At 44.8% G+C, this 72,089-nt stretch overlaps 2 pseudogenes; one reads left to right on the top strand and one right to left on the bottom strand.

Annotated features, from left to right (window-relative positions):
- Window positions 1–36,430: 36,430 nt before the first annotated feature.
- Window positions 36,431–37,316, bottom strand: LOC129042263 (small ribosomal subunit protein eS1-like; annotated as a pseudogene).
- Window positions 37,317–41,437: 4,121 nt separating this feature from the next.
- Window positions 41,438–49,154, top strand: LOC129042262 (small ribosomal subunit protein eS24-like; annotated as a pseudogene).
- Window positions 49,155–72,089: the final 22,935 nt, after the last annotated feature.

Below are 72,089 nucleotides of genomic sequence, written 5' to 3'. Positions count from 1 at the left end.
AAACTTATTTCTTGGGGGACCGGAATAGTGAAAGAGCAGAATCAACAACACTAAAAAGAGCAGAAAAAACTACAACAGATACTACTACTTGCTACATTACTGTAGCTTTAACATTGGGGGAGGAGGACTAGAGCCAGCCTGAGATCTGGGTCAGTTTGATCTAGGCGTTCTTCTTCTAGATCTGCACTTTAAATACTTTTGATGTCTTTATGACTTAAAGGCAAATAGCTTAAACTTAGCTTTTTCTTTTAAGGGTTTAAGGAGTGAGAGCAGAGCCAAGTCCTGGAGACGCTGAACTTGTTGTCGCACCGGAAAATGAGATGTGCGTGTTAGGGGACAGGGACAAGAAGGAAAAGGACTACTCGGATCATTTTTAAGATGGGAGAGTAGCCACAGAGGAACAGAGTAAGAATCTAAACGAAGTAAAGCAGTACGGGCGTACGTTTCTTTACACGGTGTTCTACTTAAGGGCACAGGAAAAGTTACAGAATGACAAAAGAGGTGAGCAAGGAAATCTTCAGGGTGGCTGTTTTGAACTTAATACTGGTTTTGTTTAGAGGAGGTCTAATCACTTGGACGTGGGGTATGACAATATAAATACTTACAACTTTCATGGTGCTAGAAATCTTAATGAGGCAAATGTTTTTCACACTTGTTCTTGTAACAACACTTGACTTGCTTCTGGGTGAAAAGACAGAACTGTGGTGGACAGCCTAAATGACTGATGAGAAATTTAACCTCCTGTGACAAAAAATCAGCACTAAGGACTTTGAAGAAGTTTTTACTTAGATGTCTTTGGCAATATCAACGTCTTAACATGCAAAACTTTGACAACTACTAAACAAGACAATAGACACTTGAGAACAATAAACATAAAACAAACTATTGACTTTAGGGCATGTAAACAGTTATGACAGTTTCTTCCTTTTTTTTTTTTGACAGACAAGGGGAGGGGTTCCTGTGATGAGATCAGTCAGATGCCTGCCTGGCCGCTCCCCCTGAGGGGACTTGGGCTCCTCTTAGCATTGGCAGGCCGGTATAAATTTCCGGCTCAGATCAAGCTATGCCTGATGCTGCCTTAAGCCTTATGAGGTCGCCGTGGAACCGCAGGTGAGGGCCTACTTGAACTCCGTAGCTTTCGCTGTGGAGCTACAAACTGGAGGACAAGCGCAAGCCCTTGTCCTCCCTCATTCATTCATTATTCACACAGAGTTTATAACAGTTTTTTTTTTTTTCTTTTTGGAGATTCTTCAAGAAACTTGAACAAGAGAAAGATGAGAGACAGAAAAAGAGAGTGAGTGACCGGTCTGCCAGAAACCAGGACTCAGTCCTCCAGCATCCTGGGATGTGGACTGAGTCAAGGGAGGGCCCCTGTCAGGGCCACTTCCCTCCTAGAAAGAGACACAGAGGTGCCCAACAGAAAACCAGGGCTCTACCTTCTAGCGTCCTAGAGAAATGGGAGGAGTCAAAAGAGGGACGCCCTCATCAGGGCCGCTTCCCTCTTACTAGAACTGAAGTCAAATCTGACGTACCTGACCTCGGGGTCAGAAGTTGAGGACTCAGAGGTGGAATTTTTATGGGCACCCACACGGTAGTCGATTTGCTCTCCTCTGGAAGACGGTCACCTTTCGGGGACCTGAAAATTTTTGTCAGGTGGCACCACCCCTACAAGCTGGCCGTCCTTCCAGGGGAGCCTGGAGCGAGCCCGGCTCTCGCCTGGTGGGTTTCTCACTGGGGCCTCCAAATGTTGTACTTGAGCGAGTTAGAGAAAATGCCACACTTTGACATGAATTAAGAGTCTGTTTATTTAGCTGGCGGCCAAGAGATGGCTAACTCTTAATGTTCTCTTGGCCCTGAAGAAGGGGCTAGATCTTCTGTTATACTTCAGTTTAGAAAGGGGAAGTGGTCTAGTTAAAACAATTTTACAGAAGTAAAGTAGGCAAAAAAGTTAAAAGGATAAACTGTTACAGGAAAGGAAACAATTCTAGGTCTAAGGGCTTTAGGACTATTACAAAGTGATAGACGTGGGGCTTTAGGCATTATCAATCGGACAAATTCCTAGGAACTGCGAATATTGCTCGCCACAGTGTCTTATCAGTTAATTGCATTCTCAGATGTGCTAAGAGTCAGTTTGCACAAGTTAAGTCCTTGAGGAAGGGGCTGCCAGTGAAAAAGCCAAGAAAAAATCTGTCTAGCTCTCTTAGCTAAAAGAAAGTCAATTCAGGTAGAAACAAGCCTAAGTGATTAAAAGAAAAAGAAAGTCTAAGAACAAAGTTAATAAAAACAAGGTTAGGCATTACAAATGGGGTCATCCTTATATTCAGCACAGTGTTTGTCCTGAAACTTCAAAGGAGTGCTCCTAGTTTGATAACTTGGACCATGCCAAATAAATTGAATTTCTCTTTCTTAACAACAGATGTTTAAATAGAGCCCCGTGTCCCTCTCTGCTCCTTCCTGCCTTCCTCCTCTCCTCTTCCTTCCCTTTCTTTTCAAGAGCAGGGTTTGCAAACTTTTTCTTGAAAGCATCAGACAGTACATATTTTAGAATTCGTGGGCCATACAGTCTCTTGTAGTAGTTACTCAACTCTGCCACCCATAGCATGAAAGGAGCTGATATAGGTTGAATATGTGTCCCTGCCCAAATCTCATGTTGCAATGTAATCCCCAGTGTTAGAGGTGGGGTCTGGTGGGAAGAGATTGGATCATGGGGGTGGATTTCTCATGAATGATTTAGCATCATCACTTTGGTCCTGTCCTTGCAATAGTGAGTGAGTTCTTGCAAGATCTGGTTGTTTACGAATGTGTAGTACCTCCCTCCTTACTCTCGCTCCCGCTTCACCTTCTGCCATCATTGTAAGTTTCCTGAGGCCTTCACAGAAGCTCAGCAGATGTCAGTGTCATGCTCCCTGTACAGCCTACAAAACTGTGAGCCAATTAAACCTCTTTTCTTTATACATTACCCAGCCTCAGGTATTTCTTTATAGCATGAGAGAACAGCCTAATCCAGCAGCCATAGACAATATGTAGCAAATGGGCATGGCTGTGTTTCAATAAAACTTTATTGACAAACACGTGTGCAAGCAGGTCAGATTTGGCCCATGGGCCGTAGTCTCCCAACCTCTGCTCTGGAATATTCTCTTCAGCCTGGATGGACATCTCTAGGTTGTTGTTTTTGTTTTGTTTTGTTTTTTTGAAACAGAGTCTCACTGTTGCCCAGGCTGGAGTGCAGTGGTGCAATCTTTGCTTGCCACAACCTCTGCCTCCTGAGATCAAGCAATTCTCCTGCCTCAGCCTCCAAAGTAGCTGGGATTACAGGTACCTGCCACCACACCTGGCTAATTTTTGTATTTTTTAATAGAAATAGGGTTTTACCATGTTGGCCAGGCTGGTCTCAAACTCCTGACATCAGGTGATCCACCCACCTCAGCCTCCCAAAATGCTGGGATTACGGGTGCCAGCCACCACACCTGGCTAATTTTTGTATTTTTAGTAGAGAGGTGACTTCACTATGTTGCCCAGGCTGGTCTCGAAATCCTGATCTCAAGTGATCCACCTGCCTTGGCCTCCCAAAGTGCTGGCATTACAGGTGTGAGTCACTGCAGCTGGCCTCTAGATTTTTTTTTTTTTTTTGACCATTGCTTATTTGGTTTGACTTTCATTTTCTTCCCAATTGTGGTAGTCATTTTCTGAATGCCTGTTAGTTTGTCCATCTCTCTCCCCTGTAGTCCCTAGAGTCAGATGAACTCCTCTACAGGTGCAATGGTGTAACACTCTGTAGTGCTGAATTTTGAGCAGGAGAAAGAGAGAAAGAGTGACCAGTAAGCTTGGAAACTCTGGCCTCCTGAGAATTTGGTGTCTTTGCAAAGGTTGCAAACCTGTTAACGTACAGGCCAGAGAGAGAGAGAAGCCAGAATCACGATCTGTTAAGCTTGAGTTTAATATTTGATGCACAGAGATCACTGAGTTTTTTGATAAGAATTAGAGGGGAAAAGACACGGCCACAGAGAACAATTTCTATCCCCAGGTGAGGATTCAGGAGATAATTCTGTGAACAGAACTTCCTGAGAACTGAGATGGGGGAAATCGCTGGTATTAGAAGGGTGAAAAGGTCAGTAATTAAGGCTATGACTGTGCTCTTAGAGGCAAAAAAGAAAATGAGACTGCCAGGCATGAATAATGAGAAATCTTCGATGGAATTAGCCGTGCAGAACAGATACTAAATGCATCCTCATTCTACTCATAGTCAAAAGTTTTTGCTTAAGCTGGATGGGAAAAAGATAATCCCGTTTCACTAAGTATAAAAGAGGGGATTTTAGAGAAGTTCTCAGGAGAAAGAGCTGTGGGGGTTTGGTGAAACTCACCAGAGGCTGAACCCTCTCCAGCATAACACAGAGACTGGGAGGAGCGGGGTGGCATTAGGCTAGGTGCATAGCCCAGTGCTGCTCTCTCTCGACTTTCTGCTCTCTCTGGACTTGTTTGCTAGTTGAGCTCATCCATTTGCATAATTTTCAGTGCCATTTATAATTTTCAGTGCCATTTCTCAGCTGATGAGTCCTGAACTTTTGTCTTGAGGCTAAACTTCTCTTTCAAACAGCAGTCTTAAACACTCAACTTCTATCTTGATTTTCCACTTGTCAACTCATGAACACCTCAACCTTGTTAAATCCAAAGCCAAACTCATGGCTTGGAATGGTAGGTGACGGCTGTAATCCCAGTGCTATGGGAGGCTGAGGTGGGAGGATTACTTGAGGCCAGGAGTTTGAAGCCAGCCTGGAAAACACAGTGAGACTCCCTGTCTACAAAAGACAAAAAAAAAAAAAAAAAAAAAAAAAAAAGCTAGGCATGGTGATGTGCATCTGTAGGTTCTGTAGTCCTGCTACATGGCAGGCTGAGGCAGGAGGATCACTTGAGCCCAGGAGTTTGAGGCTGCAAAGAGCTATGATTGCACCAATGCACTCCAGCCTGGGTGACAGAGCCAGAGCCTGTATTTAAAAAAAAAAAACCCAAAGCCAAACTCTTTTTCCTCCTCCTTCTCCATGGGCTCTGTCCATGCCATCTCTGTTCTGTAAATGGCACCACCCCCTGCTGGGCTGCTCAAGGTAGTCGTAACTCATGTGTTGTGCTAACTCTGCTTTTGCCCTCTTCTCTAGTCAGCAAGTCCTGTGATTCTAAACTTTATCCAACTTATCCAATCTCTCTATCTTCACTGTCATTATCTTTGCCTAGGACATGGCTATCCCAGCTGGGCTACAGCAGCAGCCTCCTAACTGGTCTTAACTGGTCCTCTGCACCTGCTCTCCATGCTCAGCAATCCATTTCCCACCTGGCAGCTTCAGTGATCTTAAGGTGTCCATTGAGTCTCATCCCTGCCTTTCCTGCCAATGGCACATAGAATAAAATCGAGACCCCGAGTCTTCTGCCTGTTCCTGCCACCTCTCCAGCTCTCTCCTATCTCCTCCCCATGGCCTAGTCTATTTCAGCCACTCTGGCCTCCTTTTTTTTTCTTCGACTTTCAAACCTTTCTCCACAACAGGGCCTTTGTACTTGCTGCTTCAGCCTGGAATGATTTTCCACTGCACCTCCCCAAATTAGACCATCCTTTAGATCTCAGCTAAAATAGTGCTTCCAGACAGCTCTTTCCTGACCCCTTTATAAAGTGGACTTCCCTACTCTTCTCCACCTTAACCTCTTATTATTTCTTGTTGTGGGAAGTCAGAGACCCCAAATGGAGGGACTGGCTGAAGCCATGGCAGAGGAACATAAATTGTGAAGATTTCGTGGACATTTATCAGTTCCCAAATAATACTTTTATAATTTCTCATGCCTGCCTTTACTTTAATCTCTTAATCCTGTTATATTCATAAAGTGAGGATGTATGTCACCTTAAGACCACTGTGATAATTGTGTTAACTGTACAAATTGATTGTAAAACATGTGTGTTTCAAAAATATGAAATCAGTACACCTTGAAAAAGAAGAGAATAACAGCAATTTTTAGGGAACAAGGGAAGACAACCATAAGGTCTAACTTCCTGCAGGGTTGGGCAAAAAGAGCCATATGTTTCTTCTTGCACAGAGTCTATAAATGGACGTGCAAGTAGGACAGATATCACTAAATTCTTTTCCTAGCAAGGAATATTAATATTAATACCCTGGGAAAGGAATGCATTCCTGGGGGGAGGTCTATAAATGGCCGCTCTGGGAATGTCTGTCTTATACAGTTGAGATAAGACTGAGATAGGACTGAGATACGCCCTGGGCTCCTGCAGTACCTAAAGGCTTACTAGGGTGGGGAAAAACTCCACCCTGGTAAATTTGTGGTCAGACTCGTTCTCTGTTCTTGAACCCTGTTTTCTGTTGTTTAAGATGTTTATCAAGAAAATACGTGCACCACTGAACATAGACCCTTATCAGTGGTTCTGCTTTTGGCCTTTGCTTTGTGATCTTTGCTGGATCTTTATCAGTAGTTCTGCTTTTGCCCTTTGTCCTGTTCCCTCAGAAGTATGTGATCTTTCTTAGACCCTTAGTAGTAGTTCTTTTTGCCCTTTGAAGCATGTGATCTTTGTACCTACTCCCTGTTCTTACACCCCCTCCCCTTTTGAACCCCTTAATAAAAACTTGCTGGTCTGAGACTCAGCAGGCATCATGGACCTACTGATATGTAATGTCACCCCAAGCGGCCCAGCTGTAAGATTCCTCTCTTTGTAGTGCCTCTATTTCTCAGCCAGCTGACACTTATGGAAAATAGAAAGAACCTACATTGAAATATTGGGGGCAGGTTCCATCAATACTTCTTTCATGGATTTACTTACTTTTTGTTTGTCTCCCTCCAAACCCTAGAAACTCCTGGAGGGCAGAGCTGTGCCTACCATCTTCATCATTGCATTACCACCACCCAGCACAGTGCCTGGCACAAAAGAGTTGCTCAATACATAAATCAGGATGAACAGATAAATACATGGATAGGCACTTTGGACTACAGATGAGCTTAAATACTTTGTGTTTTTCTTAGTCAAATATGTGCAATAAGCAAGTGATAAATGATATGATGACCACACCTGTGTCTTGCCTGATGTTCTTTGCAATCACTAAATGAAGTCAACTGTGCCTGTTTTGACAGTTCTGTTTTCAACCTAATGATCTGTCTCTTTTAACTTCTGGCTGTCGGCTTTGTTTGGGTTTGTTAGCCTGACAAAGTGGCAGATATTGGTATTTGCTCTTTTGTTTAAATGTCACGAACTTTAAAACTGCCTTTGCTTTTGGTAAGAAACCCTAGTTAGGACAGTCTAGCAGTCAGGATGATTTAGGTTCTGGTACAGTAACAACAATCCCCAAATCTCAGTGGCTCCATGCAGTGAGGTATGTTTGTTTCTTTGTTTGTTTTCTGAGACAGGGTCTCACTCTGTCACCCAGACTAGAGTGCAGTGGTGCAATCTCAGCTCACTTCAACCTCTGCCTCCCAGACTCAAGCGATTCTCCTGCCTCCTGAGTAGCTGGGATTACAGGCCCGTGCCACTACTGTCTCGCTAATTTTTGTACTTTAGTAGAGACTGGAGATCACCATGTTAGCCAGGGTGGTCTTGAACTCCTGACCTCAAATGATCCACCTGCCTTGGCCTCCCAAGTGCTGGGATGACAGGCATGAGCCACCATGCCTGGCCACAGTGAGGCTTACTCTTGGTCACATTGCATGTCTGGGCTGTGTTAGGGCATTGTGGGGTGGTCTGTTCATTGTGTTCACTCGGATCCAGGGTGACAAAAGCCCCATCTCTGCATTTGTCCTTGATCACCACTTAAGGGGCAAGGGAATGTGGTGGATCACAGAGCCTCTTAACACTTCCACCTGGAGGTGACTCAAGTTGCTCTTTCTCATGGTTCATTGGACAAAACAGATCACAGAGTCATGGGCAACTTCTCTGTGCCTGGAAGGGGAACCAAAATATGAATAGCTACATTGATGTTCCCTAGCTCTTACACAGACGATCTCATTGAAACGCAGTTACTGATTTGTGTTTTGAAGCTAATTGTAGTCCATCAAACTTCACAGAAGATATGTGCACTTCCAAGCTATTATTAAGCACAATTTTTTTTTTTTTTTGAGACAGTCTCATTCTCTTGCCAAGGCTGGAGTGCAGTGGCATGATCATGGATCACTGCAACTTCTGCCTCCTGGGTTCAAGTGATTTTCATGCCTCAGCCTCCCAAATTGCTGGAACTACAGACACCCACCACCATGCCTGGCTAAGTTTTGTATTTTTAGTAGAGATGGGGTTTCACCATGTTGGCCTGGCTGGTCTGGAACTCCTGACCTCAGGTGATCCACCTGCCTTGGCCTCCCAAAGTGCTGAGATTACAGGTGTAAGTTGCTGCGCCCAGCCTTGAGTGTGATTTTTGATTGGGAAGGTCAGAGTTAGGGTTTTAGTCTGAGGACAGTATGATGTGAAGGTGAAAAGCAGAGCTTGGTTGTGAGTTTGCTGGGATTCCTGTGCTGCTTCTACAGTTCTTTGGCTGTGTGACCGTCACCTTTTGCAAGTTCCTTTACCTTTCTATGTGTTGGTTTCCTCATCAACAAAATGGAAAAACTAATCATAATCATAATATCTATTGGTGTTGGGATAGCCCAGTGGTTGACACATAAAGACTCAAAAATAGTTTTTTTGTTTTTTTTTTTTTTTTGAGACAGAGTCTTGCTCTGTTGCCAGGCTGGAGTGCAGTGGTGCAATCTCAGCTCACTGCAAACTCTGCCTCCTGTGTTCAAGCGATTCTACTGGCTCAGCCTCCTGAGTAGCTGGGATTACACATGCCTGCCACCACTCCCAGCTAATTTTTGTATTTTTAGTAGAGATGGGGTTTCACCATGTTGTCCAGGATGCTCTTGATCTCTTGACCTCACGATCCACCCACCTCAGCCTCCCAAAGTGTCGGGATTACAGGCATGAACAACCATACCCGGCTCAAAAATACTATTATTAATTTTGGGTGGTAGTTACTATATTTTGTGAAAATTAGAGTTCAGTACCTTTTAACACTGGGTTGGGATCTATCCCTGAAGGAACAGGCTTCTTAAGAGGAAGGCATGGAGAGAGGGGCAAAATTTTAGTGGATGTTGTCATGACTTTTGGTATATGGACCTGGGGCTGAGTTCTAGCTGGGGCCACCAGGTAGCAAGGTGGACTTTACTACATTCTATCACTTTCCTGGGCCTCAGACTCAATTGATACAAATGGGGTTAAAGCATCCCTCTTTCGGGGCTAAGATAAAGATGATTAAGTAAGAGGGAATGAAAGTAACTTCCATCAATGGTCAAAAGTATTCATTTAAATTTTTTATTTTTATTTTTTGAGATGGAGTCTCTCTCTGTTGCCCAGGTTGGAGTGCAGTGGCATGGTCCCAGGTCACTGCAACCTCCACCTCCTGGGTTGAAGTGATTCTGCTGACTCAGCCTCCTGAGTAGCTGGGACTACAGGTGCGTGCCACCATGCCTGGCTAATTTTTGTATTTTTAGTAGAGACGTGGTTTCACTATGTTGGCCAGGATGGTCTCGATCTATTGACCTTGTGATCCACCCACCTTAGCCTCCCAAAGTGTTGGAATTACAGGCATGAGCCACCACACCCAGCCCATTTAACTTCTATATTAATTTCCTGTTCGTAGATTTACCAGTGCAAACTGAGCAGCTTAAAACACCACCCAGTTATTATCTGTTTTCATGAGCCAAGGGTCTAGGCAGGGTTTAACTGGGTCTTCTATTCAGGGTCTCAATACTGCAATCAGAGTGTCAGTTGGAGCTGCGGTCTCATCAGATGTTCAGTGTCCTCTTCCAAGCTTATTTAGTTTGTGGACTGAATTCAATTTCTTGCAATTGTTGAACAAAGTCCCTCAACTCCTAGAGCTGCCACCTCCAAAGACAGCTCACAGCATGGCCATTTGTGTCTCCTTGGAGGCTAAGGGTTGAATCTCTGAAACTTCACCTTTAAAAGATTCACCTGATTAGTTCTGGCCCACCTAAGATCATCCTGCTATGGATGAACTCAAAGTCAGCTGAGCAAGTGTGCTTAACAAAGCAAGTGTGACCATAATCACATGTACAAAATTCCTTCCTCTTGGCCAAATCACAAGCTCTGCACACACTCAAGAAGAGGAGATGATACAGGGAGCAGATATAAGGGAATGGGTCTCTTGGGGGCTGTCCTAGAACTCTGCCCATTACAACTTCCTTTCTTGAGGAACAGTAGGCCTGGGGAGAGATGATCAGGGATGAGCACAGCCCACAGGTTGTGAGCTCCTGGTGCTGGGGTAGGATGCAGAAGGCTGTGAAGGAAGTATGAAAAGCCTTCTGTGGGCCAGGTGCAGTGGCTCATGCCTGTAATCCCAGCACTTTGGGAGGCCGAGGTGGGCAGATCACGAGGTCAAGATATCAAGACTATCCTGGCCAACCAACATGGTGAAACCCTGTCTCTACTAAAAATAAAAAAATTAGCTGGGCATGGTGATGCATGTCTCTAACAACCCAGCTCCCCAAGTGAGCAACTCCTGTCCCTTTTAAGGGCTCACAACTCTAAGGGGGTCCACATGAGAGGGTCGTGATCGATTGACCAAGTAGGGAGTACGTGACTGAGGGATGCATTCAGCAAACCCCATCTCTACTAAAAATACCAAAATTCAGCAAAGTTTCAGGATACAAAATCAGTGTGCAAAAATCACAAGCATTCTTATACACCAATAACAGACAAACAGAGAGTCAAATCATGAGTGAACTCCCATTCACAATTGCTTCAAAGAGAATAAAATACCTAGGAATCTAACTTACAAGGGACATGAAGGACCTCTTCAAGGAGAATTACAAAAAACTGCTCAATGAAATCAAAAAGGATACAAACAAATGGAAGAACATTCCATGCTCATGGGTAGGAAGAATCAATATCGTGAAAATGGCCATACTGCCCAAGGTAATTTATAGACTCAATGCCATTCCCATCAAGTTACCAGTGACTTTCTTCACAGAATTGGAAAAAACTACTTTAAAGTTCATATGGAACCAAAAAAGAGCCCACGTTGCCAAGTCAACCTTAAGCCAAAAGAACAAAGCTGGAGGCATCAAGCTACATGACTTCAAACTATACCACAAGGCTACAGTAACCAAAACAGCATGGTACTGGTACCAAAACAGAGATATAGATCAATGGAACGGAACAGAGGCCTCAGAAATAATGTCACACATCTACAACTATCTGATCTTTGACAAATCTGACAAAAACAAGCAATGGGGAAAGGATTCCCTATTTAATAAATGGTGCTGGGAAATCTGGCTAGCCATATGGAGAAAGCTGAAACTGGATCCCTTCCTTACACCTTATACAAAAATTAATTCAAGATGGATTAAAGACTTAAATGTTAGACCTAAAACCATAGAAAACCTAGAAGAAAACCTCAGCAATACCATTCAGGACATAGGCAAGGACTTCATGTCTAAGACACCAAAAGCAATGGCAACAAAAGGCAAAATTTACAAATGGGATCTAATTAAACTAAAGAACTTCTGCACAGCAAAAGAAACTACCACCAGAGTGAACAGGCAACCTACAGAATGGGAGAAAATTTTTGCAATCTACTCATCTGACAAAGGGACCTATGACTTTCTTATAACCGAGAGAATATGGCAGAGGTGACAGGATGTAGTGATTATGTTAGATAGGATGTTAAGTTGTCTCACTAGGAGGCTGTCTGTCTTGCCGGCTTTGAAGATGTGAGCTGCCATGCCATGAGCAGCCAGATGGAGAGGCCCATGTGGCAAGAAGCTGAAGGCAGCAAGAAACTGAGGCCCTGAGTCCAGCAGCCTGCAAGGAAGTGAATGCTGCCACCAACCAGATGAGCCTGGAAGCAGATCAATCACCAGTCAAGCCTCCAGATGAGAACTGAGCCCTGCCTGACACTATGGCTGCAGTCTTGCACTGAACCCAGCTGAGTCACGCCTGAATTCCTGACCCACAGAAACCGTGCAGTGATAACTGTCTGCTGTCTCAAGCCACAAAGTTTGCAGTAATATTGTTGCACAGCAAAAGATAACTAATATAAAAACTGTCCTACATCATGTACATTACTGAGCGAAATGTAGAACCTGGATTTGAGCTCTGATTTCAAAGTTGTGGTCTCAGTCTCCCCAGGGAGACCTGTACTGGGAGACGGTTATGCCAAGCTGTGATGCTGTGATGATTGTTCTCTTCCTACCCAGAAGCTTTCAATAGGCATGTCAAGCATGTGACCCCAGCTACATATACCAAATGTATTTCTGACAAACGCCAGGACATCATGAGCTTTCTTATTTTACTGAGAGCTCCATAAAGGAAGGACCCTCTCTGCCCTTTTTTTTTTTTTTTTTTAAGAGTCTCACTGTCACCCAGGCTGGAGTGCAATGGTGCGATCTCGGCTCACTGCAGTCTCTGCCTCCTGGGCTCAAGGGATTCTCCAGCGTCAGCCTCCTGAGTAGCTGGGATCAAAGGTGTACATCACCACACCCAGCTAATTTCATATTTTTGGTAGAGATGGGGTTTCGTCATGTTGGCCAGGCAGATCTTGAACTCCTGGCCTCAACTGATTCGCCTACCTTGGCATTCCAAAGTGCTGGGATTACAGGCATGAACCACTACACCTGGCTTGTCTTTTTTATGTTATGTCTACGTGAAACAGCCCAGTGGTCAGCACACAAAGGGGTCCAAATGTGAAAGGAAAGGGCAGACACAGAGGAAACATTGGGGTGTTCAGAAATAGTTCCCAGGTTACTGCCTGTTTCAATATGTACAGTCCTCGGCCCCACCCACAAGATTCTGACTTGGCAGGTCAGAGTTGGAGATGGGGGAGCTACCTGGTTACGAGGGATCCCAGTGCATTTTGAGGCAGCTGGTTGTTAGACTGCATTGTAAAAATTACCCCAAAAAGATGTGAAGGGATAATTTATGTATTTTTAATAGAGATAGGGTTTCATCATGTTGGCCAGGCAGGTCTCTAACTCCCGGCCTCAGGTGATCTGCCCGCCTTGGCCTCCCAAAATGCTGGGATTACAGGCATGAGCCATTGCTCCTAGCAGTATTTTTTTAATGAGGCAAAATTCACATAACATACAAGTCCCTGTATGAAACCATACACTTCAGTATCATTAAATACATTCACAATGTTAAGCAATCATCATCTCTCTCTAGTTCCAAAACATTTTCATTAACACCCCCCGCCCCCCCCCAAAAAACCCTGTATTCATCAAGCACTCTCCATCCCCTCCCCTTTCCCCCAGTTCCTGGCAACCACTTACCTTCTTTCTGCCTCTATAGATTTGCCTATTCTGGACCTTTCACATAAATGGAATCATGTAATATATATAATAACCAAAAGGTAGCAACAACCAAAATGGACATTTGGTTGATGAATGAATAAACAAAATGTGCTGTATCCATACAATGGAAGTATTGGTGCCTACTACATGTGGATGGACCTTGGAAACATCATGTTAAGTGAGAGAGAGCCTTGGTATTGTCTCATATCCTCAAGAGATTCCAAGGTGCAGCCAAGGTTGAGACCCAATGACAAGCAATGGATATGGTTGGGTGCAGATGAAATAAAGCAGCCAGGGGCAGGAGGGCTGTCTCATTGAAGATGACTATTTGTGGATGCCTAGCAGGGGTGGGGATGAGGTATGATAACAGCAACCCCAATCTCAACACAGCGTGACCGATTTTATCTTCAGCCAGCTGATATGCCTCATGGGGTTGGGACCCAGGACATCTCTGCCTCCCAGGTTCAAGTGATAACTCCTGCCTCAGCCTCCCAAGTAGCTGGGATTACAGGCATGCACCACCACGCCTAGCTAATTTTTGTATTTTTAGTAGAAATGAGACCTCGTCATGTTGTCCAGGTTGGTCTCGAACCTCTGGTCTCAAATGATCCACCCACCCCAGCCTCCCAAAGTACTGGGATTACAGGCATAAGACACAGTGCCCAGCCTCCAAATTCTATTTGAAGTTTAACTTTCCACCTCCAGAAAATCCAAACCTTTGCCCAAGTCACAGTGGGACACCCCGGAGTTAATTTGAGAGAAATGTGCTTTTAAAAACAACTCCAGGCCAGGCGCGGTGGCTCACGCCCATAATCCTAGAACTTTGGGAGGCCGAAGCGGACGGATCACGAGGTCAGGAGATCAAGACCATCCTGGCTAACACGGTGAAACCCCGTCTCTACTAAAAATACAAAAAATTAGCTGGGGGTGGTGGCACATGCCTGTAAGCCCAGCTACTCGGGAGGCTGAGACAGAAGAATCGCTTGAACCAGGGAGTCAGAGGTTGCAGTGAGCCGAGAGCGCACCACTGCACTCCAGCCTGGTGACAGAGAGAGATTCCATCTCAAAATAAATAAATAAAACCCTCCGATATGAACACCAAACTAGAATCACTCCATTGACTTCCCTCCACCAATCAGAGGGAGTGATGGTGATAGTCCATGAGTGTCTATTTGCAATTTGCATTGAGTCTTAGTGGAAAATAAGGTTGTGTCACTCAAAGGAAAAACAAATCACAGCCCAGACAGGAGCTGTGGATTAATAACATAGGTGAGTGTTGGTACAGGCTTTCCAATGCAATATTAAAACTGAAAAAATCAGCAATGAAGCTCCCAGCCACATTTCTGCCAAATAATTTGGGGGAAAACAACAGAGGCACTCCTCAACATTTCCTTCATTGCACAAAGTGGGTTTGGCTGGAAATGCCAAATGTGCTTGTTGCTGGGATCTTTCCAATGAAAGCAAGCTGGGAGTCAACCTCCTGCAACCGCAGGCCAGAAATGGGTTTAGACCAAACTATTAAAGTAACGCTGGTGCACATCTAAACGGATTTAACTCCCTCACAGCAACCCAGATTAATTTAATATGCTTTCTTATTGGCATTCCGCATTTCTCATTAAAGCAAATGAATGTCCATCCCTCTGTGATAAATTAGGGCAGAGAGAAGGAGGAGTTGTTGGCTTTGAAAAAAAAAAAAAAGTACTGCAAATGGCCTTTCAAAGTCTAGATATCTTCATGATAAACATAAATATTCCTCTTCACAAAAGGACCTCAAGTAACCTTAGGCTGGAGGGCCTACTTGAGTATGATTTTCTTCTCATTCTTTCTTACCTTCCCTCCAGCCCACCCAACCCACATTCAGTGACCAAGTCACATGGGTTTTACCTCCTAAATCTTTTTCATATAATTCACTGCTCATCCACTCTCCTGACACCACCATAAACCAAGCCACCATCACCGTCAACTGTTTGACTGCAAATGTCTCCAGACTGACCTCTGCTTTTCCCTGGCCCTGTGAAAATCTGCACTCCTCACAGGGACCAAAGCAATCACTTCAGAAGGTACATCCAAACAGATCACTCAACTTCCAATGGATCCCACTGCTGTGTCGGTTAACAATGATAAAAGCTCGGCTGGGCGGGGTGGCTCAAGCCTGTAATCCCAGCACTTTGGGAGGCCGAGGCGGTCGGATCACGACGTTAGGAGATCCAGACCATTCTCGCTAACACGGTGAAACCCCATCTCTACTAAAAATACAAAAAAATTAGCCAGGCGTGGTGACAGGTGCCTGTAATCCCAGCTACTTGGGTGGCTGAGGCAGGAGAATGGTGTGAACCTGGGAGATGGAGCTTGCAGTGAGCCGAGATCGCGCCACTGCACTCCGGCCTGGGCAACAGAATGAGACTCCATCTCAAAAAAAAAAAAAAAAAAAAAGATAAAAAGTCACCTTTACTGAGCACACACTCTCCCAGTCCATCCCTACATCAGCCCTTTATTTCACCAGTGGGGAAGCTGGGACACAGAGTAGTTATGTGGGATGCCCAAGGTTGGACCACTCGTGTGAAGTTTCCACACCCATGAGACCCTCCATGACCTAGCTTCTCTCTTTCACAAGCCTCATTTCCTGATTCTCTCGCTTGCCCTGCAGGCTTCAGCCACACAAACTTCTTGAAAGTCCCTTAAATCTGGCTGAACGCAGTGGCTCACGCCTGTAATCCCAGCACTTTGGGAAGCTGAGGCGGGTGGATCATCTGAGATCAGGAGTTCGAGACCAGCCTGGTCAACATTGTGGAACTCCATCTCTACTAAATATCCCAAAATTAGCCAGGTGTGGTGGATGGCACCTGTAATCCCAGCTACTCAAGAGACTGAGGCAGGAAAATCACTTGAACTCGGGAGGCAGAGGTTGCAGTGAGCCAAGATCGCACCACTCCACCCAAGCCTGGGCGTCAAGAGTGAAAGTCCATCTCAAAAAAATGGTCTCTTAAATCTGCTCTATGCCCATCAACCTCAGGGACTTCACTATGCTGTTCCTCACCCTGAAATGCTGTTCCCCATTTCTCCACATAGTGAACTCATTCCACCCCCTAGGCCTCTCCTTAAGTGTCATCTCTTCAAGGAAGATTTTACTTTTTTAATATAACTATTAAAATATAATTCAGGTACCGTATGATTTGCCCATTTAAAGTGAACAAATCAATGATTTCTGTGCATTCACAGAGCTCGGCAAGCACCATCATGATCAATTTTAAAATATTTTCATCACCCCAAAAAGAAACCCTGTATCCATGAGCAGATATCTGCCATTTCCTCCTCCCACTAAGCCCTGACAATCTACTTTTTTTTGAGATAGAGTCTCTGTCACAGGCTGGAGTGCAGTGGCAAAATCTCGGCTCACTGTAACCTCCGCCTCCCGGGTTAAAGCAATACTCCTGCCTCCCGAGTAGCTGGGATTACAGGGATGTGCCACCACGCCCACCTAATTTTGTATTTTTTGTAGAGACATGGTTTCTGTCTTCATAGATTTGCATGCTCTGGACATTTCATATAAATGAAGTCTTATAATATGTCACCTTTTGTGACTGGTTTCTTCCACTTAGCATAATATTCTCATAGTTCATCCGTGTTGTAGCACGTGTAGTACTTCATTCCTTTTGATGACTGAATAATATTCCATTGCATGGTCAAACCATGTTCTATTTCTCCACTCATCAGTAGACAAGCATTTGTATTGTTTTCCCTTTGGCGCTATTATGAATAATGCTGCTATGAGCATTTGCGTGCAAGTTTCTGCACGGACACATATTTTCATTTCTTTCATAAACTGGAGTGGAAGTGCTGGGTCATAGAACTCTGTGTTTAAGCTTTTGAAGAAGTGCTAGACTGTGTCAGAAAGAAAGCCTTTCCTCACCCTGTGAGACTGAGCTCCGTCTCTCCATTTATACGTTCTCTTTATGCTCTTTGTTTCTCTTTCAGAGCAATTCACGCTGACCTGGGTCACCCTCAACTTAAGGCTGAGAAATCCCCTAGATCCACAGGGTCCACACTAAATGTGATGAAATATGATGCAAGCCACATATTTACTTTTGCATTTTGTAGTAACCACATTTTAACAAGTAAAACAAAAGAAGTGAAGGTAATTGGAATAATATCACAGATTTAAACAAATCTATCCAAAATACCAGGTCTACATGTATAAAATATTTTAACATTAACAAAATACTTTGCTTTCTTTTTATATTAAGCCTTCACAATCTAATGTGTATTTGACACTTCTCGCACATCTCAGAATGATGGCAGCATACCATATGGGGGGGCACTCCCATGATGCCAATGATGGGCCCTCCTCCTCCTGGGATGATGCCAGTGGGACCTGCTCCTGGAATGAGGATGCCCATGGGAGGCCACATGCCCATGATGCCTGGGTGCCCAATGATTAGATCCCCTGCCCGTCTCATGATGGTGCCCAGTCAGCCCAGAATGACTCGACCAGACAGAAAAGGATAGAGGGGAGGCCTCATTATATCAGTGTTGTTTTGTTGTTATTGTTGTTTTTTTGTTTGTAAGGTTTTGTTTTGTTTTTGAGACAGAGTCTTCCTCTATCTCCAAGGCTGGAGGGCAGAGGCACGATCTCAGCTCACTGAAACCTCCACCTCCCGGGTTCAAGCGATTCCCCTGCCTCAGCCTCCTGCGTAGTGTGGGACAACAGGCGTGCGCACCATGCCTGGCTATTTGTTTTTTTATTTTAGTAGAGACTGGGTTTCACCATGTTGGCCAGGATGGTCTCAATCTCCTGACCTCGTGACCCGCTCGCCTCAGCCTCCCAAACTGCTGGGATTACAGGTGTGAGCCACTGCGCCCGACCTATATGAGTTTTATATTTATCTGCTCCCTTCACCAGGAGATCATGCTGCTGTGATGCCTGGTTTTCTTAACAGCATAAGGAAGACTTGCCCCCTTGCCCTATCAAAGCGAATAGCTTTGGAGGGGAGAAGTGGGACCAAAAAAGATGCAGTTTTCATTTGTATTGGGAAATGTGAAAATAAAATTGTCAACTCTTTTAGTTAAAAACAGCAACAAAAAAGGAAACGAGATGTGGGGCTGCCACATGCAATATCGTGCATTACAAGGATCTTCTACTCTGGAGGAAAATATTATCTTTGCTGAAGCCAGACCAACCTAACACAAAGACCTTTTGGTTTTTTAATGTGACCGTGTTTTATTTTACAATGTGTAATTCACTTTAGAAGGGCAAAGTACCTGTCTGGGGAAGACTATTTAATTTCCTGCATTTATTTAGAATGTTGGCTAATGTTCTGAAAGGAAACAGCTCTAACAAGTGAGTGCCCCCCACCTAGACACAGCTCATGAGCTCACGGGGCAAAGGAATTGAACAGCAGCCTCCTAATAGCTAGCCTTCTTTGTGGTATAGAAATAATTATCAGCATGTAAAAGACTATATATATATTCAACAATTCTGACCCCCTGCAAAATTCAAATCTACAATTGATTTGCTTCCTGGGCTCCGGAAAACAACTTTGTCAAAATTGTTCAGTAATAAAATCAGCCAATCATTGCCCCTTGGGGACACAGGACAAAGCAAATCAGCCATGACCAATGTGGAGTCGGCTGTACACAATTACATGCAGACCTGCAGGACATCAAGTCCCTGCTATGTCCCTCCCCAGTCAGGCCCCCATTGCCTGGGCTGCAGCCAGAAGCATTCAGGCACAAGTGCATTCAACAAATACTTATTTAATTGTACTGGTGGTTAGAGGGCTGTGATTGATTAAGGTACATTAATGGATCCATGTCCTCCCTGTATCCAAGACTCTGTCATTTGTCTCTGCAGTTCCTCCCACTGAAGAATCGGAGTATATTTCTCCAGCTCCTAATGTTGGGTTTAGTCATGTGTCTAGCTTTGGCCACTTGAATATTAATCTGCATGACTAAAAACTTAGAAAGTGTGCATTCATTTGTGCTCACTCACTCCTGCTATCACCATGAGAACAAGCCCAGGCCAGCCTGCTGCTTCCAGCAGAAGATAAGAGACACCAAGAGCAAAGTAGAGTTTCCTAGACATGCTCATGCTAGATTAACCAATCCTCAGCTGACCCATAGATCCACGAAAATAAATGACTGTTGTATTAAGCCACTGAGATTTGGAGTGACTTGTTATGCAGCATTTTGTGACAATAACTAACTGATACAAGGGTCACCATCCTTTATCTCTGTAGATTTTAACCATTTTTTAATAGCTAGATGGAGATCTCCTAGTTGCCATTATTTATAATGAATAAGACTGTAGAGCTAGTTTGGCCTGACACTACCAGTTACCTACCCAGAAATTCAGAAATACTTTCTTCTCCAACCCGCCCCAACCAACCATTTTTTTTTTTTTTAAATGGGGTCTCACTCTTTGCCTAGGCTAGAGTACCAGTGGCACAGTCAGAGCTCACTGTAACCTCAAAATCCTGGGCTCAACTGATCTTCCCCTTCAACCTCCTACGCAGCTAAGACTACAGACATGTGCCACCATGCCTGGCTAATTTTTTTATTCTTTGCAGAGACAGGGTCTCACTATATTACAAAAGTTGGTTTCAAACTCCTGGCCTCAAGCAGTCCTCCTGCCTCACCCTCCCAAAGTTCTAGGGTTATAGACATGAGCCACCACACCCAGTCTCTTCTTTTTAAATAGAAACCCTATTTTATTCTGACAACGTGTTGCTTTTTTTTTTTTTTTAAGAAAAAATTGGCCCAGCCCCAGGGAATAAATTGTGACTGGTCTAAACAGGGTTGGCAAACTATTGATCAAGGGCCAAGTACGGTCCTCTGACTCCAAGTCTGGTCCTCTGACTGTTTGTATAAATTTTTATTGGAATAAAACCAGGTCCATTCATTTATGCATTGTCTACATATGCTTTTAGGCTACAATGGCACCACTGTGTCACTGCAACAGAAGTTATCTAGAGCAAAAGCCTAAAATGTTACCATTTGCCTCTTTATGGAAAAAGTCTGCCATTCCCTAGTCTAAGGTTTAGATTCTGAGCTTATCATTTTAGCCTACCCCCGCTTACCAGTGACTGCCTCAAAACAAGCCTGTGATTACATTCTGACTGTTCTACTGAGGGAATTCCCCCTTCTTCTCATGCAGAGCTGATGAGGGTAAGTTATATTAATAGGACATATGCTCAGGTTTTCTGAAAAATACTTTTATCTAGAAATGCATAGGAATATGCTGGTGCCTGAAAGTACTATGTGGGGGCCTGGAGATTGACTTATCCTGCCTCCAGATCTAGTGCTCACACTACTACTGAGCGGCCTGAGGAAACGCCTGCCTACCCACCACCAGAACCTGCATACATCACCTGAAGAACTAGAGATCAGACTGCCACACACACCACCCAGGAGCCCAGTGGTGCACCTGCCCACCTGGCCCAGTGTTGCCACTGCCAGCAACCAAAGAAGCCACCTGGAGGCCCAGAGATTGGCCAATGCAGACAGGCTATCATCAGTGCCCACATACTCTGCCCATGATCCCTAGTATTGACACACCTGGTCTACCACCACTACCACTGATGCTGAAGGACAAGACTTCCTGGCATCCCCATCCTCAGCAAAGCCTCACCACAGTCTCCAATAACAACTGCAGTCTGGCTGGGTGTGGTGGCTCACACCTGTAATCCCAGCACTTTGAGAGGCCAAGGCAGGTAGATCACGAGGTCAGGAGTTCGAGACCAGCCTGGCCAACATGGTGAAACCCCGTCTCTACTAAAAGTACAAAAATTAGCTGGGCTTGGTGACACGGGTCTGTAGTCCCAGCTACTCAGGAGGCTGAGGCAGGAGAATCGCTTGAACCTGGGATGCAGAGGTTGCAGTGAGCTGAGATTGCATCACTGCACACCAGCCTGGTGACAGAGCTAGACTCCATCTCAACAACCACAAACAAACAAAAAAAAAAAACTGCAGTCTAAGCCACTGAATAACTCACAGACACCACTCATGCCAATTATAGCTGAAGAAATCATATGCAGACTATACCACTGTACACACCCAGAATCAAAGCCAAAGTGTGATATCCAATGAACACTGTATTTAAAACTGTAAGAAAAGATCTTTCCCATATAAAAGCCAACCCATAAAATTGGAATAAGTGATTGCTATGTCAGAGGCACAGATAGTCACATAAGGACGCAAGAAATATGAAAAAGGAAACATAACATCACCAAAGAAGCACAATAATTCTCCAGCAACAGATTCCAATGAAAAGAAAATCTATGAAATGCCTGAAAAAAATTCAGAATAATGATAATACAGAAACTCAGGGAGATATAAGAGAACACAGATAATGAATACGAAAAAATCAGGAAAACAATTCATGATCTGAATGAGAAATTCAACAGATATAGACAGCATAACACAGAACCAAACACAAATCCTGGAAGAGACGAAATCATTGAAAGAAATACAAAAGATAATTGACAGCTTTAACAATAGACTAGAACAAGCAAAACAAAGAAATTCTGAACCTGAAGACTGTCTTTTAAAATAATCCAATGAGACAAAAAGAAAGAAAAAAGAATGAAGCAAGGCTACATGACATATGGGACACATATATGAACAAAAACTGAAATTCTGGGATTTCTGGATGGAGATGAGATGGGTAAAAGCATAGAAAACCTATTTAATAAAATAATAACTGAAAACTTCTTGAAAGCTTCCAAATACAGGAAGCTCAAAGATTACCAAATAAATACAACTCAAAAAGGCCTTCTCCAAGGCACATTATGGTAAAATTGTCAAAAGACAAAGAGAAAATGCTAAAAACAGCAAGAGAAAAGCATCAAGTCACTTATAAGAGAATCTCCATCAGGCTAACAGGGGATTTCTGAGCAGAAACCTTACAGGCTAGGAGAAAAGGGGATGTATATTAAAAGTAAAAAAAAAAAAAAAAAACTAAGCCAAAAATGCTATACCCAGTAAAGCTATCCTTCACAAATGAAGGAGACTGGCACAGTGGCTCACATCTGCAATTCCAGAGACTCAGAATGCTGAGGCAGGAGGATCATTTGAGCCCAGGAGTTCAAGGCTGCAGTGAGCTATGATCATGCCACTGTACTCGAGTCTGGGTGACAGAGTGAGACTCCATTGCTTAAAAAAAAAAAAAGAAAAAAAAAAAAAAAGAGAGAGGGAGAGAAATATTTCCCAGATAAGCAAAAGACTGTTTGTTTGTGTCTTGTTTGTTGTGGTTCTACAAGAAATGCTTAAGGGAGTCCTACATCAGGAAGCAAAAGAACAATATCTACCATCAGGAAAATACATGAAAGTATAAATCTCATGGTAGCGCAGACACACAAAGGAGAAAGGATTCAAACGTCACCACTAAAGAAAACCACCAAAGTGCAACAATAAATAATGAGAGAAAAAAGGAACAAAGGTGTATTAGTCTGTTTTCACACTGCTGATAAAGACATACCTGACTGAGACTGGGCAATTTACAAAAGAAAGAAGTTTAATGGACTTACATTTCCATGTAGCTGAGGAAGCCTCACAATCATGTTGGAAGGCAAGAAAAAGCAAGTCATATCTTCACATGGATGGCAGCAGGCAAAGAGAGAGCTTCTGCAGGGAAACTACCCTTTTTAAAACCATCAGACCTTGTGAGACGTATTCACTATCATGAGAACAGCATGGGAAAGACCCGCCCCCATGACTCAATTACTTCCCAACAGGTCCCTCCTACAACATGTGGGAATTCAAGATGAGATTTGGGTGGGGACACAACCAAACCATATCATTCTGCCCCTGGCCCTTCCCAAATCTCATTTCAAAACCAATTATGCCTTCCCAACGGTCCCCCAAAGTCTGAACTAAGTTCAGCATTAACTCAAAAGTCCACAGTCCAAAGTCTCATGTGAGACAAGGCAAATCCCTTCCACCTATGAGCATGTAAAATCAAAAGCAAGTTAGTCACTTCCTAGATACAATGGGGGTATAGGCATTGGGTAAACACAGTCATTCCAAATGGGAGAAAATTGCCAAAACAAAGGGGCTACAGGCCCCATGCAAGCCCAAAATCCAGTGGGGCAGTCAAATCTCAAAGCTCCAAAATGATGTCCTTTGACTCCATGTCTCATATGCAGGTCATACTGATGTAAGGGGTGGGCTCACATGGCCTTGGGAGAAAAAAGGCCACACCTTCACTCCTGTGGCTTTGTGGGTATAAACCCCCTTTGGGCTCCTTTCACAGGTTGGCATTGAGTGTCTGCAGGTTTTCCAGGCACACAGTGCAAGCTGTCAGTGAATCCACCATTCTGGGATCCAGAGGATGGTGGCCGTCTTCTCACAGCTCCACTAGGTGGTGCCGCAGTAGGGACTCCATGTGGGGGCTCCGACCCCACATTTCCCTTCTACACTGCCCAAGTAGAGGTTCTCCATGAGTGCCCTGCCCCTGCAGCAAATTCCTGCCTGGACATCTAGGCATTTCCATACACCTTCTGAAGTCTAGGCAGCAGTTCCCAAACCTCGATTTTTGACTTCTGTGCACCCATAGGCTCAACACTATGTGGAAGCTGCTAAGGCTTGGGGCTTCCACCATCTGAAGCCACAGCCCACGTTGTACCTTGACTCCTTTTAGCTGCAGCTGGAGTGGCTAGAACTCAGGCATCCGAGGCTGCTCACAGCAGGGGTCTCTGGGTCCGGCCCACAAAACCATCATTTCTCCCTAGGCCTCTGGGCCTTTGATGACAGGGGCTGCCATGAAGACCTGTGACATGCCCTGGAGACATTTTCCCCATTGTCTTGGGGATTCACATTTGACTCATTACTTAAACTTCTGCAGCCAGATCGAATTTTTCTTGAGAAAATGGGATTTTCTTTTCTATTGCATTGTCAGGCTGAAAATTTTCCAAACTTTTATGCTCTGCTTCCCTTATAAAACTGAGGGCCTTTAACCCCACCCAAGTCATCTCTTGAATGCTTTGCTGCTTAGAAATTTCTTCTGCCAGATACCCTAAATCATCTCTCTCAAGTTCAAAATTCCACAAATCTCTACAGCAGGGGCAAAATCCCACCAGTCTCTTTGCTAAAACATAACAGGAGTCACCTTTGCACCAGTTCCTGGCAAGTTCCTTATTTCCATCTGAGACAATCTCAGCCTAGACTTTATTGTGCATATAACCATCAGCATTTTGGGCAAGTCTCTAGGAAATCTCTTCCAAATTTTCCCACATTTTCCTGTCTCCTTCTGAGCCCTCCAACCTCTCCCCGTTTCCCAGTTCCAAAGCCACTCCCACATATTCAGGTATCTTTTAGCAACACCCCACTTCTGGTATCAATTTACTGTATTAGTCCATTTTCACACAGCTGATAAAGACACATACAAGACTGGGAAATTTACAAAACAAAGAGGTTTAGTGAACTTATAGTTCTACATTGCTGGGGAGGCTTCAAAATCATTGCAGAAGTCAAGGAGAGACAAGTCACATCTTACAGGGATGGCAGCAGGCAAAGAGAGAGCTTGAGCAGGGAAACTCCTCCTTTTAAAACCATCAGATCTCATAAGACTTACTATCAAAAGAATAGCATGGAAAATACCTGCCCCCATGATACAACTACTTCCCACTGGGTCCGTCCCACAACACATGGGAATTCAAGATGAGATCTGAGTGGGGACACAGACAAACCAAATCAAAAGGATATACAAAATAACCACAAAACAGTGAACAAAATGACAGGAATAAGTCCTCACCTATCAATAATAACTTTGAATATGGGTTAAATTACCTACCTAAAAGACAGGCTTAATGGATAAAAAATGACCCAACAACATCTACAAGAAACTCACTTTGCTTGTAAAGACACACACAGACTGAAAGTGAAGGAATTGAAAAAGATATGCCACACAAACAGAAATCAAAAGTAATCAGGAGTAGCTAAACTTGCATCAGATAAAACAGACTTTAAGTCAAAAACTGTAAAAAGGACAAAGAAGGTCATTATATGCTAATAAAGGAACAAATTCAACAAAATATAGCAATTCTAAATATGCATGCAATCAACACAAGTGCATCCAGACACACATAGCAAATATTATTAAATCTACAGGGAGAGATAGAGTCCAACACAATGATAGTTGAGAACTTCAATATCCTAGTCTCAGCATTGGACAGTTCATCCAGACATAAAATCAACAAAGAAACATTAGATTTAAGCTGCACTTCAGACCAAATGGGCTTAACAGATATTTTCACAATATTTCATCCAGCAGCAGCAGAATACACAATCATCTCATCAACACATGGAACATTCTCCAGGATAGACCATATGTTAGGACACAAAACAAGGCTCAGCAAAATTTTAAAAATTAAAATCATATGAAGTATCTTCTCAGAACACAATGGAATAAAACTTGAAATCAATAACAAGAAGAAATTTGGAAACTGTACAAATACATGGACATTACATGTGCTATTGAATGATCATTGGGTCAATGAAGAAATTAAGATGGAAATCAAAATTTTTTTTTAAGCAGAAAATAGAAACACATCATGCAAAACCTATGGGATACAGCAAAAGCAGTACTAGCAGGAAAGTTTATAGCAATAAATGCCTACACCAAAAAAGTAGAAAGATCTCAAATAAACAACCTCATGATGCACCTCAAGGAACTCAAAAAGCAAGAACAAACCAAACATACAATTAGTAGAAAGAAAAATAAATAACAGCAAAACCAAATGCAACAGAGACAAAAAAGAAACGCAAAGAATCAACAAGATAAATGTTGGTTTTTTGAAAAGTTAAAAAAAATGGATAAACCACTAGTGAGGCTAACAAAAAAAAAAAAAGAAAGAAAAGAAAGAATACCCAAATAAATACAATCAGAAACGATAATGGAGACATTACAACTGTTACCAAAGAAATAAAAGGGGTCATTAGAGGCTATTATGAACAACCATATGCTAACAAATTGGAAAACTTAAAGCGATAAATTCCCAGACTTATACAGCCTACCAAGATTGAACTAGGAAGAAACAGAAAACCTGAACTGACTCAAAATGAATAGCAGGTTTGAATCAGTAACAAAAAGTCTTCCCAAAGAGAAAAGTCCTAGACTAGGCTCTTATGCTGATTTCTTCCCACTTTATAAAGAAAAACAAACACCAATTCTTCTCAAACTATTCCCAAAAATTGAAGTGGAGGTAATTCTTCCTAACTCATTGTATAAGGCCAGCATTACCCTGATATCCAATCAAGACAAGGACACGAAAAAAAGAGAAAACTACAGGCCAATATTCCTAATGAACACAGATGGAAAAATTCTCAGCATAATACTATCAAGCCAAATCTAATGATGAATGGAAAAGATAATATACCATGATCAACAGGGATTTATCTCAGGAATGCAAAGATGGCTCAACATACACAAAATCAATACATGTGATACATCACATCAACAAGATGAAAGGCAAAAACTATCTGATCATCTCAGCAGATGCAGAAAAATCACTCAGTAAAACTTACCATTCCTTCATGATGAAAACTCTCAACAAATTAGGCATAAAAGGAACACTTCAACATAAGAAAAGGCATATATGACCCATCTACAGCTAACATCATACTCACTGGGAAAAATTGAAAAGCTTTTCTTCTAAGAACTGGAACAAGACAAGGGTGCCCACTTTCACCACTCTTATTCAACACAGTATGGGACATGCAAGCCAGAGTAATCAGACAAGATAAAGAAATGCATCCAAACTAGACAAGAGGAAGTCAAATTGTCTCACTTTGCAGATGACACACCTTATACTTGTAAACAGAAAAACCTAAAGACTCCACCAAAAAACTCTTAAAATGGATAAATTGGGCTCGGCATGGTAGCTCATGCCTGTTATCCCAGCACTTTGGGAGGCCAAGGTGGGTGGATCACCTGAGGTAGGGAGTTTCAGACCAGCCTGGCCAACATGGTGAAATCCTGTCTCTATTAAAAATACAATTAGCCAGGCATGGTGGTAGGTGCCTGTAATCCCAGCTACTTGGGAGCCTGAAGCAGGAGAATTGCTTGAAACCAAGAGGCAGAGGTTGTAGTGAGCCAAGATTACACCACTGCACTCCAGCCTCGGCAACAGAGCAAGACTCTATCTCAAAAAATAAAAAACAAAAAAAATTTTTAAAAACAGATGTATAATTCAGTAAAGCTTCAGGACACAAAATCAACATACAAAAATCAGTAATGTTTCTATATACCAGTAACAAACTAGCTAAAAAAGAAACCAAGGAAGAAATTCTATTTACAATAGCTACAAAAATAAAATACCTAGGAATAAACTTAACCAAGGATGGGGGGAAAAAAAAAACAAAAAACCTCTACAATGAAAACCACAAAACACTGTCAAAATAATTTGAGAAGACACAAACAAATGGAAAGGCATCTCATGCTCGTGGGTTGGAATAACTAATACTGTTAAAATGACCATACTACCTGAAGCAATCTAGAGGTTCAGTATAATCCCTATCAATTATATTTTTGACAGAAACAGAAAAAAAAAACCCTGAAATTCATATGGAACCACCGAAGACCCCAAATAGCCGAAGCAATACTGAGCAAAACGAATAAAGCTAGAAGCCTCACACTACCTGATATAAAAATATACTTCAAAGCAGCTGGGCGTGGTGGCTCACGCCTGTAATCCCAGAATTTGGGGAGGCCAAGGCAGGTGGATCATGAGGTCAGGAGACCGAGATCATCCTGGCTAACACGGTGAAACCACGTCTCTACTAAAAAAAAAAAAAAAAAAATTAGCCTGGAGTGGTGGTGGGCGCCTGCAGTCCCAGCTACTCGGGAGGCTGAGGCAGGAGAATAGCATGAACCTGGGAGGCGGAGATTGCAATGAGCCAAGATTGCACCACTGCACTCCAGCCTGAGCGACAAGGCGAGACTCCGTCTCAAAAAAAAAAAAAATATATATATATATATATACATATATACATATACATACATATATATACATATATACACACATATATACATATATACATATATACGTATATACATATATACGTATATATACGTATACATATATATATACACATATATATATATATATATATATATATATATATATATACTGCAAAGCTATAGTAACCAAAACAGCATGTATTGGTATTAAAATAGACACAAAATCAAAGGAAACAGACTAAAGAACCCAGAAATGAATCCACACATTTACAGCTAACTGATTTTCAAGAAAGATGTCAAGAACATACATTGAATAAAGGACACCCTCTTCATTAAATGGTGCCAGGAAAACTAGATATCAAAACACAGAAGAATAAAATTAGACCCTTATCTCTCATCACTTAAAAAAATAAACTCAAAATCGATTAAAGACTTAAATGTAACAGCCTCAACTATAAAACTACTAGAAGTAAACACAGGAGAAATTTTGAGAGCAAAGATTGTATGGCTAACACTTAAAAAGTACAAGCAACAAAAACAGACAAATGGGATTATATTAAACTAAAAACCTTCTGCATATCAAAGAAAACAATCAACAGAGTGAAAAGACAACACCCCTCCCTTACACCATATACAAAAATTAACTCAAGATGGTCTAAGACTTAAATGTAAAACTCATAAATATAAAAACGCTGGAAGACAACCTAGGCAATACCATCCGGTACATAGTGATGGGCTAAGAGTTCATGGTGAAGATGCAAAAAGCAATTGCAACAAAAGCAAAAATTGACAAATGGGATCAAATTAAATGAAAGAGCTTCTGCACAGCAAAAGAAACTATCAAAAAATAAACAGACATTTCTCAAAAGAAGACAAACAAATGACCAAGTTTATGAAAAAATATTCAACATCACTAATCCTCATGGAAACGCAAATCAAAACCACAATGAGATATCATCTCACACTTGTTAGAATGGGTATTAAAAAGACAAAGCACAACAAATGCTGGCAAGCATGCGAAGAAAAGAAAATTATTGTATATTGTTGGTGGGAATGTAAATTAGTACAGCCATTATGAAAAAAAGTTCAGAGATTTCTCAAAAAACTAAGAACAGATCTACCATATGATCCAGCAATCCCACTCCTGGGTATACATCCAAAAAAAAGGATATCAGTGTATCAACGGGATACCTGTACCCCCATATTTACTGTAACACTATTTACAATAGCCAAGATATGGAATCAATCCTAGTGTCAATCAATGGATGAATGGATAAAGAAAATGGGAATATACGCACAATAGAATAGTATTCAGCCATAAAGAAGAATGAAATCCTGTCATTTTCTGCTAAATGGATGGAATTAAAGGTCATAATGTTAGTTGAACTAGGCCATGAACAGAAAGAAAAGTATTGCATGTTCTCACTTATATGAGCGGTTTATCCTCCTGGAAATCAAAGCAGGGCCATATTTCAGGTCAGTAGGGTAAGGGATAGAGACCGCAGTTATGGACTTGTGTGCCCTGGAGCTATATAAAATTGATATCATGGAGATAAAGAGTAGAATGATAGTTACCAGAGGCTGGGAATAGGAGGGGTTTGAAAAGAGGTTGATTAATGGGTATAAAAATATATAATAGAAGGAATAATATCTAGTGTTCAATATCACAGAAAGTGATTACAATTATTGCATATTTCTTTTTTTTTATTTCAATAGTTTTTAGGGAACAGGTGGTATTTGGTTACATGGATAAGTTCTTTAGTGGTGATCTCTGAAATTTTGGCGTACCCATCACCAAAGCAGTTTACCCAATGTATAGTCTTTTATCTCTCACCCCTTCCCCCTTCCCCCTGAGCCCCCAAAGTCCACTGTGTCATTCTTGTGCCTTTGCATCATCATAGCTTAGCTCCCACTTATAAGTGAGAACATGCAATGTTTGGTTTTCCATTCCTGAGTTACTTCATTTAGAATAATGGTCTCCAACTCCATCCAGGTTGCTATGAATGCCATTATTTCATTCCTTTTTAAGGCTAAGTAGTATTCTATGGTATATATACATATAAAATACATTTTCTTTATCCACTAATTGATTGATGAGCATTTGGGCTGGTTCTATAGTTTTGCAACTGTGAATTTTGCTGCTGTAAACATTTGTGCAAAAGTGTCTTTTTCATATAATGACTTCCTTTCCTCTGGGTAGATACCTAGCAGTGGGATTGCTGGATCAAATCGTAGATCTACTTTTAGTTCTTTAATGAATCTCCATACTGCTTTCCATAGTGGTGGTACTAGCTTACCTTCCCACCATCAGTGGAAAAGCGTTCTCTTTCACCACGTCCATGCCAACATCAATTTTTGAATTTTTTACTTTTTTTTCTGTTGTTGATTTTTTTTTTTTTTTTTTTTGAGATAGAGTCTCACTCTTTTGCCCAGGCTGGGTGTATAGTGGTGCAATATCAGCTCACTGCAACGTCTGCCTCCCAGGTTCAAGCAATTCTCCTGCCTCAGCCTCCTGAGTAGCTGGGATTACAGGCAACCGCCACCATGCCCGGCTAATTTTTGTATTTTCAGTAGAGATGGGGTTTCACCATGTTGGTCAGGCTAGTCTCAAACTCCTGACCTCGTGATCCACCCACCTCAGCCTCCCAAAGTGCTGGGATTATAGGCGTGAGCCACCTCGCCCTGCCCTATTTTTGTTTATTTTACACGTGGTATTGCATTGTGGTTTTGATTGGCATTTATCTGATAATTAGTGATGTTGAGCATTTTTTCATATGTTTGTTGGCCATTTTTATATGTTCTTTTGAGAATTGTCTATTCATGTCCTTGGCACACTTTTTGATGGGATTATATCTTGTTGATTAGAGTTCCCTGCAGATACTGGACATTAGTCCTTTGTCAGATGCAGTTTGTCAAAATTTTCTCCCACTCTTGTGGGTGATCTGTTTACTCTGCTGATTATTTCCTTTGCTGTGCAGGAGGCTTTTAGTTTAATTAAGTCCCATCTATTTATGTTTGTTTTTGTTGCATTTGCTTTTGGGTTCTTGGTCATGAACTGTTTGCCTAAGCCAATGTGTAGAAGCGTTTTCCAATGTTATCTTCTAGAATTTTTATGGTTTCAGACCTTAGATTTAAGTCTTTGATCCATATTGTCTTGATTTTTGTATAAGGTGAGAGATGAGGATCCAGTTTTATTCTTTTACATGTGGTTTGCCAATTATCCCAGCATTATTTTTTGTATAGGGTTTACTTTCCCTAATATGTTTTTGTTTACTTTGTCAAAGATCAGTTGGCTGTTAAGTGTTTGGCTTTATTTCTAGGATCTCTACTCTGTCCTATTGGTCATGTGCCTATTTTTATACCAGCACCATGTTGTTTTGGTGACTATAACCTTGTAATATACTTTGAAGTTGGGTAATGTGATGCCTCTAGATTGGTTCTTTTTGCTTAGTTTTGCTTTCGCTTTGCAGATTCTTTTTTTAGTTCCAAATGAATTTTGGCATTGTTTTTTCTAGTTCTATAAAGAATGATGATGGTATATTGATAGGAATTGCATTGAATTTGTAGACTGCTATTGGCAGTATGGTCATTTTCACAATATTGTGTCTAACCATCCATGAGCATGGAATGTATTTCCATTTGTTTGTGTCATCTCTGATTTCTTTCAGCAGTGTTTTGTAGTTTTGCTTGTAGGGATCTTTCACCTCCTTGGTTAGGTATATTCCTAAGTATTTTATTTTTACAGCTATTATAAATGGGTTTGATTTGATTCTCAGCCTGGTTGCTGTTGATGTATAGCACTGCTACTGATTTGTATACATAGATTTTGTATCCTGATAAATGAATTTATTGTATATTTCTAAATAGCAATAAGATTTGAAATATTCCCAACACAAAGAAATCAATCAATGTTTGAGGTGATTAATATCCTAAAGACCCTGATTTGATCATTACACATTGCATGCATGTACCGAAATCTCACATGGATCCCATAAATGTGTACAATTATTCTCTATCAAAAACAATTTTTTAAGAAACATGCAGGAATACACTGTACCTCTTCCTTGCTGTCTCTGGATATTGTCACATGAGGACTTGACATGCGGATTGTGGCAGCCTCTGTGACCAAGAGCAGAAGGCCATAGCAGCATAGAAACCTCAAATGAAAACCCTAACATCTCAAGCTACTAATTTAGCCAACCTCGGCATCAGCTATCTCCGGTCTTAGTACATGATGTGATAAGCCCCCACTGTTCAAGTTGGGTGGCCATCAATTGCTACAGAATAGAAGTTAATGAGGCTTCCTCCTCCTGGTTCTCCTACTAGACCCTGACATGCCCATTCAGTCATAGGCAGAAAGGGAAGCAGAGGGTAAGGAGACCTGGCTGGCTCTGCCAGAGGAAGATCTTACCTGTCCTGCTTTCCCTAAAAAAGCCTGGTGACTATACAAGGGACTGAGAGGTGGCTCCCATGATCATAGTCTAGGCAAAATAACCCATCCACTAATAAGTGAACATGGCAGAAATACAGTCAGCATTTCCTCAGTCTTGCCAATAAAGTCAACTCCTCTGCTCACCAGGGAGGAGATGTATGAAAGGGGCAGAGAGACTTGGAAGCTTTCATCCTAACTCACTTTTCTTTGTTTTTGTTTTGTTTTGAGACCGAGTCTCGCTCTATCACCCAGGCTAGAGTGCAGTGGTGCAATCTTGGCTCAATGCAACCTCTGTCCCCTGGGTTCAACTGATTCTCATGCCTCAGCCTCCAGAGTAGCTGTGACTACAGGTACCCACGACCACGCCTGGCTAATTTTTTACTTTTAGTAGAGACACAGTTTCACCATGTTGGCCAAGCTGGTTTCAAATTCCTGGCCCCAAGTGATCTGCCCACCTCGGCCTCCCAAAGGGCTGAGATTACAGGCATGAGCAACCCCACTTGGCCACCTAACTCACTCTTGAGAGGCCAGAAGTGATGCTGGAACTTTCTTCCTCTGTCGGTTAAAAAGGGAAAATTAGGAAGAACACAAGGCATGAGAGATGCAGCGATGGATATATCTATATGGAGCTTCTGTCTACATCCAGTAGAAAATGCATTTCTAGGCACCAGGTTTAATAGTGAAAACCTGGAGTCTTGTCTATTAACATTTTCTTTCCCTACAAACCAGAGAGGGTATACATTTTGCTCCAGCATACCCGGATATAGGAAATGCCACATTCCTATTTCTATAACTTCAGTTAAATCTGCTATGAGTCCCTGGATGCCTGGCAGATGGAAAATTCAATCTTGTCATTACCAGCATTCCTTTCCCTTCTCCATGGGCTTACGTAAGAATACTGGGCTTACACACTGTTGGAAAGCCAGGTAGGAATTACATCCGCCGAACTCTCCATTCTTCCAGCTGCTCATGATCCATCAACTTTCTTTGAGCCATCTGCTATAACAAGACCCTCCTCACAGCACCATTCCACTGACCCACAGGCTCAGCCTCAGGGACCCTCACTATAACAGGTCTCCACTATGCATAAGAACTCACAAAAACCTTCTCTTAATCTTGGCTTCCTCTGATATCCAGCCAATCCCCCACTTCTCACCTTAAACACAAATGGCAGCTCCTCCCCATCTTTCCAAACCTTGGTGATTGTCCAGCCAAATTCTCTTCAGACACCAAAGCTTCAACTTCCCTCTTCAGGGAGATGATGCAAGGGCATCTGAGATCTTTGGAAGCCCAATTCCAGCCTCTCTTTGGGGTGGTCTGAGAGTGGGAACTAGACTCTCTTTTCCAAGTGCCATGTTTATCTTGTTCATCATTATATTATCTCCAATGCCTAGCACATAGTAGGCACTGCAGACTGACACATAGTAGGTGCTATTAGTGTCTGTATAATGGAACTCTTGAGGTCGGAGCTATTAACAGAATCCTGCCAAACAAAAGGATGGAAAAAAGACCACCAAAAAAAAAAAAAAAAAAGAAAGAAAGAAAGAAAGAAAGCAATCATGGCTATGAGCTCTAAACACAGAAGGCACCAGCCCAAGTTTGGGCAATTTTAATACAACAACCATTTGGCCTCCAAACAAACTGGCACTGGAAACCTCCCTCTGCCTCTTAAAGAGAACCAGTTTCTCTTTCTCTAAGTGGGCAGCATTTCTCCCCGATGGCAGTACCCAGCCCACTGCCACCAGCAAAGGACGGCATCCAGGAGCCAAGAGTTTGATAGTTTAAATAATATATTTTATACGGAAAAACAAAGTAACATCCACATAAATCTGGAACTACCACCACTTTCCAGAGGCCGAATCCCATTTGTGGAGTCTCTTGCATGTCAAGTACCTTGCAGTCAGCTCAACTATATACTTTTGGAATTTGTTGCAGAGAAGAGTGAAGGCTATCTGCAAAATAAAGGAACAAGGGCTCAGAATTCCCAGAGCAATCCATGTCAGAGGAGCTGAGTAGAAAAGGGAAGGGTGAAGTCAAAGGAGAGAAGTCAATGAGTTGGTCAACACCAAGCAAGGATCATGGGACCCTCTCCATAGCCCCACATCTCAAATGAAGTCAACAAAACCCATCAGTGCTTGGTGTAAGTGTTGTATGCTCCCAGAAATGAAAGCAAGGGCCAAATTTCAGGTCAGTAGTGTTGGGGGTAGAGGCAGCAGTCATGGAGTTGTGGGCCCTGGAGGATGGGATGATTCTGAGACATTGAATCCCCACACTGATCTCAGTAGAAATCTCAGGTAGGGCTTCAACATTCGTGGACCAAGGACTCTGTGAGCCTGAGAGCAACAGCCTTGGTGCATGTTCCAGCTCCAGCAATCCCAACTGGGGCTTTGAACAAGTTGCTTATTTTTTTAACTAATGTTATTTTAATTGACAAATCATAATTGTACACATTTATGTGATGTTTTGATATGTGTATACAATGTGCAATGATTATATCAAACTAATTAACATGTCCATCCCCTAATTTACTGCAAATTTCTATGATGAAACATTTGAAATGTACCCTTTTAGTTATTTTGAAAGATATGTTATTATTGACTACAGTCACGCTGCTGTGCTATAGAATTCAAAGCATATAATCCAGCAACCCAACTTCTGGGTATAGACCAAAAAAAAAATCAAAGTCAATATGTCGAAGGGTTCTCTACATTCCTATGTTCACTGCAGCACTATTCACAATACCCAAGATATAGAATCAACCTAAGTGTCCGTCAGTGGATGAAAGGATAAAGAAAATGTACTATATACACGCAACGGAATACTATTAACCCTTAAAAAAGAAAGAAATCCTGTCATTTTCAACAGTATAGGTGAACTTGAAAGACATTGGGTTAAGTGAAATAAGCAAGGCACAGAAAGACAAATACTGCATGATTTTACTTATATGTGGAATCTAAAGAAGTTGAACTCACAGAAATAGAGAGTAGGACAGTGGTTATCAGGGGCTGGGGTGGAGGAAAGGTAGGGGATAGGAGACAGTGGTCAAAGGGTACAAAGTTTCCAATAGGAAGAATAAGTTTTGAACAAGCTAAACTCCTCTGAAAGCTCAGTTCCTCATCTGTAGAGCAGGGACACATCAACCTTCTACGGATGTTGCTATGAGAGAAAGAGATGATGTTCAGCACAATACCTAACGCAGTCAGGTCTCCTTAAGCTTGAACCTGCATTGCCATGACCTCTACATCTCAGGACAGAAAGGCTCACAGCCAGTGTCTCAGTTCCCAATGAAAAGTGGATCCCAGACCAGGCTGAACAGCAGGATCCCTAGGGGATACCCAGCCCTACTGAGTCAGAATCGCCAGAGGTAGATCCTGGGTATGTAGGTATGTGTGCGTGTGTGTATGTATGTATGCATAAGAGATAGGGTCTTGCTCTGCAGTCCAGGCTGGAGTGCAGTGTCACAATCATAGTTCACTGCAGCCTCAAATTACTCCTGGCCTGAAGCCATCCTCCCACCTCAGCCTTCAGAGTAGCTGAGACTACAGGTGAATGCCACCAAGCCCAGATACTTTTATTTTCTTTATTCTTTTTGAAGAGAGTCTCACTCTGTTTCCCAGGCTGGAGTGCAATGGTGCAATCTTGGCTCACTGCAAACTCTGTCTCCAGGTTCAAGTGATTCTCGTGCCTCAGCCTCCTGAGTAGCTAGGATTACAGGCATGCACCACCACACCAGGCTAATTTTGCTTTTTTCACTGTTGTTTATTGTTTGATTTCACAAATAGGACTTTTTATTTGCCACTATTATAAGTCTGAACTTTAAACAGATTCTTGGACTGGTGGTTCATATCCATCAGCTCATTCAACTTTAGCATGTGTCTCATCCCTAGTGGGTTTTCCAGAACTACTACTTTCACCACGAAGCTCCATATCTTTCAAACCCAGGGTTCTCCAGCATTTTTACTTTCTAATGAAGACATCATGGAGAGGATAAATTGGCAAGCCTTTTCCACATCTTTCCCAATGTTGTCTGGAATGGATTTATTGACCACTTCTTTCAAGTCATTTGTCTGCACCTCTCAGGTCATGATTTCCATCATTTTCTTCTGGATTTGGCAGATTGTTGGTGCTGAGCATAAGAGGTCTTCCGTATCTGATTGTTGCATTTTTTAGTAAAACCAACACAAAACAAGATGAAAGAAGTAACCATTGTAGTCTTGACATGAACATGAGCTTCAATCATTGTTGAACATTTTTCAGCCATGGAACATATTTTGTCACAGGTAAGACCCATGCCATAGAAGTTAGTCAGGCAGTTTTTGCCCTGGACATCTTCAGTAATCAGCTTGAATTTTTTAAATGCAACTTCAGCATTCTGCAAATCAGCAAGACTCACTTCAAACACAAGACCCTTGGGACCATCAGATGCAATTTGGGTTCCTTGGGTCCTGGTGACCAAGTCTTTCCAATATTTCTTATATTGAACATAGGAGGTGCTTTCACATCATACTTATCTTTCTTAGAAAATGGATCAACTTTCTTCTTAACTCCCTTTTTGCCACCTTTCATAAGGCACTTGTTCTTAACAAACACCATAGTGCTGCTCAGAGCACCAAAAGGCTAAATTTTATATTTTTGGTAGAGATGGGGTTTCACCATGTTGGCCAGGCTGGTCTTGAACTCCTGATATTAGGTGATCTGCCCGCCTCAGCCTCCCAAAGTGCTGGGATTACAGGTGTGAGCCACTGCACCCAGCTGCTATTTATTTATTTATTTTTTTGTAGACACAGGGTCTTGCCATGTGACCAAGGCTGGCCTGGAACTCCTGGCCTCAAGGAATCCTCCCACTGCAGCCTCCCAAAGCACCAGGATTTCAGGTGTGAGCCACGATGCCCAGCCTGGAATCTATTTTTAAAGCCAATAAAGTGTTGAATAAAATTGCAACTTGGGCTGTTTTTTCTTTCCATTTTTTATATTTCAATGGTTTTTAATATATTCAGAGATATACACAAACATTACCAGTCAATTTTAGAACATTTCATGACCTCGAAAAGAAACCTCATACCCTTTAGCTAACACCCCCTATCCTCCCATGCCCCTACCAGCCCTAAGCAACCACTAATCGACTTCCTATTTCTATAGATTTCCATCTGAATGAAATCATGTAGAATGTGATCTTTCATCTGTTTTGAAGGCTCATCTGTGCTGTAGCATATGTACTTTGCTCTTTTTGTGATCAAATAATATTCCACCATGTGGGTAGACAACATTCGGTGTACCTCTTCATCTGGTGATGGGCATTTGGATTAATTCCCTCTTTGGGTTATTAGGAGTGATGCTACTGTAATTATTCATGTACAAATGTTTGTGTCGACCTGCGCTTTCATTTTTCAACATGAAAATATGACACATCTCCAAGGAAGACATAAAAGTGGCCAATAAGCACATGAAAAGATGCACAGTGAAATTCATCACCAAGGAAACAGAAATCAAAACCACAATGAGATACCACTTCATACCCATAAGGGTGGCTAGAATCGAAGATACAGAAAATTGGCCTGGTGCAGTGGCTCATGCCTGTAATCCCAGCACTTTGGGAGATCGAGGCAGGCAGATCACCTGAGGCCAGAAGTTTGAGACCAGCCTGGCCAACATGGTGAAACCCTGTCTCTACTAAAAAAATACAAAAATTAGCCAGGCATGGTGGTGGGTGCCTATAATCCCAGCTACTCGGGAGGGTGAGGCAGGAGAGTAACTTGAATCGGGGAGACAGAGGTTGCAGTGAGCCAAGATTCTGCCACTGCCCTCCAGCCTGGGTGACAGAGCAAGGCTTAATCTCAAAAAAAAAAAAAAACAGAAAATAACAAGTGTTGGTGAGGATGCAGAGAAACTAGAACATTCATACACCACTGGTAGAAACTGAAATGGTGTAGCCACTGTGAGAAACAGTTTGACAATTTCCCAGACAATTCTACATAGAGTTACCAAATGACCAGCAATTGTGCTCCTAGGTATACGCCCAACTTGGGCTCTTTTAATCTATGGAAAATGAACTATGGGTACTTGGCAAGAACAAAGAGGGAGAGAGGCAGAAATGGAGCCATGAGGGCACATTGATTGGTCTTTAGTACACATGGCTCCTACAGCAAATGGTCTCTAAATGACTTCTTCAGTTGCTCATAAAAAAAATCACCCTCTGCTCCAATTGTGGTGGATGAAGTGTGGATTGGACCTGGTGAGCCACGGTAAGACTGACTGCTAAACTTTATGAATGATGAGTGGATTTGCTTATATAATCTTGACTGTACTAATTTTTTAAATTTTATCCACTATCTTTGAAAACCTAACTCTTGATTAAGAACTGACTTTCCTGTACTTGTTGTTGACTCTAAGTAAATGTCGAATTCCACATAGTCCAAACATGATGTGCTGAAAAATCTCTCAAAATAAAAATGCTAAGAATACAGGCATAGTTATACAGCAAATTTTGTAGAATTAACACAAATTGCACTTGTAGGTATGAAGCACAAAACATTTTCATGGGTAAAGAAAAAAGTGTTCTTCATTCTGGTAGAGGCTGCAGGATGAAGCTGCTCAAGCTGCTTGCCCAGTCAGACCTTGGGCTCTTACCTAATTTGTGTTAGGGTCTACTCTGATGGAGTCTATATCTCAGTCATCATTTTTTTTGACATGGAATCTCGCTCTGTCTCCCAGGCTGGAATGCACCGGTGTGATCTCAGCTCACTGCAACATCTGCCTCCTGGGTTCAAGCGATTCTCCTGCCTCAGCTTCCCAAGGAGCTAGGACTACATGTGCGTGCCACCATGCCTGGCTAATTTTTGTATTTTTAGTAGAGATGTTTCATCATGTTGGCCAGGCTGTGCTCAAACTCCTGACCTCAAGTGAACTGCCTGCCTTTGCCTCCCAAAGTGCTGGGATTACAGGCATGAGCCACCATGCCCAACCTCAGTCATCTTTTCATCCTCCACACCTGGCAAGTTCTAGACACACTGTGGTTCCATACAAGTTTGTTGAATAAACAGGAGACAGAAAGTGGAAACTCTGGAAGTAGAGAAGGTTCCAGAAATTGTGCATATTTCCCAGAGACTGTGGCCCAATTCCTCAGTTTTGCCAGAGTTTTCTCTATCTCAACTCAAACCTTATGTGGGGGCCCAGGCGCAGTGGCTCACACCTGTAATCCCAACACTTTAGGAGGCTGAGGTGGGCAGATCACTTGAGGCCAGGAGTTTGAGACCAGCCTGGCCAACATGGTGAAACCCCATCTCTACTAAAAATACAAAAATTAGCCAGGCATGGTGTTGTGCACCTATAGTCGCAGCTACTCAGGGGGCTGAGGCAAAAGCATTGCTTGAACCCCGGAGGCAGAGATTGCAGTGAGTCAAAATTATGCCACTGTACTCTAGCCTGGGCAATAAAACAGGACTGTCTCAAAAGAAAAAAAAAAAACCCCTTATGTGTGGGCCTTGTTACAGAATTAATGTTTATATGGACAATATGTACATGGGTGTATGTTAAGAGCATGAGTCATCCACAAGATTTTAGCAAAGTCCATTTAGAAAGCTCAATGCTTTGGGCTTCCACTTGCTTTGCTGCCTCTGTCCTCAGAAGGAGGCTTCATCCTTCCACGTAACCAGCAAATCCTTTATGCACAGATGTACACAACACACTCCTATCCTTGGCTATGACACCTTGAAAGGCTCTTCTTGGTGGCCCCTAGTGCTCATTTCAGAGTAGTTCAAATTAAGATGGTCAGCTTTCATGCCAATCACTCTATAAGTCACTCCTATTATGACAAATTTTTCTAAATGCTTTATTGAATTATTACTTGAAGAAATGTGCACACAGAAGAGGTCAACACAGTACTTTCCTTACAAACTGAACATACTGGCCAGGCACAGTGGCTCATGCCTGTCATCTCAGCACTTTGGGAGGCTGAGGTGAGCAGATTGCTTGAGCCCAGGAGCCAGAGACCAGCCTGGGCAACATAGTGAGACCCCCCTGTCTACAAAAAACAAATAAATAAAAAATTAGGCAGCAGTGGTGGCACATGCCTGTAGTCCCAGCTACTTGGGAGGGCTGAGGTGGAAGGACTGCTTGAGCCCAGGAGGCAGAGCTGCAGTGAGCCATGATGGTGCCACTGTGCTCCAGCCTGGGTGACAGAGCAAGATCCTGACTCAAAAAAAAAAAAAAAAACTGAACATCTCCATATTACCGGCACCCATTTCAAGAAACAGAACATTACAGCCCCTTCCAGGATATTCCTTGGGTATCTTCCATCTCTACTGACCCCTGATTACAAACAGCCTCCACCTATTTCACCTGACATTGTACTTTATGAAAGCAGCAGTTCTGAGATGGGGCCTATTTTGCCCCCTGGGGACATTAGGCAATATCTGGAGACACTGGGGGTTGTCTCTACTTGGGGGGAGTTGTGTTACTACATCCAGTGAGTCCAGGGATCCAAGGATGCTGCTCAACATCCTAAAATGCACAGGGAACCCCCACACATACAACAGAGAAATTGCTGAGCCAAATATCAGCAGTGTCACAGCTGAAACCCTGTCATACGCAGAATTACACAGTATCTGCTGTTTCATGCTGAGGATCTCTTTCATTCTGATCATTGCATAGGAAACAGAAATGTCATTTGGAGGCAGGTAGAGTCCAAAACAAAGAAAATCCAGAGTTTTTTTTTTTTTTCAGTCAGCCTGGTGCCTTTAGAGCTAGGATTTAGATTCCATTCTTTCTGTCTCATTTTCAAGTGATTTTTCTTCAAATGGCATCTGCTGGGCTCAAGACCTGGAGATCCCCACAAAGCTGAGATTCACATGGGAATTCTGTAAACACCCAAACAGGTATACACTGCCATTTACATGTAGACATCCACCCACAGATACACACATCCGGAGACCAAGACAGTAAGCAAACTCCACCATAAAAACACAGTCCCCCGAACAGGAGAAATGCACCATTCACTCCAGGGAGGTACCTATTTGTTTAATTCAGCCTCTGATAGGCTGTTGCCAAGCCTGGCTCTGAAAGTCTTCCCCTCTAGGAAAGAGAGATGGATTTTTTCTTTACTCAAGAATATAGATCTAAAAAAACCAAACACTTCTGCATCTCAAAGCAGGCTCTACCTCCTGAGCCACACATATTGATCTGCATTTTATTGTCATTTTTCTTTTATTTGAACTGGAGAAAAATATAATCTAATTATGTTCTTACTGAAAGTTGGGAATCAGTCACAGTAAATCGAATTCTCTGGGTCCTCATGATTAAGGTGTTTAATTTGGGGGAAAACAAAGCAAAAGCATTGGTCATGTTTTAATATAGTTAGTACAGAATATATCTAAGGGATTCAAGTATCACTGTAGCAAGAAGCTCATTCTGCAGTAAAAGGCGGATTCTGCCACTAGGATTGAGTTAGGGTGGTTCATGGCTGCACCGTTTCATCAATGTCTCTTTAAGAGTCCATGGAATGTGGAATGGGAAAGACTGAAATAGTGCAAGTCTTGACTAAGCTTCTATAAAGTGGTATTAGGAGCTGCTAAAATAACCTGGTCTTTAGAGACATCCCACACTGTAGTTCTCTAAGCTACAGATTCTCAGATTTTCCTATTTTATAACCCAGTAAAAATATTTTTTTAATTTGAGAACCAACATAAGGTTGCAATTTTTTTTTTCTTTTTGGTAAGAAGGAACTTTTTTAAACTATCAGTTTCACACACACACACACACACACACACACACAGAAATTCCATCATGATTGGTCAGAATAGGTTAGGTTTTGCTGCAATAACAAACCACTCCTAAATCTTGGTAACTTCAAACATCAGAAGTTGTTTTTGTCACTCATACTACATCTGCAGGGAAGTGTGGGGTGCTCTGTTTTCCATCAAACTTGCCCTAAGACTAAGGCTAATGGGTGTTGAATTACCTCAAGTATCACTAAGCAGGGAACAGAGGAAGAAGAATGCTAGAGAGCCTTGTACTAAGAATTAAATGCTCCAGGCTAGAAGTCTCACACTGCACCTCTGCCCACAGCCTCTTGGCCAGTACTAGCCACATCCCCTCCCCCACCACACTGCAATGCATGGAGACAGGAGAATTGGATACATTACAAATTTCTACCCCATGGCATTTCATAAAAGAGAAAAAAATGCAAATACAAAAATGTTTTAATAGAATAGAATATATATATTTTTAGAATAAAGAACAATCCTCCAAAATGGGCAGCTGGTGGTCTTTCAACAATGGGCACATTTCTGTGACATTTTCTGTTTTTCCATTTTATCCTTGACCTATGAACATTTTATAGATGGTCCAAGGAACACCATTTGGGGACCACTGCTCTAATCAGATGATGAAAACGGCCCCAAGAACAGAGCACAGTCTCCTTAGCGAAGACCCAGCAGGGCCAGGGTGACCACGTTCTCACCATCAATGTGCAGACATCCACCTGCAGCATCCTTACATCCCAACATCAAACAGCGGTGCTTTATAGCTTGATTCTAAAGCCCTCTGATCTTTATCATCACTGTAAAGCTCTCTGGCCCCAAGATCTAACATCGCCACTCTAGCTACATCCTGCAACTATTCACCTCTCCTGCCTCCTCATCCCTCTAAACTTCTCTTCACAACCTCATGTTTCCTTCTTGCTTTACCTTCCTGCTCAGCCTGGACCTAACAGTCACCTTCTTGTAATGTGCTCCTAAACGCATTCTTCTCTGCCTTCAACCACACACACCTGGAAAATCTCCATACCCCATTGATGACTTGCCTCGCAATTGCCCAAGGGCTGCTGAATGATACTGGAAAGAATCACAACATGGATCTCGTAGTTCCACGAAATAATCTCACCATCCAACTCTAGGGTAAACTTCACTTCTGTTCAGCAATATTTTTAAGCATCACAAACAAATTCCAAACCATATTTGCTATAACAATTGACTTTAAACCTCTTCCATATCTCAAAGCCCCCAAACCCATCCCTAGGGGTTTCAGAGCCCAGAGTTGAGTTCTCTCAACTCACTTCCATCTCACCCCTAGATCACTGTATCTTGACCCTCTTCCTCTGCCTTTCCCATCTTATAAGGAGAAGCATCCTTCTCCTTTCCGAAGCTACCTTCTCCAATTGTACCTCATCTGAGACCTCCCTTTATCACCCGTTCCCTTGGAACTCCCATGACTCATCGCCTATACTCATCATTTCACTCATATTTTGTACCACGTATGTGACAGGTGTTGAACATATAATCATGCTTAAGTCTCCACATGCTAACAAGAAAAACCTTGATCATCCCTGCTATGCCCTCAAGTCATTACCCTCCCCGCTCCTTTCCTGTGTTCCCAAACTTTGTTGATCTTCAACAAACCCTCTGATGCAGATGGCTCCGAAGTTTGCATCCCATTAGGTTGGTGCAAAAGTAATTGCAGATTTTGCCATTAAAAGTAATGGCAAAAATAGCAATTATTTCTGTACCAGCCTAGTATCCTTTCTCCTTCTACCAAACTTTGTCCCTGAACCATCTCATCACCTATAACTACCTCCTCCATGCAGTTGGTTCCCAGATCTGCATTATTCTACTGAAAGTCCACTCCCCAACTTCCTCAGCTAGAATAACAGAAGCCCAATTAGAATTCATGCTACCAGCTTCCTACCACCACCACCACCACCACCACCACCGTCGCCCTGCCATTGTTAGCAAAACCATCACTTGAGTGGAGCTCAAAGATTTGTAATGATCTCCCACTCCCCAGAAAGAGAACTTTAGACTCAGCCTAGAAGTAAAGATCCTCCCCTCCAACCCACATCCCCAGTGCATCCCTTTGATGCCCCCTTCAGTGGAGTTAAAATTGAATGAGTGTTTTTCTTTTCACATACTCCTGGTATTTTTCCACAAATACAATTTTCACCTCTTGAGTATTTTCAAGGATTCTCCATGCTACATACAGCGAAATCCAAACTCCCCATCAGGACCCCAGTCTTACCAAACCCTCTTCACACTTTTCTGCCTCCATGCTTTTCCTTGGGTCATCCTCTTCTCTAATATAACATTGTGTATTACTCTAGGTTCTCCAAAGAGCAGAGAGATAGAGGTAGAACTATACACATAGAGAGAGACAGATTGATTTGTTGTAAGGGATGGCTCACATGGTTATGGAGGCTAAGGAGTCCTGGAGTCTGCAGCCAGCAAGCTGGAGACCCAGGACAGCCAATGATATAGTTCCAACTTGAGTCCACATCGAAAGTCAGAAGAAGATTGATGTCCCAACTCAAATATAATCAGGTAAAGACAGCAAATTCTCTGGGACTCTACCTTTTTGTTTTGTTCAGGCCTTCATTGGATTGGATGAGGCTCACCCACATTGGGGAGGACAATCTGCTTTATTTGGTCTACCAATTAAATGTTATCCTCATCCAGAATACCTCAGGGACACACCCAGAATAATGTGTAGCCAAATATCTGGGCACCCCACAACCCAGTCAAATTGATACATAGCATCAACCCTCATGCCTCGCTTCTACTCTCTCCCCATTACTGCATGGCCAAATCGTTCCCTTATTACAAGGCTTATTCAAATGTCACCTCTTAACTAAGCCTTCCCTGCCAACCCCAAATATTAATAGAATTGCTTTCTCCCTTCGCTCATGTCTTAAAATACCTTGTGTGTTTCTCTTTTGCTGTATTTATTATAAACTCCCTAATAAATCAAGGCAGTGATTCCCAAATTATCAAAAGAGTATAAAAGCAGTCTTCTTTGAGTGTGAAATATCTCATGGAATATAGCACATGGCCTCTTCATGAAGAAACTACTGGGAGAGAAGAAGACAAGATGGAAGAGGCCAGGGAAAGGGGGTTAGTAGAAAGCACAATGAGGCTGGGCTCATACGTGGCTCACACCTGTAATCCCAGCACTTTGGGAGGCCAAGGCTGGTGGATCACGAGGTCAGGAGATCGAGACCATCCTGGCTAACATGGTGAAACCCCATCTCTACTAAGAATACAAAAAATTAGCCAGGCGTGGTGGCGGGTGCCAGTAGTTGCAGCTGCTCGGGAGGCTGAGGCAGGAGAATGGCATGAACCCGGGAGGCGGAGCTTGCAGTGAGCTGAGATGGCACCACTGCACTCCAACCTGGGTGACAGAGTGAGACTCCGTCTCAAAAAAATAGAGAAAGCACCATGAAATAAGTCAGTGGATGGGTGCCTATAATTTCTAAGGGAAATAGAGTATAATCCAAGAATTTTATAGCCAGCTAAATTATTGCCCAATCAAAATAGGCAAAAGATACTATCACATGTTCAAAACTTAGAGAATACAGTATTTCTGAGCTCTTTAAAAAAAAGCCTTCATAATAAAATTTAGTCAGCCAAGAAATTAAAAAATAAGCAACTTGTGAATTGAATGACCATGACAAATGGCTAGTGATGAGAGGTGAATCCATTCAAAAATAGGACTATGATTGCATAACAGAAAAAGGTGGTCAACCTTAACAACATAAAACAACCTAGAAATAACTAGTTTCCAGAGGTAAAGGGAGGGACTGTAGGAAGTAGAAGTGCTAATGCCCTTTATTAAGTCAATTAATCAGGTCTAAAATTGAAACGTGGTTTTCAACATATAATTTCTTGTTTATTTTCCCCCCTAACTGCCTGAGGATCAACCACCATGATGAATGACACAGTAACTATCTGGAACAGGAAGTACATGACCAACCTACCGCTCCAGAGGAAACAAATGGTCACCAATGTCCTTCACCCCGGGAAGGCAACAAAATGTACAAGACCACAATGGATGTCTTCTTCATATTAATATATGGACTCAGAACCCATTTTGATGGTGGTTAAACAATGGGCTTTGGCATGCTCTCTGTTTCTTTCAATTATGCAAAGAATAATTAACTCAAACATAGACTTGCAAGACATGGCTGGCATGAGAAGAAGATGACCTGGAGAAAACAGCAAAAGGAATGCAAGGGCAGAATGAAGTCAAGAGACTGCAAAGGCCAATGTTGGTGCTGGCAAAAAGCCAAAAGGGTAAAGATTTTGCAATGACTTTATTTGCAGTGACTGTACAAATTTTTTATGATATGATCACTCAAATGTAAAGACTTTTACATATATATAAAACATCAATATTTTTCATCATCTTTGATTTCTTAGATGTTCTAGAAACTGATTTTTAGTGAGGAAAAACTACATTTATCTGAGGTGACCAGTTCCTTCAGTTTCACTTCCGTTTCTTTTTCTTCTGATAAATTTACAGAGCATTCAATTTGCTACTTCTTGTTTTTAAAATCTCATTTGTGTGATGTCTGTTCATGTCTCTAGCCATCTTTGTGCATAGCAACGAATGCTGTTCACTTAATATTAAGGAGGTTTATTTCTTGGGGTCATGAGATTTGGGGTGATTTCTCTCCCTTTTTGTACTTTTCTGTATTCATTAATTTTTTTGAGACGATGTCACCAATGTCCTTCATATTAATATTTGGGCTCAGAACCCATTTTGGTGGTGTTTAAACAATCGTCACCCACTTTGGAGTGCAATGGTACGATCTCAGCTCCACAAACCTCCACCTCCCAGCCTTAAGTGATTCTCCTGCCTCAGCCTCCCCTGTAGCCAGGATTACAGGCGTGCACCACCACCGACTGGCTACTTTTTGTAGTTTTACTAGAGAAGGGGTTTCACCTTGTTGGCCAGGCTGGTCTTGAACTCCTGACCTCAAATGATCCACCTGCCTTGGCCTCTCAAAGTGCTAGGATTACAGGTGTGAGCCACTGCACCCAGCCTTTTCTGTATTAAATTTTTTAAACACAACATTTAAAATAATCAAGTCATTCTTTTTGAATCTACTTTGTATTATAGGTATCCAAGTACTCACCTGTTCTCTCTTACGTGATGACAAACTTGTTGAAATGTCATTTCATTTTGTGGCTCCAGCCCCAGGGATTCTGACTCTGATTCTAAAGGGGCTGTATGCAGAGTGAGCAAGCACCCCGGATGATTCTCTTACAAGTGTTTTAAGGGCAGGAGTTTGAGACACCCTGATGCAAAAGAACAAACCCTCCAGGAAGTTGGCTGTACATGTATTTTCCTTCTTAGCACAGGAAATGACAGAAAGATTATCCAATCAGTACCACTCATAGCACCTGATTATATGTGTTTGAGGAATTCAGAAATGGTTTCATCAAGGTTGAAGACCTAAAAAGAGGCTCTTCTCTCAGACTCCAAGTCCCCATCTCATGCATGGTTGAGTTAGTACAAACTGAGGATGATGCTTCTTCCTCCAGCATTGGTATCCCACGGTTTTTGTTCAGTAGATGAAGTACTTCCATCCCCCAACATCCCCAAGCTCAATCCCAGTTTCCTCACACACACTTTTTTATTTTTTGAGACGGAGTCTCGCTCTGTCACCCAGGCTGGAGTGCAGTGCAGTGGTGCAACCTTAGCTCACTGCAACCTCCACCTCCCAGGTTCAAGTGATTCTCCTGCCTCAGCCTCCCGAGTAGCTGGGATTACAGGCATGCACCATCATGCCTGGCTAATTTTTGTATTCTTAGTACAGACAGGGGTTTCACCATGTTGGCCAGGCTGGTCTCAAACTCCTGGCCTCAAGTGATCTGACCACCTCAGCCTTCCAAATGCTAAGATTACAGGTGTTAGCCACCGTGCCCAGCCTCCTCACTTACACTTTTACAGAAGATCTGATCACACCCACTTCGCAGAAATCAGAATGGCCCCCACGTGGTGTTAAACAGGAGTGAAAACTTGAGTTGAATCAACTGAGGGTGACACAGAAACATTTCCCCCAAAACACTTTTGGCAGCTCTGCTGATCCATAACCTGGCTCCATTTCAGGGCAAGGCCTCCATTTAAGATGCACTGGCTTCCACTAGAGTAAATCACAGTAACTCATGGCAAACACAACCGAAGGGCAAAAAGATTCTTTTTAAAATGATTTTTGTCTCTCACTTACCAACACACGCTGGCCTCCCTAGAGCCTGACTCCATTCAGCTCCTGTTCCACTGAGCACCCACTGAAAGCTCAGCTCATGAGCTGAGATGACCCACACATCAAGGAGTTTACAATCCAGGGGAAGAACAGACCTGAATACAAGTGATGACAATACAAGGCGGAGTCAAAGAGCCCAACTAGAAGTTTCAGCAGAATAGCACCAAAGACTAGATCCCAACCCAGCTCCCAGAGCCAGAGCCAGAGCCAGGCTGGCTGCATGAGATCAGCTGGGAGCTTTTGCAAACATAAGTCCCAGCTGAAGCCCTAATCATCAGATTGAGAGTCACTGGGAGTGAGCTCCAGGAATTGGTTTATTTAATAAACAACCACACACACATGATTCTGGTGTTCCTAAGGGTTGTAGAAACATGGAACTATGGAAAACACTAAAAAAAAAGGCACTAAAAGAAAAGTATAAATATTCACTATCATCCCAGGCATCATGAGGACTCTCCACGTGCACTATTTCCAATACTTAGAATAACCTGCAAGGGAAGCATTCATTCATGACGATGGGCTTTATCGGGATCAGAGCCAGCCCTGGGAATGCTTGAACCTGCGCTGAAGGTCACCCCCTATTCCCCAAAGGAGGGGGCTAACATTAAGGAGCAGGGGCCAGATGGGAAATGGAGTGTCCTTTTATTATGACACCACAGTGAGAGACTTTTTTTTTTTTTCAGAGTCTCGTTCTTGCCACCCAGGCTGGCATGCAGTGGTGCAATCTCAGCTCACTGCAATTTCTGCCTCCTGGGTTCAAGCGATTCTCCTGCCTTAGCCTCCAGTCTAGCAGGGACTATAGGTGCCCGCCACCATGCTTGGCTAATTTTTGTATTTTTAATAGAGACAGGGTTTCACTATCTTGGTCAGGATGGCCTTGATCTCTTGACCTCATGATCTGCCTACCTTGGCCTCCCAAAATGCTGGGATTACAGGTGTGAGTCACCAAGCCTAGCCTGAGACTTTCAAGTAAAGCGACAATGGACCACAGAGATTAGATATCAGGGCTAACATGGAATCTCCGTCATTAATTCTTGAGATCTTATTATCTTTGCTCAAAGAGAAAAATAATCACAGTTGACATATTTAGGACTTCTGAATGTAAACTTGATCTTAGAGGAAGTTAAGGAATTACTGGTAACTTTATTAGGTATGACAATGATCATATAAAAAATGCCCTCATGTTTTTAGAAGGAAAGTAAATTATGTAGGGGTGAATATCATGATGCAATTACATAACTACTGTAAACTACTTTTTAAATACTTCAGAAAAACAAATGGAGTAAATATTGCAAACGTTAACAGTTTTTAAACCTATATGATGGGTATATGATAGCTCATTAAACTAGTCTCTCTACTTTTACGTATATTGAAAATTTTTCATAATAATAAAAAAAAAACCTTGGCCAGGCACAGCAGCTCATGCCTGTAATCCCAGCACTTTGGGACCCTAAGGTGGATGGAGGACTGCTTGAGCCCAGGAGTTTGAGACCAGCCTAGGCAACATAGTGAATCCTTATCTCTACAAAAAATAGACAAATTAGTCAGGCATGGTGGTGTGCACCTGCAGTCCCAGCTACTCAGGAGGCTGAGGTGGGAGGATCACCTGAGCCCAGAAGGTCAAGGCTGCAGTGAGCCAAGGTCATGCCACTGCACTCCAGCCTGGGTGACAGACCCTGTCTCAAACAAACAAACCAGCAAACAAAAACCCTCTTGATCCCATTTCCCAAAAAAATGATTTTTTTGAGATCTTACCATCTCCTGGCTTGGTGCAGAGTCCAGGAAATCAAGACAAAGCACAGCACACAAGGAATAAGGAGGGAGGGAAGCATGGGGGAGGCTGACACTGTGGACTCTCCCAGCTCAGTCGACCCATGCACCTTGCTTCATGGAAGAAAGGAAAGAAGGTGAGTCATGCCTTTAACACACAGTGACCTTCCTCACTAGTAAGTGTGCCTCCAGAAGTGTCCAAGAACTCAGTGCCAGAGCCAGGCTGGCTACATGAGAATCACCTGTGAGCTTTTGCAAAAACTGGCCCCTACTGGGTCCAAATGTATTCATCTCTTGGAGAGGAGGAGAGAGGCAGAACAACGAAAAGGATGGGAAGAAACCAGCCTTGTGCACAGGAAGATGCTGGGATTCCTCCTGCATGTTTAGCACAATACATCCTATTTTACAAGGTCACAGAAGCTGAGAGAGGTAAACCTGCCCAGGTTCTCATAGCTTGTAACTGGCAAAACCTGCCCAAATCTCTGTCTCTAGAGATATTTCCGCTTGCTTCAACTCTGGAGCTGTCCTAGTTGTACAAACGACAGATTCCACTCATCACTCATTTTTGTTTGCAGATATTGCCTAAGGTCCCTTGTGAATATTTAGGTCAGGGCTGTTTTTTTTTTTTTTTTTTGAGTTGTTTGTTTGTTTGTTTTTAAAAAAGCAATCTTGTAGAAAGAACCCAAAGTGGCTCCCCCATTTAAGACCCTGCAAACAGGGAGACCAGAGTCTGGAGTCCTGGTCTGGTTTCCACACCTTCCTTAGATTTCCCTGTGTGTAAAATCCAACAACAATCTTTGACAAATTGCCTGCCCCAGGTGAGAGATGGAGGAAGTTTTAGCTTTGCTTTTTTTTTTTTTTTTCTTTTTTCAGACAGAGCCTCACTCTATTGCCCAGGCTGGAGTGCAGTGGTGCAATCTCGGCTCACTGAAACCTCTGCCTCCTGAGCTCAAATGATTCTTGTGCCGCAGCTTCCCGAGTAGCTGGGACTACTGGCAGATGCCACCACACCTGGCTAATTTTTGTATTTTTAGTAGAGATGGGGTTTCGCATATTGGCCAGGCTGGTATCGAACTCCTGGCCTCAAGTGATCCACCCTCCTCAGCCTCTCAAAGTGCTAGGACTACTATAGGCATGAGCCACCATGCCCAGCCACTTTGCTATTTTTTTTAATAGACAGCTTCGAGGCCCAGTATGTTTCACAGATTAGGAAACATCACAGGCAGAAGAACACTTTGCATTCAAATAGTAGAATGTTTTCATTTTCCAAGAGCTCTCACCTGCCATCTAATCTTGTCTTCCTAGCAGTCCTGGGGGAAAAGCAGATGTGGTTTCCAATCCCACTGTCCAGAAGGGAGACTGAGGTAGAGGCTTTGCAGATACACAGAGGACATGTGAGGACAGGTGAAGGTCATGAGCATTGTCAGTCCCCTCCCCCAACTTGACATTCCCAGATCTGGTGGACTTCCAGCCAGAGGAGATAGAAGGACTGGATCACTCAATTCTGCCATGGGTGCCAGGACCAAATTTTTCCCTGGCTAACTCAGTCACATCCTGTCTGAGATCTCCAACTACTACTCATCCCACAAGTCTCAGCTAAAACAGCAATTCAATGGAGAATTTTTTCTGAGGCTCCAGGATTGGGCCAGGCCCTCTCCATTGCTCTCTGCCCTTCCCCTACTGCAGAATTTAGCACCCGTATGTCACTACTTGTTCAAACATGTGTCTTCTGTATGCTCTCCACGTTATCTGCAGCATCTGCCAAGAATAATAATGAATGGTAAAACCTAATCTCTATTGAGTGTCGATGATGCACTTTTAATGTGACATCTTATTTAATCCTCACTATATCTGCAAGAATAGAAGCTATTAATAGCCAATTTTCAGATAAGAAAATCAAAGTACAGTTTCTATAACTTACCCAAGCAGCTAGCTAGGAGGCAGCTCAGTTTGAGCCCAGGGAATCAGATTCCAGAAACCATGGTTCTCCATTACTAAAGCAGATACCTCCCCAGAATCTAGTAGGTGGTTAATGAGTCTTTGTGGAATAAATGAACAGAAGGACAAGCAGATGGATGGATACACAGGTGGGTGGGTGGATAGATGGGTAGATGGAAAGATGGGTGGGTGGGCAGGTGGATGAATGAATGGATGGTTGAGTCGGTGAAGGGATGGCTGAGTGGGTGGAGAAATGGATGAGTGGGTGAATGGGTGGAGGGATAGATAAATGGATGGACGGGTTGGTGGACAGATGGGTAGATGAGTGAATGGTTGGGTAGATGCATGGGTGAGTGGATGGATAGATGGGTTGGTGGGTCGGTAGGTGGATGATAGCTGGGTGCATAAGAGAGTGGGTTGGATGGATACACGGGTGGGTGGGTGGATAGATGGGTAGGTGGGTGGATGGATGGATGGAAGGGTGGATGGATGGACAGGCAGATGAACAGATGGACTTGAGCATTTATTTGGGGTCCTCCAAAGAATTGAGTGATTTCCCTACGGTGTGTCATCACCTGCAGATGGGTGGGCAAGGGGGCTTACCTCTGTAATACTCATGATTATGGGTAGTGCTCAGCCTTAGTCGCCACTCTCAGAACACTTTATTGACTAGGAAAGTCAAAACTGGCATTGATAACTAATGCAAGTTACAGCTATAACTAACAGAAGATGTTGAGTGATGACAGCTGGGCAACCAATAATCAATAACTTGGCTGTGTCATGTTACTGCCATGCTGGGCAGGCAGAGCCAGGGGTTCCTTAGTCCCTCCATCACATTAAGAATGCTTATCAAGATTTCCCCAACCATGGGGACAGGGATCTTATCAAATACTTGCAGTTCACCCCAAAAAGCTCACCCTCTTCATTCCACCTGCACATGACCTTCGGCTCAAAGACATTTCCAGTCCTCCAGGTCAGCCCTTCTTCTAGCCTTTGAATTAACCCTGATGACTGCCTGCCCATTGGGTATCTTCACCTTTCATCACACGGCCTTTTCCAAGGCTTTCCTTCAATCCAGCCCTCACTAAACGCTGGAACTGTTGTTGACAAAACCCAGAACAAGCTGGGTGGGGGATGCAGGTGGGAAGTAGGCTGTAGTAATGGGGAAAATTTCTAAGCAATCTTGAACACAGAAAAGAAACTGAACAGGTAAGAGAGAGGCAGTCAAGACAAGAAGTGTTAATTTTGCATAACTGAAGCTGAAGAAGATCGGGGGGCATGGCAGACCACAAGATAAATATGATATAGACTCCTTTTTAAAAAAGTATAAACATCCACCCTTTCTTACTGACAACTGTGCTTCAAATATTGCTAAGGTCTTTACTAAAGGTGAGTCAGAAAAACTGGGTATTTTATGCAATACAGTAAGAAGGCCCATAGGCAAGTATGTTCCTGACACCACCTTCCAGGATAACCCCTGTGATTCTGGTTACACCTGTCCTAAAGTTGTCTCTCACTCCTGCTGTTGGAGAACTACCATGAGAGAAGAACCATAGTGAAGTGGTTAAGAGTGTGCACCCAGGGACCAGCCAGATGGCTTCAAACCATCACTATCTAATACCGAGCAAGTTACATAATGTTCTTGAGCCTCAACTTTCTCATCTGTAAAATGGGTATGACGTCATTCATTCATCAAATTCTATGTGAGCATATACTAAACACCAGAGACACAAATGAGAATCAGGAACAGGCATGGCCCTGGCCCTCATGGTGACCACGGTCTTGAAGGGGAAGAATGACACACACAGAAATAGGAAGCCATAGCTGAGCTAGTGTCTACCACAGAGAGGCACCTGGTGTCATGAAAGCAGATAACAGGAGGTTGCTGTGACTGAGTCAGTGTGGCCAGGCGTCCCTGAGGATGTAGTGACTCCACTGTCAGATGAGACTATGACCAGGTGAAGAGGCAGGGAGAGGGAAAATCTTTCCAGGCAGAAAGAGCAGGATGTGCAAAGGCCCTGTGGCAGGAAAATAGCAAAGGAAGTGCAAGAGCCTGAAAGAGGCCAGAGAGAGCAAGTGAACACGTGGATAATCACAGCCCACTTCATACAGGACTTCCAAGAAATTGAGACCCTGTCTGTAACAGATTCAGCAATGACTAAATGGAAACTATCTCCTAAAAGCACAGGATGAGGCTCCTTGGTGGTATTTCCCATGTGAGGCTGCCATGGACTCGGAGGCCAAGTTCAACCTGCCTGTAGACAACCTCCAAGCCAGCTGGACACACATACACCTTCAGGCTCAGAATACCCAGGAGAGAGTCCTGGATGCTTGAAGTCATGATAAGTATTCAGAATGACACAGAATTCCAGCCAGGCGTGGTGGCTCATGCCTGTAATCCCAGCACTTTGGGAGGCCAAGGTGGATCATCTGAGGTCAGGAGTTTGAGACCAGCCTGGCCAACATGGTGAAACTCCCTCTCTACTAAAAATACAAAAAAATTAGCTGGGTGTGGTGGTGGGTGCCTCTAGTCCCAGCTATTCAGGAGGCTGAGGCATGAGAATCGCTTGAATCCAGGAGGCAGAGACTGCAGTGAACCAAGATTGCACCATTGCACTCCAGCCCGGGCAACAAAAGTGAAACTCAACAAAAGTGAAACTCCGTCTCAAAAAGTAAGAAAAAAAAACAAAGAATGACACAGAATTTGCTAAAGAGGGAGAAAAGGCTTTCTTCCAAAGCTGGGCCTGGTTTCTACAGAGAGTCTTTCAGATGAAAATTAAGCAGCTCTTTGCATGCACCTCAGAGGAGAACCCCTCACCCTGATGAATCAGGCCCATGGGCAGATCCAAGACAATTGGCTGCGTGCATGTGAACAAGCTTATTGTGGAAATGCAGTGCTTTATTTGTTTGGGGTGGTTTAATCACCAGGAGGGAGAAGCTTCTAAAGCAGCATTCAGAGGTGGCTATTGCCTGGGTTTTCTGGAAGGGGGAGGCAGTGAGGATGAGGGCTTCCATTTCATCTACAGGCCCCTTGCAGAAGGAACTGAGGAAAGCTTTGCAACTATCTGCACACTGCCATCTTGTCAGGCTGGGCAGCCGAGCTCCCGATGGGGGCGGATGGGATAGCTCTTGCCACCGTATTTGGAGAGAGATGGCAGGGAAGCCAGGCTCCGTGGAGAAGACAGGAGCATGCAGGTGCTGGACAGTGCTACCCAGGCCCCTGGAGCTGAAATGCCCAACCCGACAGCCTCTAGGTGCCACTAAAGCAGCCCAAGAGGATCTTCTTTGTCCATCTCCATCCTGGCATCTACAGAGACTTGAAGAGGTCCTTCACATGGGAACTCACAAATGCACACTGATAACCCCAACACGGAACTCTCATACGTAGCAAGCTAAAAGACAGGATGCCAGTTAAATGAATTTCAGATAAACAACAAATCATTTTATAGGGTAAGTAGGTCCCAAATATTGCATGGGATATATTTGCACCAAAAAAAAAAAAAAAAAAAAAAAAAGGTTAATGAGAAATTCAGGTTTAATTGGACCTCCTGTATTTTACCTGGCAAGCCTAACCCTGCATAAACACAACCTCGAGCTTGAAACTCACAGAGAAGCCACGGCCGTGCTCACACACGTGCACAAACCCATATGCCTTACAGAGTCAAGGGCTGTGATGAGAGTCCCCACCCTTGCACAATTCCCTGTCCTCTGTCTGGGCTCAGAGTAAACAGGGGGTCACCTGACATCCACGTCTAAGCTGGGCTTGGAGGTGTCCTAATCAAGCAGGATGCTGACCTGCACTTTCCCAGCTCAGCCAGGGCTGCAGCCAGGCCTAGCTTCCAGTCTCGGGCCTAGAACATACAGCACAGCCCCAGACCTTGGCAAGAAGTCTTCATCTCAAGGGCCATTGTTTCAGGACCTATTAGAAGCCCCAGTTCTTTCCTGTTTCTGCTGCCATTGCCCCAGTCTCTGACCCTGCCACTCAATCACTCTATAAACACAGCAGGTACTAGGGATGGCTCTGGGCTCGGCACTCAAGACAATGCCCCTGGGAAAGCCACATTCTAGCAATGACAGTCAACCACGTATCAGCAACAGCCCTGCCCCACAGGTGCTGACTGCGCACAAGGCCGGCGCTGTGAACGTGCTCTCAACAGTGATCTCACTGAACCCTCATGGCAGCTCTAGGATGCAGACAGTAGCATCACATTACCCCATTTTACTTATGAGAAAACTGAGGCCTGAAGAAGGCAAACACATGTGAGCCCTTGGGGAGCCGGAATACTGGATGGAATTTTGCACAGGATGCCAATTAAGCACAGATCCCCCTCTGACCTAGACAGCCCACCTCCAGGAATATCTCACAGAAATGCAGGCACACAGCACCAAGTGATGTGTGCGAGGAAATTCATCAGAACACCGTCTGTGATTCGGAAAAGGCAGAAACCATCCAAAGACGAATCGGTACAGGGCTGGTTAAATGAAGCATTGTGCATCCACACGTCAGAATAACTGCTGGGAGAAGAAGGTGGTACCCAGGTTCCAACGTGAGACAATGCCAAAGACATGCTGCCTGAAAAGCAGGCTTTCCAAAGAATAAATATAGCATTGTTCCATTTTTATTTTTTAAAAAAGGTTACAATAAACACTTATGTGCAAATACATGTGCTTGTGTGCACAGAAGAAAAAGGTGTGGACAGGAAAAGAAAACCAAACTCTGCGTGTTCTCACTCATAAGTGGGAGTTGAACAATGAGGACATGTGGACACAGGGAGGGGAGCATCACACACTGGGGCCCGTCGAGGGTGGGGGACAAGGGGAGGGAGACTGTTAGGACAAATACCTAATGCATGCGGGGCTTAAAACCTAGATGATGGGTGAATAGGTGCAGTAAAGCCCCACGGCACATGTACACCTATGTAACAAACCTGCACACTCAGCACAGGCATCTCAGAATGTAGAAGAAAAAATAAAAAGAAATCAAAGAAAAAGGTGTGGAGAGGTATACCCCAACCCTTCCCAGTGTTACCTCTGAGAAGCAAGATCAGGAAAAGCAAATCAAGAGGAAGTTTTGTTTTTTGTTTTCTATATAATTTTTTTTTTTTTTTTTTTTTTTTGGAGACATAGTCTTGCTCTGTTGCCCAGGCTGGAGTCCAGGGATACAGTCTCAGCTCACTGCAACCTCCTCCTCACTGCAACCTCCTCCTCACCGCAACCTCCTCCTCACCACAACCTGCTCCTCACTGCAACCTCCTCCTCACCGCAACCTCCTCCTCACTGCAACCTGCTCCTTCTGGGTTCAAGTGATTCTTTTGCCTCAGCCTCCCAAATAACTAGGATTACAGGTGCACGCCACGAAGCCCAGCTAATTTTTGTATTTTTTGTAGAGATAGGGTTTCACTCCTTTGGCCAAGCTGGTCTCGAACTCCTGGCCCGCCCGCCTTGGCCTCCAAAAGTGCTGGGATTCCAGGTGTGAGCCACCATGCCTGGCCTGCATTGCTTGAATTCTCAGACCACATGGACCCTCTCATCTGGCCCAATTGCAAGAGTCCAAGACAGGAAAGGCAGAAGGCAGGGGCTTACCCCTCCATCAGGACAACAAAGAAAAGAGTCAAAAAAGAAAAACATGAATGGATCAGTCAAGAGGGCCGTGCACGTGACCTCCCAGACACCTACACCTTGCAACTTAAGCCGACAGGCTTTCAAGCCACAGAGTCTTCCTCCCCAGAGACTAGCAAGGACACAAGCCCTGGCCAGGCTCCTCCAGGAGGATGGTCTGAGGGACAAGGTGGGGTGCATAGTCAGGGGTGGCAGGAGGAAAGGGAGACACAAAGCCAAGGAAACCAGGGCACCCCGTGCTTCCTGAAGGCCACCAGAACAGGGCACTAGACAGAGCCCCTGTGTACCTGTTTCTACAACAGCCTGAACACAAGGAAAAGGAAAACAAGGAAAATACACAAAGCCCAGCCTCAACTGGAGCAGGTTAAATAAAGGTGTGTGACTTTGTCTTCACGTCTTTTGGAATTGGAAATCCAAGCTTCCTCTTCTGTGCCTTTAATGTCCTGGCTGCTGCCCCACAGCTCCTTTCTCCTCCCTCCTCCTCTTGTCCTCTTTTTTTTTTTTTTTTTTTTGAGATGGAAACTTGCTCTGTTGCCCAGGTTGGAGTGCGGTGGCACAATCTCAGCTCACTGCAACCTCCACATTCTGGGTTCAAGCAATTCTTGTGGCTCAGCTTCCCGAGTAGCTGGGATTATAGGTGTCACCACGTCTGGCTAATTATTGTATTTTCAGTAGACACAGGTTTTCACCATGTTGGCCAGGCTGGTCTCAAACTCCTGGCCTCAGGTGATCCGCCCACCTCGGCCTCCCAAAGTGCTGGCATTAAAGGTGTGAGCCACCATGCCCAGCCCTCTTGTCCTAACTCTGCCATCTCTTTGCAGTCTCCCTCGAGCAGCTTTTCCTGGGCCTGCCCTGCCCCCCTCCAGAGCTGCACTCTCAAGCCACCCCCCCAATGCCCCCTGGCCCTGGCTCCTGCCCTGGGGCTCTGATCCTCAGCTGGTGAGGTCTAGAGGATCACAGGGAGCCAGACTCCCTAGAGAAGCTAAGGCAGAAGCCCTGTGATAGGCTGTGGGTAATGTGCCCCCTTCCAGCTGGGGCCGAATAGAAGGGGAAAGGCTGCCCCCAGAATACAGGGCTCTCAGAGGCCCTGGGGATCTGTGCTGGCAGTCAGGAGGACTGTCACTTCAGCGCAGTTGCCTGCAAGGAGGGCTGTGCAGGAAGCTGCATGTTGCTCACAGAACAAAAAAAAAGAAATTAAATGCACCATCTGGTTATTAGCAAGAGCTTTTGAGGCAGACACTTAAATATGCATGCCTAGACATTATAAAACTTGGGGGAAATGTTAATTCCAATAACGCCAGTTCTTGTGCTCGCAGAAACCATTCTTTTATCTCCCTTCCTAGGAATTTCGGGGCTCCATCCCTCAGAGTGGCAGCGCCAAGACAGCTGGCCTCACTGGGTTTTGTAAGCTGTGCAAGGTGAGATCCCAAGCCCTTGCCTGGAGACCTATCTGAGGAAAATGTTAGAACAGGGCAACAAGTTGCCATTTCCTCCCTCTTTTCTCTTCCCCATACAAAAATCAGAAAGCACACTAGCCCAGTGCCCAGCCACAGCGTTGAGGAAACCCCACTCAGAATCCTGGGTTGTGCCCCTGATACCAAAGACCTGCAAAATTGGGACTCCCCTGCTGCAACCCTAGCCCAGACCTGTGTACATTTCAAGGGTGGCTGGACTCATGGCCCCGTGGGACGTCAGGGTGGTACAAAGTCCTCTAAACCTAAGACTGTTGGGGTACAAGGATCAGCATTTTTTCCTTTCTCTTGAGGGCCAGATGGTAAATAGTTCAGCATTGCAAGCCATAGGTCTCTGTCCCAACTATTCAACTCTCCACTGTAGCAGGAAAGCAGCCACAGACAATATGCACTGAAATGGGTGTGGCTGTGTTCCACTAAAACTTTATTTGTATGAACAGGCAGGGGGCTGGTTCTGGCCTGTGGGCTACAGCCTGCCTCGTCTGCTACAGCATGATCTCCAAGGGCCCATCCATCTCGTAGACCTGCAGCTGGCACACAGGAGCTGCTCAGATACTTGAAGAAGGAATGGAGAAGGCAAACAGCCTCCAGTGCGCAGACGTGAGGGTCTCCCAGCAGCATCATCCTTTGCCGTCTCATGCCGAGGGACAAAGCCAGAGCAGGGCTCTCCATCAAGGCTGGGTTCTCCTCCAAGGAAATGCGATAACAGGACAGAAAGCTTCGTGGAAGGATAGTGGCTTTGGAGTCTCACAAACCACAGATTGCAAGACCAAGAGCATCCTGCACTTCCTTGCACACATCCTGGGTGGGTGCTGGAGCATCTAGACTTAGAGCGAATCTTTTCCCCCTCCTCCCCCAGATGGCCTCCATTACACTTCCAGCAACAATGTGGTGTATGTACACAATGGAATACTATTCGGCCTTCAAAAAGAAGGAAATCCTGTCATTTGAGACAACATGGATGAGCCTGGAGGATATTATGTTAAGTGAAATAAGCCAGGCATCGAACGAGAAATACCACATGATCTCACTTATATGTGGAATCTAAAAAAGTTGAACTCGGCCAGGCATGATGGCTCACGCCTGTATTCCCAGCATTTTGGGAGGCTGAGGCCGGCAGATTGCTTCAGCCCAGGAGTTCGAGACCAGCCTGCATAACACAGCAAGACCCCATCTCTACAAAAAATACAAAAATTAGTGGAGCGTGGTGGTGCAAGCCTGTACTCCCAGATACTCAGGAGGCTGAGGTGGGAGGATTGATTGGGCTTGGGAGGTCAAGGCTGCAGTGAGCCAAGATCACACCCCTGCAGTACAGCCTGGGCAATAGAATGAGATTGTCTCAAAAAAAAGAAAGAAAAAGTAAAGAAAAAAGTTGAATTCACAGAAGCAGAGTAGAATGATGGTTGCCAGGGTGGGGACATGGGCAGATGCCAAAGGACACAGAATGTCATTTTTAGAGAGGAAGAATAAGTTCAGGAGATCCATGGGACAACATGATACCTATAGTTAATAACAACATATCATACACTTGGAAATCACTAAGAGAGTAGATTTTTTAAGTGTTCTCACCACAAAAAAATAAGTCTGGGCGGTGATACGTTATTTAGCTTGATTTAGCCATTTCATAATGTATACATACTTCAATCACATCATGTTGTATACCCTCTTGTACATAATTTTTGTCAATTCAATAAATTCAACAACTCCAAAAAACAAGACACTCTCTTTACAAAATAATTATTAAAAATAAAATTCAGAATTCTATTTTATTTATTTATTTATTTTTGAAACATAGTCTTGCTCTGTTACCCAGGCTGGCTGAAGTACAGTGGTGTGATCTCGGCTGATTGCAACCTCTGTCTCCCAGGTTCAAACGATTCTCCTCCCTCAGCCTCCCAAGTAGCTGGGATTACAGGTGTGTGCCATCATACCTGGCTAATTTCTGTATTTTAGTAGAGACAGTTTTGCCACGTTGGCCAGGCTGGTCTCGAAATCCTGACCCTAGGTGATCCGCCAGCCTCAGCCTCCGAAAGTGCTGGAATTACAGGTGTGAGCCACTGCGCCTGGACAAAATATAAAAGATTGTTTAATTCAACTAAAACATTAAAACATAGATTATTTCTATAAGTGGTAATTGTTCTAACATGTTTTGGTCAAAATAGTCTCCTTACCTATCTACAATTAAATGGTTAATTGACATTTGATTGGATTTTGATAAAGTTTTCAAATCATGATTGACTTTTCCAATGTACAGTAAAATGTGTTTGAAAATATTTCATAAAAATTAATATTTAAAAATGGTCAGGCATGGCGGCTCATGCCTGTAATCCTAGCACTTTGGGAGGCAAAGGTGGGCCGATCACTTGAGGTCAGGAGTTTGAGACCAGCCTGGCCAAACCTCATCTCTACTAAAAATACAAAAGTTAGTCGGGCATGGTTGCGCGCACCTGCATTTCCAGCTACTTGGGAGACTGAGGCTGGAGAATCCTTTGAACCTGGGAGGTGGGTTCCCCAGGCTTAGAGCAAAGCCCCCATCTTGTGTGTCTCCACTCTCATCCCAGGCAATCGCGGTCATTTCCACAGCCTCAACCACTGTCTACCCGGGATGCCTCCCAAGCCCGAGTCTCCAGCCCAAACCTGCCTTCCTAGCCCCAGACCCATCTGTCCTGGCACACATTGCCCCCTCAGCCAATGAGTCCAACATCAACTTCCTGTCCTTGCCTGACACTGTCAGCCCTGAGATCAGACTTGACTATTCACCTCCGGTACCTGATAGGTCCGTCAGTCCTTTGGCACATATCCCACGAACATTCCCCAAACCAGGCACGGGACTCCACACATCAACACCGTCATGTGAGTCACCAGCATCCCTGGCAGGGACCTCTGTCCCAGCCTCCAACTCATCTCCTTCCTGTCCCTTGAGTTCTCTGTCACATTCCAGAGGCCACAAGAAGAAAAATGACCACCTTAATGAAATTAAAAGAATTGAGAAGACATTTCCCTATGGTCCAAAGTCTTTCCAACTGAGAAACACATATCAAGATCCAGCCTGCCGGCCCTGCGGTTAAATGTTCCTGAAATAATTAAAGCCCAGGGCAACACAGCCCCCACTCCACAAGTACTCCCAGCACAGCAAGACTAGCTTCTCTGGAGGGGCTTGAAATGTCCAGTGTGTACCCTGCCCCTCTCTGCCATAGCTAACAGGAATGTGCTCCGTGTCTTCTTCCTGCTCAAAGGACCGTCCACCAAACTGTGCAGGCAGCACTTTCAGCCGTGGGGGGGATGCAAGAACTTCTCACCATTTCCCACTTACGCACTTCATTCCTCAGGAGCCTGCCTCACAAATTACAAGAGCGCCACGGCAGACACACCATGTTCTAGCGGGTGGCCGTGTCTTCATGTCAACTTGAAATATCGTCGCCAGGGAAATATCTATATCTCGGCAGAGAGAGCTTCAGCCTGTGTAGTCCAGCTGTGCTCAAATGGAAATCCAGAAACCCAGATGTTGGTCCAAACACCCTGTTTCAGGGAGCTGGCTCTGCAAGTCCCCAGTGTGGGAGTGAAATGGGTGGGCCACCTGCCCTGCCTGCCCACATCCCTGCCTCCTGGAATCCTGGACCCTGAGAACCAGGGGGACGTGGTGGGGAACAGGAAAGTCTTGTGCAGAAAGCCAAGATGCCACCCAAATCCACTCTGCAGTCTAGGTGGGTGATAATCTGGTCTGCACGGCACCAGTGCATGAGGGGATGGAGGATGGAGTCTAGACAAGCCAAATGTAAAAAGATATTGCCCAAGTATTTTGTGCTTTGTCTGTGTTAAAATGCTATGCCCAGCCCAGCATGGTGACTCACACGTGTGATCTCAGCACCTTGGGAGGCCGAGGCGGGCGGATCACCTTAGGTCAGGAGTTTGAGACCAGCCTGGCCAACATGGTGAAACCTCATCTCTACTAAAAATACAAAAATTAGCCAGGTGTGGTGTTGGGCACTTGTGATCCCACCTACTCGGGAGGCTGAGGCAGGAGAATCACTTGAGCCCAGGAGGTGGAGGTGGCAGTGAGCAGAGATGATGCCACTGCACTCCAGCCTCGGCAACAGAGTAAGACTCCATCTTTAAAAAACATAAAAATAAATAAAGCTATGCCCAGCATTTTCCATGTACTGTCTTATTATCTCAGTAAATCCCATATAACCTTCCTATGAAAGTGTATCTCATTTATCTCCATTTTATAGATGAGAAAACTGAGGCCCCTGGAGTAGTATTAATATTCCAAGACCGCATTGCTCATAAAGGTACAGCAGGGACCCAAGCTCAACATTCTCACCCTCAAACATTTCCACAAGTGTAGACCGATGGCTCTCAACTGGGGTGGTTTTCTCACATACCACTCCCTTGCTCCATGGCATTTGAAACCGTCTGGAGACATCTGGGGTAGCCATAGCTGAGAGGGTAGAACGGCACCTAGAGGATGGAGAGCAGAGATGCTGCTAACCCTCCTACAATACACAGGACGGCCCCACCACCACCACCACTAATAGTCTGACCCCAAGTGTTGTGACTGTGCCAAAGCTGAGAAATCCAGGTTTCTCCTCAGCAAGAAGGGAAAATACCTGCAACGTGGATGCACATCTACAGGAGCCCCAGGCTGACAATAACCTTCCTCATCTGGTTTCAACCCTGGATGCTTTTACCTGGTGCATCCATCAGGGATTTCAGGGACTCCAATGAGTTATTACCCTTGAATGCTTGGTTCTGCCTGACAACCCAGAAATCTCTGCCGAATTGCCTGGTCTTGGGGAAGGCTCAGCAAATGGTTGAGGTTGATAACCAAGTACCTAGGAGAGACTTTTCTCTCCCTCCAGGAGGAGCTGGGGGTCAGACACACCCTGGGATCATTCACAAGGGGTCAATAAAGGCTTGGGGAGGGCCAGGTTTTCTAGGTCTTCTCAATGGGGTAGGTGTTTGTGGATACACAAGAAGCCTGTGAAACTTCTGATATTGGCAGGAAATCAATGCCCCGCACCCCCAACTCCCCATCTCTCCACCATAAACACAAGCCCTGCAACAGGACTTGGCACTTAGGGGCGCCTGGGGGCCCGATATACGTGCTGAAACATTCTCTAGCCACCACCGAATAAAGAAACCCCTTGCCACCCAACCACAAGAGAACAGCCTGGGAGCCACTCCAAGGGACATCCAGTCACATGAAAACCTCAGCCATCCAGAGCACCAGGCCTGGTGATGAGAAAGAACATTTTATCCTTAAAAGCATCTGAATGCCCATGCTGCTTCTTGCAGAGAAAAGTCCAAAATCATCTGCTATTAAAGAACGAGGATGGTTTTGACATTTTATCCAAGCTAATGGTCTACGCAGACAAAATCTCATAAAAGGACACTCTGTTCATCTTGATCCACTCAGACATGGCCTGTGAGTGAAGAAACGGGCTCTCCTCCTCAAAGAAATCACTGCTGACCCTCACACCAGCCTGACACTGCTTCATGGGTTCTTCAAAGAGAGTATTCCCATAGAAACTAAAAAGGAAGAGGAATGTGTCTGGCGGGCATTGTGGGCAGCAATGGGCTTTGGGCCAAATTTTAAGTTTGAAAATCAAGATTCCCTCTTTTCGAGGGGCCGCCGCACTGAGCAGATACAGACTCCGTGAAAAGAGGGTACCAAGTTCAGATGCAGGAAACAAGGATGGTGTGTGTTCAGTTCCTCCATCATCCTTCACATCATGGGATTCCCATTTCCCTCTGTGGACCAGAAAATTCAGTGGGGTTTCTGCCTTTTAAATATTTCATTATCAATATATCACCCTTTTAGCCTCCAGAAAACATTTTAACATGGAGATTCTGGCTTAAGACTCTTGTGGGTCTGTCTGTCTCTCTCTCTCTCGCTTTTCCTTGAAACAGGGTCACATTTTGTCACCTAGGCTGGAGTGCAGTGGCATGATCACAGCTCACTGCAGCCTGACCTTCCAGGCTCTAGCAATCCTCCCACCTCAGCCTCCCAAGTACTTGGGACTACAGGTACACGCCACCATACCTGGCTTTTTTTTTTTTTTTTTTGGGTAGATACAAGGCTTCACCACATTGCCCAGGCTGGTCTCAAACTCCTGGGCTCAAGCGATCCTCTCCCTTCGGCCTCTCAAAGTGCTGGGATTATTGGCTTGAGCCACCACGCCCGGCCAAGGACCTTGTCTCTTGTGATGCACCCCAGAACAAAACATCACTGCAAAAAACACACCAAGGCATGAGTTTCAGTCCTAAGTCCCATTTATCCACTACACACTATGTACCAGGCACAACGCTAAGTGTTTCTATGGACAAGCTTCCCTTAATCTCAGCAATAACAGCCCCAGGCAATGGGGCCTGTTGACAGATCCATTTGCCACTGACAGTAAGGCTCACAGAGGGTAAGTGGCGTGTGCCATGTCAGCCAGCTAAGGAGGGGCAGAACCAGGATGCAAACCCCAGCCACCTGGCTCCAGGCTCACGTTCCCAAGGTCCTGCTACACTTGGTCACTCCACTGCATTCTGGTATCCTGGTCTTTGGCAGAGTCCACGTAAAAGAGGGAGGTAGAGGGAGTGAGAGGGACTTCACGCAACAAAGTTTCCTGGCGTTACACTGCCACCGTAATTGTGTCCCCGACCAGGACATCTCCCTTCTCATCCTTTCCGTGATTGGCCCTGGAAAACCTTCCAAAGAACTGTCCTCCTTCTCCCGAGATCTCAGAGAAAATTCACCTGAGTTCAGTGTCCAGGTGACCCAAGCTCTGAATGCAGTAACGTGCACGGGGAGTTGAGGATGTCACCATGAGCAAGCCTCCCAGACAGCCTCCAGGAGCAACCCCAAGACTGGGCAGGGGGAGCTCTGTTGCAGCCCATGGCAAGGAGGGCCGCCCGTGCTGCCTAAATGGGTTCAGAATGAAGGCCGCCCTCTCTCCCATGTGGGGCTCATTAACCACGAATCAAATTATTAAGACAAGCTCAGCTGAGCAAATGGTCAAACATAAAAACATGTGGAAGGAACAAAGAGGTCAACCCCATTATCCATCAAAAACCATCAAGGTGGCGGCCCTCACTGAGGGGTACAGCTCTCCAGCGGGCCCTCATCTGCCCTCCAAACCCATGTGCCTCCTCAGTGGAAGGCCAGCAAAGCCCCACAGGAAGCGCTGGGGTAGGAAAGCAGAAAGTGAACCCCAGGAGGCCAGGATGGCCACGGAGCCCCATCCCACACACACAGGCCCGGTGACTCAGGGGCCCACGCGTGCAGGACACCCGGAGCTCACAGGGACAGCGCCCCGGGGGATGCAAGGAACTTTGCCTCTCTGTCCCTCTCTGTAGGGATAGAAAAAGGAGAGCGATTTCTGGGATGGAAGCCATCTGCCTCCTCTCAGCTCTCGCTGCCCAACCAGAAAGGGAAGAAAAACAGGAAGATGCAGGACAGGAGGGGAGTTGGGTGAGCGCCGCCAGCCCGCAGCCCAGCAGAGCAGGGCTCGGCCAAGCCTGGCGCCAGGAACGTCCCCCCTACCCACACCACAAGCCCCTCGCCAGGTGAGAGGCACTGACAGAGTCCCAGACAGATGCCCCAGACAGGATGCCCAGCTCCACCCCCGCCCCTTCCCCTGCTAGGGGCCCCCAGGACGCGGGGCTCCCCCTCCCCTTTTGGCCAGCCGCAGAGTCCAGCGGGTCTCCCGCCCAGGGACGTCGTGGGAGAATCAGGAAGTCGAAGCCACACAGCCGAGAAGGGGCAGCTGGTGTCTCGGAGGCCGTCACGAGCTGTCACTCCGCGCCCGCTGGAGTTGCCGCTCAATTACCAACTTCAACCCGGGGCCGGCCATGGAGCCTCCCGCCGCCCCTACCCCGCGCCCCCGGCACCCCCGGACCCCCGCGCCAGCGTCACTTACTCCTCTGCCGTCGCCACCTATCTGGGTGCCGGTCTCCTCCCTGCCCGGCCGCGGCGCCTCCTCCCGGTCCTCGCAGTCCTCGGGCTGTGCGCTTCCCCGCCCCAGCCCCAGCCGCAGCCTCTTCTCCTCGGGAGGGACGTCGTCCTCCTCCCTCCTGGGCCGGCCATCCCTGCCTCGGGGCTTGCCAGTGGCTTCGGAGCTGCCGGAAGGGCTGGCCATGGCTCCGGGGGCTCTACCTGCACCTGGGGAAGAGGAAGGACCCGGCGCGAGTGGCCTCTCGGCGGAGCTGGGGCGTCTGAGCGCGGGCTCCGTGGGTCCGCGCGGGGCGGAGCTGGGCATCGGGGCGGGCGCGGGCTCCTCCGCGGGCCGCTCCTGGCTCTCTGGCGCCCTCTGCTGGCCGCTCGCGCGCACCGCGTACACGCCGGGCCCTGGCCTGCACCGTGCTCACCTGCCCCGGCCCAGACGGTCGCTGTCCCCTGCCCGTGGCCAGGCCCGCTCTGGCCAGGCCCTGCACCTCCTCCCCGCCCCAGCCAGGTTGCACCCCGATGGTCTCCCTGCCCAAGGAGGAGAGAAGAGAAGGGACACCCCGAGAGGGTGGACATCGGCCACAGCCACCTTGTCTTTGCTCTTACCCTGTGTCTTGCATGATTTGGAGGTGGTGGGAAAACCGACGCTGCTCAAAACTCGTGGAGAATTCCGCCTGCAGGATGACATGAATGCACCTTCGCATTGCCTACCAACAGATCTTTTTTGAGCATGACTGTGGACCAGGCGTGGTGATGGGGGAGGGGATATTGTAGTGAACATGACAGGCATTGTCTTCACCCAGTGGGGCTCAGCCCTGGGTGAGAAGGCATTGAGAATGGACATTGTCAATTGGGCAAAAGGAGGCCAAGAAGAAGTGCTGGGTGCAAGGGAACTGAAAAAGACAGGAGGCTCAGCAGGTCCTGGAGCTGCGAGAGTGACAGCAGCAGCGGCTGTTCCAAAGGAAGCAACAGCTGAGAGAGGTCTCAGAGAGTTCTTCTCAGCCCAGTGGAGCATGTTCAGGCAGAGGGAACAGCGTGTGCAAAAGCCCAGAGGCTGGGAAAGAAGCAGAAAGAGGACTATGGGGCTGGAGCGTGGTGGGCAAGGGGAGAGAGGTGTGGTGGGCTGACAGATTGCCTGGGACCCAGCCGTGCAGGGACAGAGGAGGTAGGGGATCCTTGCAGGCCCCCAGTCGGGGCTCAGGCACAGAGACAATGCAGGTGGGCAAAGGGAGGAGACGTGGAGAAATATTTTGGAGGCATGCCCTGATGAATGAGCCCAGGATGCACCCTTAGTGTCAGTGTGGAGCTCCTTCCTTGGCTGTGTGATGAGCTGAACCCGGGGGTATTTTCTAGACATTGAGGTGCTACACCCAGAGTCCAGGACAGGCTAAGTGAGCACCAGCAGCTCCCGGCCTACCTCAAAAGCAGGAGAGACAGGGGAGACAGGGGAGGCCGGGGAGACAGGGGAAGGCAGGAAGGCAGGAGAGGCCAGAGAAGCAGAGGAGGCCAGGGAGGCAGTGGAGGCAGGAGAGGCTGGGGAGGCTGTGTCCTTTCCATGATTCTGCCCAGGATCCTAGGCCCCTGTACTCCCTGAGCTTCCCCACCCAAGTGCTGGAACCATGTTGTACAATCATCTCCCCACTAAGCTCCTGATGGCAGCCCCTACCCTGCTGTGCTCCCTATTTCAACCCTAACAGCTCTCACAGTGGGCAGCACATAGTAGGTGCTTAGGAGACACTGGTGGGTGAGCACATGGGTCTGCTCAGCACCTTCTTCTCTCCTCCAGCTCTCCCCATTATGAAGTAATTCTAATAATGACACATGGGCTTTGAGACCCTCTTCTATTACTTTCCATATGCTAATCCATCTATACCTTACAGCAGCCCTGGGGGTGGTTGCTATTAGGATGCCCATTTTACAGAGGAAGAGACTGAGGTATAAAGAGGGTAAGTGACATAGGCACACTACAGAGGCTGGGGCCAAGTGATCGCAGCACTCAATCCCCAGAGGAAAGGTGGATGTAGTTACCATAAAAGACAGCAGAGTCAAAGCTGCAACCAGAATAGCCTGACTCGCAGAGACCTATGGTGCTGGCTGATCGTGGCATTCCTAGAAGTGAAATAGATAAGAAGCCTGCCACATTTTTAATTGATCTGTGTTTGCAGAAGAGTTCTAGGTCAGGTGAGCAGAAGTCTAATCTGAATCATAAAAACAGAGTCACAGTCCCCAGTCAATTTCCAGACATAAGCCAGTTCACAGACCCGAAGGCCCTTGTCTGAATGGGAAGCCAAGTCCCCTCCAGAAAGGACTCTGCTCCACTGCCAAAAATTTGTGCTGTCAATCTTTCTCCCAGCCTGCCCCCAAAGGAATATACAGCCTTTTACCAGGATGACTGAACAGGGGAAAAGGAACTAATGAGACCTGTGCAGGATCACTGGACACAGGCTCTGAACTGGCACTAGGACGAGAATAGCTTCTACCCATCAGAATAGGCATTTTGGAGGTCACATGAATGTTGGTGCAAGTTCATGTCATGGTAGATCCATTGGGTCCCCAAATCCCTCCTCTGGTTCTATGCAAAGCGGCAATGCTGAGATTCAAATTCAGGGCATCCAACATAGAGGCTGTGCTCTTCCTCATGAAACATTCTGACACTAGTAACCAATTTAAAAATGCAAACACCTCCTGGGGCTAGCCAGAGTCCTCCAAACAGTCATGTAAATTGGTTCTGTCAAGGATTTCCTCCTACCCCCTGCTGAGAGCCAGTTACAAGGAGAGACTAGGGAAGGGCATTGGCTAACTGTTGCTAAAAGCTCTTCTGGATAAAGACGTTTGGGAAAAGAAGCAAATAGAATTCAGCAGAAGAGGTAAGAAAATAAGTTTACGTTTGGCCAGGCACGGTGGCTCACGCCTGTAATCCCAGCACTTGGGGAGGCCGAGGCGGGCAGATCACGAGGTCAAGAGATCGGACTATCCTGGCCAACATGGTGAAGCCCCGTCTCTACTAAAAATTCAAAAATTAGCTGGGCATGATGGCGCACGCCTGTAGTCCCAGCTACTCGGGAGCCTGAGGCGGGAGAATCACTTGAATCCAGGAGGCAGAGGTTGCAGTGGGCCGAGATCATGCCACTGCATTCCAACCCGCCGACAGAACAAGACTCCATCTCATAAAACAAACCAAAACAAACAAATAAACAAAAAGTAAGCTTATTTTTAAGCCTGAACAAGTGTAGTGGTTTAGGGGTTCTGCAAATACAGCCCCAATCAGGCTACAAGATGTTATGGCAGCAACATTTACACCCAGTCACTCCTGGCTGGCTGAGCCACTTTTCAAAACATCCTTGCACAGCTGTGCAGAGCGGCTCTCTCCACTGGCAGCCGGCAGAGCCGTAACTCACACTGTCACCACTCCCCTCAAAGCCCTTCGGTAAGCACTTTTTTTTTTTTTTTTTTGAGATGGAGTCTTGCTCTCTCATCCAGGCTGGAGTGCAGTGTCGCAATCTCAGCTCACTGCAAGCTCCGCCTCCTAGGTTCATGCCATTCTCCCGCCTCACCCTCCCAAGTAGTTGGGACTACAGGTGCCTGCCACCACGCCCGGCTAATTTTTTGTATTTTTAGTAGAGACGGGGTTTCACCGTGTTAGCCAGGATGGTCTCAATTTCCTAACCTTGTGATCCGCCTGCCTCAGCCTCCCAAAGTGCTGGGATTACAGGCTTGAGCCACCACGCCCGGCCTGGCAAGCACTTTTAATCAATGCAACAGGAATAAACATTTGCTGCAGAGCGGCAATGTGCAGGGAGGAACATTCTTCCACTCAGGCTCAGAAAGCAAAACCTCCTGGCTGTTTGAATCTATGTGAGAGCTCACAGGAAAAGCCCTCTGTGTGGCTGCCAGCTTCACACATTCCCCCCAACGGGTGAGTTTCTCTTTCCATGTTATTCTGTGCTCTGACGTGCCATCTGTCAACCACCACACCATTCTCAGTTGACATTTCAAAGCATCTTCGCACTGTGAATGGTCACCAGCCCTGCCCTGCAAGCCCCCAGGTGACATTGAGCTTAAATGAGAGAGTAAACAGATTTTGGGGTGGATTTCAGTTCAGCATCTTGGAGTCTCTGTGCGGACATGAAATCTGTCTCCCTTGCTGTGGGCTGCATCCTTGTTTGTCATCTGGTTTGGTTCTTGGGGACTTGGAAACTCATGGGCACCTTTGCAATTTGTGAAGAAGCTGCATGGCCCTTCCAACAAAAGCAAGGAATAGGAACAGAAGCCCAAGGCTTCAGATCAAGGTGCAACTTAAAGCAGCCTCAGTGTAAAAGCAAACAGGAGTCAGAGGGATGCCTAAGGCAAAGTCTAGTCCACAGGGCAGCTATAAGGCAAAGAGAGAGAGACAGAGAGAGAGAGAGAGACAGAGAGACAGAGACAGAGACAGAGGCAGAAAGACAGAGAGAGATGGGAGGAGACATGAGGCACCCAAGCCTCTGCATCAAAATCCCTACAAGAGGAGCCTCCTAAAAATGCAGGAGGCTGAGGTGGGTGCACACAGAAGTTCAAGACTAGCCTGGGCAACATAGCAAGACCGTGTCTTTACAAAAAATACAAAAATTAGC

This window comes from Pongo pygmaeus, chromosome 7 (genome assembly GCF_028885625.2).
Source record: "Pongo pygmaeus isolate AG05252 chromosome 7, NHGRI_mPonPyg2-v2.0_pri, whole genome shotgun sequence".
Classification (NCBI taxonomy): Eukaryota; Metazoa; Chordata; class Mammalia; order Primates; family Hominidae; genus Pongo; species Pongo pygmaeus.
This window is presented reverse-complemented; position numbering and strand designations above follow the sequence as displayed.